The sequence below is a fragment of the Zea mays genome, chromosome 7 (assembly GCF_902167145.1).
Source record: "Zea mays cultivar B73 chromosome 7, Zm-B73-REFERENCE-NAM-5.0, whole genome shotgun sequence".
In the NCBI taxonomy this organism is placed as follows: Eukaryota; Viridiplantae; Streptophyta; class Magnoliopsida; order Poales; family Poaceae; genus Zea; species Zea mays.
The window spans coordinates 184,307,059-184,370,253 of record NC_050102.1 but is presented as its reverse complement, the minus strand read 5'-3'; the positions used below and the strand labels follow the sequence as shown (position 1 = coordinate 184,370,253).

The 63,195-nt window shown below is 47.7% G+C and overlaps 3 protein-coding genes across 4 annotated transcripts; 1 reads left to right on the top strand and 2 right to left on the bottom strand.

Moving 5' to 3' along the window:
• The first annotated feature begins 22,871 nt into the window (after window positions 1-22,871).
• On the top strand, window positions 22,872-23,599 carry LOC103633616 (uncharacterized). Its single transcript, XM_008655337.3, has one exon. It carries the CDS (start codon window positions 22,967-22,969, stop codon window positions 23,366-23,368), a length of 402 nt encoding a protein of 133 aa, XP_008653559.1. The 5' UTR covers window positions 22,872-22,966; the 3' UTR covers window positions 23,369-23,599.
• Window positions 23,600-33,914: 10,315 nt separating this feature from the next.
• On the bottom strand, window positions 33,915-36,394 carry LOC100273959 (trafficking protein particle complex subunit 2-like protein). 2 transcript variants are annotated; one of them, XM_008655334.4, is made up of 5 exons: window positions 36,183-36,394; window positions 35,991-36,087; window positions 35,270-35,348; window positions 34,705-34,786; window positions 33,915-34,216 (listed from the first exon to the last, which is right to left on the bottom strand). In XM_008655334.4, the coding sequence occupies exons 1-5, from the start codon at window positions 36,213-36,215 to the stop codon at window positions 34,079-34,081; spliced, it is 429 nt and encodes a 142-aa protein (XP_008653556.1). In that variant the 5' UTR covers window positions 36,216-36,394; the 3' UTR covers window positions 33,915-34,078. The 2 variants fall into 2 exon arrangements, with proteins under 2 accessions (XP_008653556.1, XP_008653558.1); XM_008655336.4 differs by having other exon boundaries at window positions 35,991-36,066.
• A 199-nt stretch (window positions 36,395-36,593) lies between these two features.
• LOC100276799 (uncharacterized) lies at window positions 36,594-39,683 on the bottom strand. Its single transcript, NM_001150509.1, is given in 2 exon segments — window positions 36,594-36,866; window positions 39,209-39,683. A coding segment is annotated over 1 exon segment (447 nt). The 5' UTR covers window positions 39,659-39,683; the 3' UTR covers window positions 36,594-36,866; window positions 39,209-39,211.
• Window positions 39,684-63,195: the final 23,512 nt, after the last annotated feature.

Sequence of the window (63,195 nt, the reverse complement as noted above, 5' to 3'; positions counted from 1 at the left end):
ACCTTTGAGTGTCACCCATACCCCCTTATGTCTGAATTCCAGCACCTTTTGGTCCCAATCACAGTGCATAGGACTGAACTGTCTCAGCCATTCATACCCCAAAATTACATCAAAAGCACTATGAGTTAGAATTCTCATATCAGTACAAAAAGAAACTCCATGAGACCACCATTCCACTTCCTTTACCATTTTATCACACACCATGATTTCCCCATTAGCCACCTTCACCTTGACTGGAGAACAGTCCATCTCTGCTAACCCCAGTAATTGCACCATATGAGAACTGATGAAATTTGATGAACTTCCTGAATCAATCAGCATCACCAGATTCTGTTTATTCACCATTGCACTCACCATCATACTGTTCTCATCATCTCTACCAGCCATAGCTTGCAGAGACACTTTACAACATACTTCCTCCTTATCATCCTCCTGTTCCAGTTGTTTCAACACATCATCAGTGAGCACAATGGGTTCCTCCTTGGTAATAACAACATTTAGATGTGCTTGAACCCTTTTGGTGCATTTAGCAAGGTGACCCGGCTCAAACTTCTCCCCACACGCATAGCACAATCCATTCAACTTCCTGAACTCCCTTACTTGCCTCTCCTTAGACAAATCACCCCCCATAATTTGAGGTTTGCCTTCTCCTCTAACCCCTGCATTCAACTGCTTGCCAACCCCATAGGGTCTTGTTACTTTCAACTTCCCTCTCTCTAAAACTTCTTGTTGGGTTTGGGCTAGAAGAATAGCTCGATCCACAGTGGTAGGCAACTGCACCTCAACCACCCCCTGGATTTCAAATTTGAGACCTCTCACAAATTGAGTCACAAAATAGGTTTCATCAAACAATGGATTATGCAATGTAACACCATATCTGGCCTGCTCAAATTCTGAAATATATGCTTCAAGAGTATCTGTTTGTTTGAGCGCCATTAATCTCCTCAAAGCCTTTGGGTAAGCAGCAGCACCAAACTTAGCTGTCACCGCAGCCACAAACTCCTGCCATCCGCCAATCCCATGTCTCAGTTTATGAGTCTTCCACCACTGTGATGCAATATTCTCCAAGTTCAACGAGGCCACAGAAACCCAAATAGATTCAGGTATCCGGTAAACAGTGAAATATTCCTTGCACTGATCTAACCACACAACAGGATCTCCCTCTGAGAATTTTGGAAATGGCAGTTTAGGAATAGCTTGATTACCTAAATCCACAGGTTGACGAGGATCATTTCTCAATCCCCGTTGATGACCACCCCGGGGCATCTGTTGATCATGTCGTGGACCACGATCATTAGCACCATGATCCTGATTAGAAGTCGAAGATTCTCCCAATTCTCTTCCCATCTGTTCCAGCCTTAATTGGGACACCTCTCGACCAGTCTCTTCCAATTTGCGGTGCAAATCATTCCTCTCAGTTGCAGCTTGTTCAGCAACCACAGCCGCCAACTCAGACTGCATCAATAATTGTTGTTGCACCCGCTCAACTTCCTTCAGTCTTCCAGTCATCGCCTCCATTGACTCGAACATGCGATCCCAATTTTCCTGCACCAACCGATCTCTCTCATCCATCGCCTCAAGCAGGAAACGAGTTTGTACCGACGGTTTCGCTGGTGGAGCCGTGGCGCCTCCTCTTCCCAACGCCGACTCCAAAGGCTTTGATACCAGTTGTGATGACCCGTGGCCGAGGGTAGCAGATCTACTCCGACGTGAGCTCTCCTTGCTACGGACGAGGCCACCACGGTGACAACCGAGGAAGAACTCTCCAGGTAAGCAAGACACAAGAATGATTCCAATATCTGGATTTCTGTTATTCAGTTCGTAACTGCCTTCTCAACCACCAGATCTAGTATTTATAGAAGTCTATCTTCCTATTACAAGCCTATTAACAGGCCATTAAGCAGACTAACAGGCCGCACACAGGCCCATCTCACAGATCTAAGAATACCAATACTACTACTAGGCGATAATGCAACTTCACATACCTAGGCATCTGACACGTGTCCATCGGTGTCGAGCAGGACGGCGCACGTACGGGTGGAGGGGAGCTTCTAGAGGAGGCCGAGCCTGCCGCGACGGTGGCGCGTCAGGGGGCGAGGGGGAGGATGGAGGGGACGACATTGGGGCGGCGCAGAGGCCGCACGCAGCGAGGCATAGGCAGTGGAGGGGCCCGTGCTTGTCGCCATCCTCGTTGTGGTAGCGGTGGCGAACAGAAGGAGGCAGAGGCGGCGATATTCCAAGGGTTTGGGTTGGGGGACCGCGAGGCCGAATCTGGTTAGGGTTCAGGTGATGACTGCAATTTAGATGTTGAGTTTCCTTTTTTGAGTCCAAATATCTGAGATTATCTCCAACCGATCTCATATCTCATCATCTATTTCAAATTCACTTTAGAAACAGTGTCAAACAAAATTATCAACAGTCTCATATCCTCTATTTTACACTACCTGTGGGAGACAGTTTGAAGTTACCGAGTTTTTAAAGTCTGACAATGTAAATGTAAAAGTACTGATATATTCAACATAGGATAGTTATAGCTTACTAAACCCCTTGATGCGTGAATGATATGAATTAAAGCAAAATATATGTTGTGTGACATTAATGATCGAATCGCATGTGGGTCTATTTTACCATTTGTATCAAGTTACAGAGATAAGTTTTACATTTTATATATATCATGAAACTAAGTTGAATTTACTATTTAGTACATTTTTCACAATACGTCTTTCTGAAATATGATACGAGGATGGTTTCATATTTAGAAGTGTCTAGTATACTCACTAACATTTAAAATAATCCATATAGTCTAGACGACTAATAATATCTTTATTTGAGATGGTTTCATATACATAAGTGTCTAATATACTAACCAAAATCTAAGACAATTCTTGCAATCTTAATGACTCAAAAGGTATATTCATTTGAGGCGGTTTTCAATAACAATCCATCTTAAATCAATAAGAGACATTTCTTACGATGTAACTGTCTCAAGACACTTCTTTATTAAAGACGGATCTCCAATAAACCGTCTTATCTTACTCATCACCATATGATAAAAGGCGCTTCTACAAAATACATTGATATCTGTCTTAAAATGTGTGTCTTAAATAAGCATATCTCTAGTAGTGATAAGGGGTCCGAGGCCGGCGGACGACGAGTTCGTGGTTGGTGGACGGAAGTGGCGTCGTCACAGGCAACACATCTGAGATGGGATCGACGGCGGCGAACTTCCCTAGGGGCGAGCTGCGACGACGACCTCCCCTAGACGCGAGCAACGTCGGATCCCATAGGCGCATGCGGCGGGCGACAGCTCCCTTAGGGCGTTTGCGACGACGTGTTTTTATCCTTCTTGTCGGGGACCATAATTAGGGGTACCCTCAAGACGCCTAATTCTCAGCTGGTAACCCCCATCAGCATAAAGCTGCAAAGGCCTGATGGGTACGATTAAGTCAGGGATCAGTCCACACGAGTGACTCGATCACTGAAAGGGAATTAGGCTTACACCTAGTTCCTATATAATTTTGGTGGTTGAATTGCCCAACACAAATCTTTGGACTAACTAGTTTGCCCAAGTGTATAGATTATACAGGTGTAAAAGGCTCACACTCAGCCAATAAAAAGACTAAGTTTTGGATTCAATAAAGGAGCAAAGGGGCAACCGAGGGCACCCCTGGTCTGGCGCACCGGACTGTCCGGTGTGCCACCGGACAGTGAACAGTACCTGTCCGGTGCACCAGGGGACTCAGGCTCCAACTCTTCACTCTCGGGAATTCTCGGAAGCCAGCGCGCTATAATTCACCGGACTGTCCGGTGTGCACCGGACATGTCCGGTGCTCCAAGGAAGCTCGGCCTCCTGAACTCGCCAGCCTCGGGTTCGCGCGGCAGCCGCTCCGCTATAACTCACCGGACTGTCCGGTGTGCACCGGACTGTCCGGTGTGCCAGCGGAGCAACGGCTCCCTGCGGCGCCAACGGCTCCCTGCGGTGCATTAAATGCGCGCGCAGCGCGCGCAGAAGTCAGAATCGCCCATACCGGTGCACCGGACATCAAACAGTACATGTCCGGTGTGCACCGGACACCCAGGCGGGCCCACAAGTCAGAAGCTCCAACGGTCGGAATCCAACAGCAATGGTGACGTGGCAGAGGCACCGGACTGTCCGGTGTGCACCGGACTGTCCGGTGCGCCATCGAACAGAGGCTGCCAGCAACGGTCACTTTTGGTGGTTGGGGCTATAAATACCCCAACCACCCCACCATTCATTGCATCCAAGTTTTCCAACTTCTAACCACTTACAAGAGCTAGGCATTCAATTCTAGACACATACAAAGAGATCAAATCCTCTCCAATTCCACTCAAGCCTTTAGTGACTAGCGAGAGAGATTTGCCGTGTTCTTTTGAGCTCTTGCGCTTGGATCGCATTCTTTCTTTCTCACTTGTTCTTGTGATCAAAACTCCATTGTAATCAAGGCAAGAGGCACCAATTGTGTGGTGGCCCTTGCGGGGAAGTTTTGTTCCCGGCTTTGATTTGAGAAGAGAAGCTCACTCGGTCCGAGGGACCGTTTGAGAGAGGGAAGGGTTGAAAGAGACCCGGCCTTTGTGGCCTCCTCAACGGGGAGTAGGTTTGAGAGAACCGAACCTCGGTAAAACAAATCCGTGTGTCACACTTCATTATTTGCTTGCGATTTGTTTTGCGCCCTCTCTCGCGGACTCGCTTATATTTCTAAACGCTAACCCGGCTTGTAGTTGTGTTTATATTTGTAAATTTCAGTTTCGCCCTATTCACCCCCCCTCTAGGCGACTATCAATTGGTATCAGAACCCGGTGCTTCATTAGAGCCAAACCGCTCGAAGTAATGTCGGGAGATCACGCCAAGAAGGAGATGGAGACCGGCGAAAAGCCTACTACAAGCTACGGGAGCACTTCATCGGAAGAGTCCCGCACCAAAAGGAGGGAGAAGAAGAAGAGCTCCTCCAACAAAGGGAAGGAGAAGAAATCTTCTTCTCACCACAAAGAGAAGAAGGAAAAATCTTCTTCCCACAAGCCGCATCGGAAAGGCGACAAGCACAAGAGGATGAGGAAGGTGGTCTACTACGAGACCGACACTTCATCAACATCGACCTCCGACTCCGATGCGCCCTCCGTCACTTCTAAGCGCCAAGAGCGCAAGAAGTATAGTAAGATCCCCCTGCGCTACCCTCGCATTCCTAAACATACACCTTTACTTTCCGTCCCATTAGGCAAACCACCAACTTTTAATGGTGAAGATTATGCTATGTGGAGTAATTTGATGCGATTTCATCTAACCTCTCTCCACAAAAGAATATGGGATGTTGTTGAGTATGGTGTACAGGTACCATCAATAGGGGATGAGGACTATGACACGGACGAAGTGGCCCAAATCGAGCACTTCAACTCCCAAGCCGCAACCATCCTCCTTGCCTCCCTAAGCAAGGAGGAATACAACAAAGTACAAGGATTGAAGAACGCCAAGGAGATTTGGGACCTACTCAAGACGGCGCACGAGGGTGATGAACTCACCAAGATCACCAAGCGGGAAACAATCGAGGGGGAGCTCGGTCGCTTCCGTCTTCGCCAAGGGGAGGAGCCACAAGACATGTACAACCGGCTCAAGACCTTGGTGAACCAAGTGCGCAACCTCGGGAGTACAAAGTGGGATGACCACGAAGTGGTTAAGGTTATTCTAAGAGCTCTTATTTTCCTTAACCCCACACAAGTTCAATTAATCCGTGGTAATCCAAGATATCCACTAATGACCCCCGAGGAAGTCATCGGGAATTTTGTTAGTTTTGAATGCATGATTAAGGGCTCCAAGAAGATCAACGAGCTTGACGAGCCCTCCACATCCGAGGCGCAACCGGTGGCCTTTAAGGCAACGGAGGAGAAGAAGGAGGAGTCTACACCAAGTCGACAACCAATCGACGCCTCCAAGCTCGACAATGAGGAAATGGCGCTCGTCATCAAGAGCTTCCGCCAAATCCTCAAACAAAGGAGGGGGAAAGACTACAAGTCCCGCTCCAAGAAAGTTTGCTACAAGTGTGGTAAGCCCGGTCATTTTATTGCTAAATGTCCTATATCTAGTGACAGTGACCGAGGTGACGACAAGAAGGGGAGACGAAAGGAAAAGAAGAGGTATTACAAGAAGAAGGGCGGCGATGCCCATGTTTGTCGCGAGTGGGACTCCGACGAGAGCTCAAGCGACTCCTCCGACGACGAGGACGCCGCCAACATCGCCGTCACCAAGGGACTCCTCTTCCCCAACGTCGGCCACAAGTGCCTCATGGCAAAGGACGGCAAAAAGAAGGTTAAATCTAAATCCTCCACTAAATATGAATCTTCTAGTGATGACAATGCTAGTGATGAGGAAGATAATTTGCGTTCCCTTTTTGCCAACCTTAACATAGCCCAAAAAGAAAAATTGAATGAATTGGTTAGTGCTATTCATGAAAAGGACGACCTTTTGGATTCCCAAGAGGATTGTCTAATTAAAGAAAACAAAAAACATGTTAAGGTTAAAAAGGCTTATGCTCTAGAAGTAAAAAAAAGTGAAAAATTATCTAGTGAGCTAAGCACTTGCCGTGAAATAATTGACAACCTTAGGAAAGAAAATGCTATTTTAAATGCTAAGGTTGATTCTCATGTTTGTGATGTTTCAATTTCCACTCCTAGAGATAATAATGATGAGTTGCTTGCTAGGATTGAAGAATTGAACATTTCTCTTGCTAGCCTTAGAGTAGAAAATGAAAAGTTGATTACTAAGGCTAAAGAACTAGATGTTTGCAATGTTACAATTTCTGACCTTAGAACTAAAAATGATATGCTGCATGCTAAGGTTGTAGAATTAAAATCTTGCAAACCCTCTACATCTATTGTTGAGCATGTATCTATTTGTACTAGATGTAGAAATGTTGATATTGATGCTATTCATGATCACATGATTTTAATTAAGCAACAAAATGATCATATAGCAAAATTAGATGCTAAAATTGCCGAGCACAATCTAGAAAATGAGAAATTTAAATTTGCTCGTAGCATGCTTTATAATGGGAGACGCCCTGGCATCAAGGATGGCATTGGCTTCCAAAGGGGAGACAATGTCAAACTTAATGCCCCTCCTAAGAACTTGTCTAACTTTGTTAAGGGCAAAGCTCCCATGCCTCAGGATAACGAGGGTTACATTTTATACCCTGCCGGCTATCCTGAGAGCAAAATTAGGAAGATTCATTCTAGGAAGTCTCACTCTGGCCCTAATCATGCTTTTATGTATAAGGGTGAGACATCTAGTTCTAGGCAACCAACCCATGCTAAGTTGCCTAAGAAGAAAATCCCTAATGCATCAAATGATCATGCCATTTCATTTAAAACTTTTGATGCATCTTATGTGCTTACTAGCAAATCCGGCAAGGTAGTTGCCAAATTTGTTGGGGGCAAACACAAGGGTTCCAAGAGGAACCCCCACGTCGCCCTGCCTAGGGCACAGACCGCCACGTCAACAGGAAGCGCCATCATCATCCTACCCCGAATCGACTCGGGTCACGGAGAACAAGACCGGCGTCCCATCCGGCCAGCTCCGCCGGAGGGGCAATGATGGCGCTCCACAAGCTCTATGACGACGGCGGCCCCCAGCTCTCTTACGGAAGCAGGACGACGTCAGCAGGGACTCGACCGCTCCAACAGCTGTCCCTCCGCCAGGCTCCGCCGCACCTCCGACAGCCACGACATCACGCCAGCAGGGTGCCCAGATCTCTCCGGCTGCCACATTGGCATGTACCTAGGGCGCTAGCTCTCCCTCCGCTAGACACGTAGCACTCTGCTACACCCCCCATTGTACACCTGGATCCTCTCCTTACGACTATAAAAGGGAGGACCAGGGCCTTCTTAGAGGAGGTTGGCCGCGCGGGACCGAGGACGGGACAGGCGCTCTCTTGGGGCCGCTCGCTTCCCTCACCCGCGTGGACGCTTGTAACCCCCCTACTGCAAGCGCACCCGACCTGGGCGCGGGACGAACACGAAGGCCGCGGGACTTCCACCTCTCTCACACTCGACTCCGGCCACCTCGCCTCTCCCCCCTTCGCGCTCGCCCACGCGCTCGACCCATCTGGGCTGGGGCACGCAGCACACTCACTCGTCGGCTTAGGGACCCCCTGTCTCGAAACGCCGACAGTTGGCGCGCCAGGTAGGGGCACGCTGCATGCTGACGAACAGCTCCCCGTCAAGCTCCAGATGGGCAGTCTCCAGCAACCTCTCCGGCCCGGGACGGTGCTTCGTTTCGGGACTCTTGAGTTCATGTCCTTCGACGGCAGCTACGACATGATACTTCTTCCACCGCCGCGCGACTACGACAATGGCGGCCGACAACCCGCCCGCCGGCGGCGGAATCGACGACGTCTTCCCCGCGTGGTGGAAAGGCAACATTCGGGCTCGCTCCGTTCTCTCCCCCGCCAACGGAGGAGGAGGCGGGGCCGTCAAGGCCAGGTGGGAGGCCGCGCTTCGTCGGCCGTCGAGCGAATCGACGCCCCCGACGCCCCGACGGAAGGCACGCCGGACGTCGACCTCGCGTTCAAAACGGAGGCAAGCGCCGTTCCCCCGCGGCACGCTGACCCCGAGCAAGAAGACGACGCCGGCGCGCTCGCGGAAAGCCTGCAGGACGTTGCCCTCGAACCAGAGAAGACGGTGCAACCAGTCCCCGATGTGACTACGTCGCTCCTCGTCGACCAAAAGGTACCGACTAACTCCCATCTTGCGTCATTTCGACTCGGCCTCAACCCGCCAAACGACCTCGTTTTGGCGGGCGCTCGCATTGAGGCGAGTGCAACCCCACTGAGGTTCCGTATGCGGTCGCCTTGGGACCGACTGATGGACGTCTCGACCTACGGGCCCTCTGGGTCCGAGGAAGATGACGATCCCAGCATCGGATGGGATTTCTCCGGACTTGGCAACCCCAGTGCCGTGCGAGACTTCATGACCGCATGTGACTACTGCCTATCCGACTGTTCCGATGGAAGCCGCAGCCTTGGCGACGAGAGCTGCGGCCCAAGCCGCGAATGTTTCCACATCGAGCTAGGGGATCCCTCCGAAGGCAACCATCTTGGCATGCCGGAGGACGGTGATCTCCCTAGGCCGGTGCCTCGCGCCGACATCCCACGGGAGCTAGCTGTGGTCCCCGCTCCGGCGGGGGGTTACGACCCACAACTCGAGCAAGTCCGCGAGGCGCAGGCCAGGCTCAACGAGGGAACAGGAGCGCTTGAGCCGATCCGTCGGGACGTCGGACAGGCATGGGTGGGCCAACCCCTGGCCGGAGAAATACGTCACCTGCCCCAAGGTCTCCAGCACCGCGTCGCCAACGATGTCAGGATCAGGCCGCCGCCCGCATCCAGCGGGGTTGGTCAGAACCTGGCAACCGCAGCAATGCTCATCCGCGCGATGCCGGAGCCGTCAACCACCGAGGGTCGGCGAATCCAGGGGGAACTCAAGAATCTCCTGGAAGGCGCTGCGGCCCGGCGGGCCGAGAGCACTGCCTCCCGAAGGCAAGGATATCCCTCGGAACCTCATGCCGCGACTTCCCGATTCATGCGGAAAGCCTCGGTCTACACCGGGCGCACGCACAACATCGCGCCTGCGGCCCCGGGCCACCTCGGCAACGAGCACCATCGACGCGACCGTCGGGCTCACCTCGACGAAAGGGTGCGCCGAGGCTACCACCCCAGGCGTGGGGGGCGCTACGACAGCGGGGAGGATCGGAGTCCCTCGCCCGAACCACCCAGTCTGCAGGCCTTCAGTCGGGCCATCCGACGGGCGCCATTCCCGACCCGGTTCCGACCCCCAACTACTATCACGAAGTACTCGGGGGAAACGAGACCGGAACTGTGGCTCGCGGACTACCGCCTTGCCTGCCAACTAGGTGGAACGGACGACGACAACCTCATCATCCGTAACCTCCCCCTGTTCCTCTCCGACACTGCTCGCGCCTGGTTGGAGCACCTGCCTCCGGGGCAGATCTCCAACTGGGACGACTTGGTCCAAGCCTTCGCTGGCAATTTCCAGGGCACATACGTGCGCCCCGGGAATTCCTGGGACCTTCGAAGCTGCCGGCAACAGCCGGGGGAGTCACTCCGGGACTACATCCGGCGATTCTCGAAGCAGCGCACCGAGCTGCCCAACATCACCGACTCGGATGTCATCGGCGCGTTCCTCGCCGGCACCACTTGCCGCGACCTGGTGAGCAAGCTGGGTCGCAAAACCCCCACCAGGGCGAGCGAGCTGATGGACATCGCCACCAAGTTCGCCTCTGGCCAGGAGGCGGTCGAGGCTATCTTCCGAAAGGACAAGCAGCCCCAGGGCTGCCCATCGGAAGGAGCTCCCGAGGCGTCTGCTCCACGCGGCGCCAAGAAGAAAGGCAAGAAGAAGTCGCAATCGAAACGCGACGCCGCTGACGCGGACCTTGTCGCCGCCGCCGAGTATAAGAACCCTCGGAAGCCCCCCGGAGGTGCAAACCTCTTCGACAAGATGCTCAAGGAGCCGTGCCCCTACCATCAGGGGCCCGTCAAGCACACCCTCGAGGAGTGCGTTATGCTTCGGCGTCACTTCCACAAGGCCGGGCCACCCGCCGAGGGTGGCAGGGCCCGCGACGACGACAAGAACGAAGATCACCTAGCAGGAGAGTTCCCCGAGGTCCGCGACTGCTTCATGATCTATGGAGGGCATGCGGCGAATACCTCGGCTCGGCACCGCAAGCAAGAGCGCCGGGAGGTCTGCTCGGTGAAGGTGGCGGCGCCAGTCTACCTAGACTGGTCCGACAAGCCCATCACTTTCGACCAGGCCGACCACCCCGACCATGCGCCGAGCCCGGGGAAATACCCGCTCGTCGTCGACCCCGTTGTCGGCGATGTCAGGCTCACCAAGGTCCTGATGGATGGGGGCAGCTGCCTCAACATCATCTACGCCGAGACCCTCAAGCTCCTGCGCGTCGATCTGTCCTCCGTCCGAGCAGGCGCTGTGCCCTTCCACGGGATCATCCCTGGGAAGCACGTCCAGCCCCTCGGGCGACTCGACCTCCCCGTCTGCTTCGGGACACCCTCCAACTTCCGAAGGGAGACCCTGACGTTCGAAGTGGTCGGGTTCCGAGGAACCTACCACGCCGTGCTAGGGAGGCCATGCTACGCGAAGTTCATGGCCGTCCCCAACTACACCTACCTGAAGCTCAAGATGCCGGGCCCCAACGGGGTCATCACCGTCGGCCCCACGTACAAACACGCGTTCGAATGCGACGTGGAGTGCGTGGAGTACGCCGAGGCCCTCGCCGAGTCCGAGGCCCTCATCGCCGACCTGGAGAACCTCTCCAAGGAGGTGCCAGACGTGAAGCGCCATGCCGGCAACTTCGAGCCAGCGGAGACGGTCAGGGCCGTCCCTCTCGACCCCAGTGGCGACACCACCAAGCAGATCCGGATCGGTTCCGGGCTCGACCCCAAATAGGAAGCAGTGCTCGTCGACTTTCTCCGCGCAAGCGCCGACGTCTTTGCGTGGAGTCCCTCGGACATGCCCGGCATACCGAGGGATGTCGCCGAGCACTCGCTGGATATTCGGGCCGGAGCCCGACCCGTCAGGCAGCCTCTGCGCCGATTCGACGAGGAGAAGCGCAGAGTGATTGGCGAAGAGATCCACAAGCTAATGGCAGCAGGGTTCATCAAAGAGGTATTCCATCCCGAATGGCTTGCCAACCCTGTGCTTGTGAGGAAGAAAGGGGGGAAATGGCGGATGTGTGTAGACTACACTGGTCTCAACAAAGCATGTCCGAAAGTTCCCTACCCTCTGCCTCGCATCGACCAAATCGTGGATTCCACCGCTGGGTGCGAAACCCTGTCCTTCCTTGATGCCTACTCAGGGTATCACCAGATCCGGATGAAAGAGTCCGACCAGCTCGCGACTTCTTTCATCACGCCGTTCGGCATGTACTGCTATGTCACCATGCCGTTCGGTTTGAGGAATGCGGGCGCGACGTACCAGCGGTGCATGAACCATGTGTTCGGCGAACACATCGGTCGCACAGTCGAGGCCTACGTCGATGACATCGTAGTCAAGACAAGGAAGGCTTCCGACCTCCTCTCCGACCTTGAAGTGACATTCCGGTGTCTCAAGGCGAAAGGAGTCAAGCTTAATCCTGAGAAGTGTGTCTTCGGGGTGCCCCGAGGCATGCTCCTAGGGTTCATCGTCTCCGAGCGAGGCATCGAAGCCAACCCGGAGAAGATCGCGGCCATCACCAGCATGGGACCCATCAAGGACTTAAAAGGGGTACAGAGGGTCATGGGATGCCTCGCGGCCCTGAGCCGCTTCATCTCACGCCTCGGCGAAATAGGTCTGCCTCTGTACCGCCTCTTAAGGAAGGCCGAGTGTTTCGCTTGGACCCCTGAGGCCGAGGAAGCCCTCGGCAACCTGAAGGCGCTCCTTACGAAGGCGCCTGTCTTGGTGCCCCCGGCGGACGGAGAAGCCCTCTTGGTCTACGTCGCCGCGACCACTCAGGTGGTTAGCGCCGCGATTGTGGTCGAAAGGCAAGAGGAAGGGCATGCATTGCCCGTTCAGAGGCTGGTCTACTTCATCAGCGAAGTGCTGTCCGAGACTAAGATCCGCTACCCACAAGTTCAAAAGCTGCTGTACGCTGTGATCCTGACAAGGCGGAAGCTGCGACACTACTTCGAGTCTCATCCGGTAACTGTGGTGTCATCCTTCCCCCTGGGGGAGATCATCCAGTGCCGAGAGGCCTCGGGCAGGATCGCAAAGTGGGCGGTGGAAATCATGGGCGAAACGATCTCGTTCGCCCCTCGGAAGGCCATCAAGTCCCAGGTGTTGGCGGATTTCGTGGCCGAATGGGTCGACACCCAGCTGCCAACGACTCCGATCCAACCGGAGCTCTGGACGATGTTTTTCGACGGGTCGCTGATGAAGACGGGGGCCGGCGCGGGCCTGCTCTTCATCTCGCCCCTCGGAAAGCACTTGCGCTACGTGCTGCGCCTCCATTTCCCGGTGTCCAACAATGTGGCCGAGTACGAAGCTCTGGTCAACGGATTGCGGATCGCCATCGAGCTAGGGGTCAGACGCCTCGACGCCCGCGGTGATTCGCAGCTCGTCATCGACCAAGTCATGAAGAACTCCCACTGCCGCGACCCGAAGATGGAGGCCTACTGCGACGAGGTTCGGCGCCTGGAAGACAAGTTCTTCGGGCTCGAGCTCAACCACATCGCTCGGCGCTACAACGAAACCGCAGACGAGTTGGCTAAGATAGCCTCGGGGCGAACGACAGTCCCCCCGGACGTCTTCTCCCGGGATCTGCATCAACCCTCCGTCAAGCTCGACGACGCGCCCGAGCCCGAGGTACCCTCGGCTCAGCCCGAGGTACCCTCGGCACAGCCCGAGGTACCCTCGGCCCCCGAGGGCGAGGCGCTGAACGTCGAGGAAGGGCAGAGCGGGGCCACGCCAGATCAAGATTGGCAGGCCCCGTACCTGCAATATCTCCGTCGAGGAGAGCTACCCCTCGGCCAAGTCGAGGCTCGGCGGGTAGCGCGACGCGCCAAGTCATTTGTCTTGCTGGGCGACGAAGAGGAGCTCTACCATCGCAGCCCCTCGGGCATCCTCCAGCGATGCATCTCCATCGCCGAGGGTCGGGAACTGCTGCAAGAAATACACTTGGGGGCTCGCGGCCACCACGCAGCGCCCCGAGCCCTTGTCGGAAATGCTTTCCGGTAAGGCTTCTACTGGCCAACGGCGGTGGCTGACGCCTCTAGAATTGTCCGCACCTACGAAGGGTGCCAATTCTATGCGAAGCGGACACACCTGCCCGCTCAAGCTCTGCAGACAATACCCATCACCTGGCCCTTCGCTGTATGGGGTCTGGACCTCGTCGGTCCCTTGCAGAAGGCGCCCGGGGGCTACACGCACCTGCTGGTCGCCATCGACAAATTCTCCAAATGGATCGAGGTCCGACCTCTGAACAGCATCAGGTCCGAGCAGGCGGTGGCGTTCTTCACCAACATCATCCATCGCTTCGGGGTCCCGAACTCCATCATCACCGACAACGGCACCCAGTTCACCGGCAAAAAATTCTTGGATTTTTGCGAGGATCACCATATCCGGGTGGACTGGGCCGCCGTGGCTCATCCCATGTCGAATGGGCAGGTAGAGCGTGCCAACGGCTTGATTCTACAAGGGCTCAAGCCTCGGATCTACAACGACCTCAACAAGTTCGGCAAGCGATGGATGAAGGAACTCCCCTCGGTGGTCTGGAGCCTAAGGACGACGCCGAGTCGTGCCACGAGCTTCACGCCGTTTTTCCTGGTCTACGGGGCAGAAGCTATCTTGCCCACCGACCTGGAATACGGCTCCCCGAGGGCGAGGGCCTACACCGAACAAAGCAACCAAGCTAGCCGAGAGGAATCGCTGGACCAGCTGGAGGCAGCTCGGGACAGGGCCTTACTACACTCGGCGCGGTACCAACAGTCCCTGCGACGCTACCACGCCCGAGGGGTCCGGTCCCGAGAACTCCAGGTGGGCGATCTGGTGCTTCGGCTGCGACAAGACGCCCGAGGGAGGCACAAGCTCACGCCCCCCTGGGAAGGGCCATTCGTCATCGCCAAAGTTCTGAAGCCCGGAACATACAAGCTGGCCAACAATCAAGGCGAGATCTACGGCAACGCTTGGAACATCGAACAGCTACGTCGCTTCTACCCTTAAGATGTTTTCAAGTTGTTCATATACCTCGCACCTACGCAAAGTTTAGTCGTCAAGGAAGGGCCGGCCTAGCCTCGGCAAAGCCCGACCCTCCCTCGGGGGCTAAAAGGGGGGAGACCCCCTCTGCGTCGAATTTTTCCTCGAAAAAGGATCTCTTTTTTAGTAGGATTTCTTTCGTGCTTCTTGACTACTTCGGAAAGCGGATCCTGGAAACGACGGAGTACACGTAAGCAGCCAAGGCTGACCGAGCCGAGGGACTCCTACGCCTCCGGGATACGGATACCTCACTCATCACCTTCTGCGACAAGTAACTTGCGCTCGGATAAAGCGACTCCGTGGACCGAACAAGTCTTCACGTTCGGAAGCTCTCCTGCCGAAGCAGTCCTTCAAGCTTTCTCGACTAAGTCGGGGACAGGGCCTCATGGACGGGTGAAAGTACGCGTAAGCGGCAAGGCCGACCGAGCCGAGGGATTCCCACGCCTCTGGGATACGGATACCTCACTCGTCCCTTCCGCGAAAAGCAACTCTCGCTCACACAAACATCCCTGTTACCAACAGAGTCCAGATGCTCGAAACAAGAGGAAAAAAGACGCAGCTTCGCAAGCGCGGCGAGGGTGTGTTTTTCTGGCCTCGGCGGCCGCAGAAAGCACACGCTACGAGATGATCTGATCCTGCAGGCTCGGGTCTTCACGCTGAAGGGAGCCGTAGCACCCTCGGCATCGACGACGTCTTCAGCAAAGTCCGACCCAGCCTCGGGCGGCGACGCGGTCCAGGGACTCCTCCGGGAATCCGGCCCGAGCAGGCGGCTCGACCGGTTACCCCTGGGGCCTCGGTCAACCGGCTTCCAAGGGCGCCAGCCCGACCCGAGGCCTCGACTGATCGACTTTGGCGTCGGCTCCGCTGACGGACAACACGGCTAGGCTCCGGCCAACCAGGTTCCCATTCTCGAGCCAACTCCGCCTCTGTTCATACTGATATCGCTACCCCTGGCCTCGGTCCACCGAAGGGCGGCCGAGGGGTCTCTTTAACTAAGCTAGAGGAGCCCCAGACAACAAGGCCGAACGGGCCGAGGGATTCCTACGCCTCCGGGATACGGATACCTCACCCGTCACCTTGACACGGGGCGACTCATGCTAGGTAAAGCGGTTTAGATAATCAACAGGCGAGACTTAGTGCTCGAAAATGAGGAAAAAACACGGCTCCGTGCCGAAATTACATACATGTTCAGGCCCCGACAGCCACAATGAACAAAAAACACTGGCATTCGAAGTGCCATTACGAACGGAACTCTGGTTCCCCCCTCCGCAGGTACGAACGACCCCACTCCATGGGGAAGGCCTGCGGAGCAACAGAAGACCGAGGGCCGGCTCGCCGCCGCCCATCCTGACTACGGCGACAGTGGGCCGGCGCTGCTGCGATCTTGCCCTCGCCCCCGCCGATGCTCGAGGGGCGAGGACAAGCACGCCGGCGTGGTGGCCCGGGGCGCGGGTGGTGGCAGTGATCCCGTCGGTGACGAGGACTTCTCGAGCCGCCTCCGCCTCGGCGCCGATGGCAGGGGACACCAGCCCCCCGGCAGATCCCCACTCAAATCCTCCCAGACGAGTGGGGCGCCGGCCTCTGCGCAAGGGCGCCGTCCCGGTGCAAAAGCAGGACCACCCCAGAACACGAACGCCGCCCTAACAGCGCGCGGAATCGTGGGTGGTCCTCCCGTGCACACGATGCGGCGGTCACCCTCCGGCGGGAGGGGCCGCCGGAAGCCCGGCCGACGACTCCGACACGCTGGAGGTGACGACGCCCGCCGTCGATCAGCCCCACGTTGTCTAAGTCCGCGCCGTCCGCGGGGCCAGCGAGCGCCTCCACCCCCAAACGCCACGGGAAAGGGCGACCCGCGGACCCGCGCGGAAGGTAGAGCGCCGGCTCAGCGTGGCTCCCGCCCCAGCGGGGATGATGAACATCCTTGAAGCTGAGGGTGGGACCAAGATCGCAGCCCGGCTTGCTCTTCCCCACCCAGAAACCGGCGGTCACCATCCTGGGTGGTCGTCGGCGTGGGGATATGGCCGGGCCGGCTGATGAAAATCCTTGAAGCCGAACGATGGCTGAGAGGTACCAACTCCCATGGAGTTGCGTTCCTCCAACGAGGAGGCGGAAAGGCGGCGGATACCCCCCATCCGGGGGCTTGGAAGATGGGAAGACACAACGCTTAAGGGAGGAAGAAGACATGGTTGCCTTCCGAAAGGAGTCTCCCTCCTTTTAAAGGCAACTCTCCCTACGTGCGCCCCCAGGCGCCGCGGGCTGAGTCTTCTCCAACACGCTCCAAGGCCCTCCCCTGCGACTCGGAGGCTGGGTCCCGCATGTCATACAAACCAGCTCAGGGCAGAAGAAGCCAAACCGCCGCGCGTGGTGCGCACAACCGTCCAGCGGTTACAAGCGACCCCCCATTTTCGCCCAGACCAACGGGCAGAAGGGGCGAGCAGCCATGCAGGCGGCATGCAACCGCGCCAGACGGACGCGCTTCTCCGACTTCTGACACGCCAGCTTGGGAACCCAAGCCCACGTGTCGAGCAACCGACGCGCCAGTTGCTGCATGCAAGCAACCGCACAGCCACTTGTGCCACCATCGCGCCTCTTCGGTTGCGGAGCCTATGCCGCGACTCGAGGCGACCCAACAGCGCCAGCCTGGCGCGTCGGTCAAAGCGACCGAAAGTGGGCCGGCTGTAATAGCGGTGGCAGGCGGGCGGGCGCAGCGGTCACGTCGTCAGCCAGGCTCACGTCCCATCCTGGGACAGCAAGAGAGCCTCCTCTCACGGCATGGAGACGGTGCACCCGTGACCCGTTCCTCGAACGGATCGCACGCGCGCAACGGCCGCCCCGCCAACCACTCGCCCCGTCACATTAACTCCGCGGCGGGACAAGCGGCGTCCCTGACGGGAGGAGCGCGCGACGCTTCACCTTCGCCATAATAACCGCGTCAGAAAAGGTACGCCACGTCGTCCGATTTCGTATCCTTTTCCGTTTTCCTCTTTCTCTATCTCTTGCAACAGGGACCGGGAAAGGAGGATACCCCGAAAGGGATCCTTCTCCGCGAAGGAACCGGGCTCCGAGCCCCCCACTACTGATCAGGGGTTCGAAAGCTAGCCCCCCGAAGGGTTCAATAGCCGCCTCAGATCGTGTGGGCCCGACACCCACTACTGGTCAGGGGTTCGAAGGCCAGCCCTCCGAAGGGTTCCATGGCCGCCTCAGGCTACTCGGGCTCCGCGCCCATTACTGATCAGGGGTTCGAAGGCTGGCCCCCGAAGGGTTCACAGTCGCCTCACACACCGAGCGAGGGATGACCAGGGGTACGTTCGATACATAACCAAGGCTCGGGCTGCGCTCCCGAGGTACCCTAGGACATTTCCGAGACCAGCGGGAACGATCTTGTAACGGAATCCCATCGGAGGGAGGCATCGAGCCCTCGGACCCCGTCGCCAGGGGACCGGGTCCGGCAAATCACCCGCAGGTACTTTTGGGCGTGCCTCTGGGCCCCTAGCCGACCCCCAACGAACGGGGCACGGACGTCCACTCGGATTACCCGCTTGCAGCTCACCGGAGACACCATGTTCGGTGCCCATCGAGGGTAACATGGCGCACTCCCCCCCTCCTCCTTGCGGAAAGGCGACGTAGGGGCGTATGTAAAAAGTCGAGTCTGTCCCTGATCGTCCTCTCGCCCTGTGCAGAGGCTCGGGGGCTGCTCTCGCAAAAACCGGCTCCGGCCAAATCGTTGACAGCGTCAACATACCAGCCCGAGAGCTTGGGCCCCGACCGTGCACCCGGGCTACGGCCAGTTCGCATGAGGGAACGACCAGACCAGCCGAAGCGTTACGCGAGGTATTAAGACCTCGAAGGAGTGTAACCACTCCTCCGAGGCCTCGGGGGCTACACCCGGCGGGTGCGCTCGCGCGCACCCACCGGAACGAAATGCAACCGAGAAAGGCTGGTCCCCTTGCAAAAAAGTGCGACAAAAGCCTCCAAGCGAGTGCTAACACTCCCTTCGAGGCTCGGGGGCTACTGTCGGGGACCATAATTAGGGGTACCCTCAAGACGCCTAATTCTCAGTTGGTAACCCCCATCAGCATAAAGCTGCAAAGGCCTGATGGGTACGATTAAGTCAGGGATCAGTCCACACGAGTGACTCGATCACGCTTCACCCGAGCCTAGCCTCGGCCAAGGGCAGCCGACCTCGAGAGACTTCCGTCTCGCCCGAGGCCCCCTTTTATGGCGGACACATCACCGGCTCGCCCGAGGCCTTGGCTTCGCTCAGAAGCAACCTTGACTAAATCGCCACACCGACTGACCAAATTGCAGGGGCATTTAACGCAAAGGTGGCCTGACACCTTTATCCTGACACGCGCCCCCGGCAGAGCCGAAGTGACCGCCGTCACTCCACCGCTCCACTGGCCAGTCTGACAGAAGGACAGCGCCGCCTGCGCCACTCCGACTGCAGTGCCACTCGACAGAGTGAGTCTGACAGGCAGTCAGGCCTTGCCAAAGGCGCCACGGCGAACTCCGCTCCGCCCGACCCCAGGGCTCGGACTCGGGCTAAGACCCGGAAGACGGCGAACTCCGCTCCGCCCGACCCCAGGGCTCGGACTCGGGCTAAGACCCGGAAGACGGCGAACTCCGCTCCGCCCGACCCCAGGGCTCGGACTCGGGCTAAGACCCGGAAGACGGCGAACTCCGCTCCGCCCGACCCCAGGGCTCGGACTCGGGCTAAGACCCGGAAGACGGCGAACTCCGCTCCGCCCGACCCCAGGGCTCGGACTCGGGCTAAGACCCGGAAGACGGCGAACTCCGCTCCGCCCGACCCCAGGGCTCGGACTCGGGCTAACACCCGGAAGATGACGAAACTCCGCTTCGCCCGACCCCAGGGCTCGGACTCCGCCCTGGCCTCGGCCGAACGACTTCCGCCTCGCCCGACCCCTTGGCTCGGGCTCGGCCACGGCAACGGAAGACAGACTCAACCTCGGCTTCGGAGGAACCCCCACGTCGCCCTGCCTAGGGCACAGACCGCCACGTCAACAGGAAGCGCCATCATCATCCTACCCCGAATCGACTCGGGTCACGGAGAACAAGACCGGCGTCCCATCCGGCCAGCTCCGCCGGAGGGGCAATGATGGCGCTCCACAAGCTCTATGACGACGGCGGCCCCCAGCTCTCTTACGGAAGCAGGACGACGTCAGCAGGGACTCGACCGCTCCAACAACTGTCCCTCCGCCAGGCTCCGCCGCACCTCCGACAGCCACGACATCATGCCAGCAGGGTGCCCAGATCTCTCCGGCTGCCACATTGGCATGTACCTAGGGCGCTAGCTCTCCCTCCGCTAGACACGTAGCACTCTGCTACACCCCCCATTGTACACCTGGATCCTCTCCTTACGACTATAAAAGGGAGGACCAGGGCCTTCTTAGAGGAGGTTGGCCGCGCGGGACCGAGGACGGGACAGGCGCTCTCTTGGGGCCGCTCGCTTCCCTCACCCGCGTGGACGCTTGTAACCCCCCTACTGCAAGCGCACCCGACCTGGGCGCGGGACGAACACGAAGGCCGCGGGACTTCCACCTCTCTCACACTCGACTCCGGCCACCTCGCCTCTCCCCCCTTCGCGCTCGCCCACGCGCTCGACCCATCTGGGCTGGGGCACGCAGCACACTCACTCGTCGGCTTAGGGACCCCCCTGTCTCGAAACGCCGACACTTCTCTATATACATATTTATGCCAACGTCAATAGGTGTTTACGACATATATTTTAGTCAATGGCTACCCTTCCATCTATTGTCTGTTTATGATATTTCTATTCATATTTTATGCAAACGTTTATAGATTTATATGCATTATCTCGTTACCTAACTCAGTGTGTATATGAGGTTTCTAACCTTTACATTAGCTTGGTATTTACGCTCAAAACTGAGAGGTTTTACACTCAAAAGTAAAGGTTTACGATCGAACATGGAGATGCGTCCAAACAGTGACTCGCATGCCAATTTTTAAGTAGTGTACTGTAATGCATAAATACCTTTATCGTGTAGCATAATTAGTATCAGTATACATCATAAATTGTTTGTAATGAGCCTAGATGCAGGGCTGTTGTAGAGATCATATTTTTATTGACGAAATAAATCATTTAAATCAGATTTTTTGTTTCTATGCATGACAATCCATTTCATTTTGACTCACATTCTTACCCTCCTAAATTTGTGCGTATGCAGCAGGAAATAAATTTTTATACGGTGTACCACACTACATAAATATCTACACCGTGTAGCATGATTAGTATCAGTATATGTCATAATCTGGTTCCAACAAGCTTAGCTTCATGGCTGTTGGAGAGATCCTATTTTTATGGATGAAATTAATAATTTAAATTAGATTTTTTTTTGTTTCCATGCATGCCTATTTATTTTCTTTCAACGCACATTATTTGACATCCTAAATTTGTGTGCATGCAGTAGGAAACTGATTTTTTACGTGATGTGCCACACTGCATAAATAGCTACACTGTGTAGCATAATTAACATCAGTATATATCATAAACTGGTTGTAACGAGCCTAGATGTATGGCTGTTTGTATAGATGCTATATTTATGGGAGAAATAAAATATTTAAATCAGATTTTTTGTTTCCATGCATGTCAATCTATTTCCTCTCAACACACATTCTTGTCATCCTAAATTTGTGCACATACAGCAGGAAACTAATTTTTTATGCGGCATACCGTATTGCATAAATATCTACACCGGGTAGCATAATTAATATCAGTATATATTATAAAATGTTTCTAACGAGATTAGCTACATGGACAGAATAAAACAATCAAATCAGATTTTTTGTTTCTATGCATGTCAATCCATCTCTTAGATTTGTGTGCTTGCCTTTCAATTTTGTTGTACATGCAAATGGAAACAAAAAACGCGCATGCAGGGATGGACGTGGTGGGTGGAGATGGGCAGACTGGTCTGGTCGGGTGGTGCATGGGACGGTTGGGACTGGTCTGGTCGGGTGGTGCAGGGGCAGTTGGGGCTTCCATCATATATTTGGAAGCTCAGGGCTCCCAATAGCCTTACTCTATATATATTAGTATAATCTATAATACAAAACAATGTTTTATATGACCGTTTGCACTATTCAAACAATTACGTGACCATCTACGCCCTAGCCGAGGCTGCGCCTCCTCTCTTCGGCTCCTGACTTGAATTCCATCGTCGTGCGTCCAATTCAGGGCCGGCCCTAGGGCCATGCAGCGGAGGCGACCGCCGGGGGCCCACGAAAGAAAGGGACCCAATATATAATAGAATAGTAGGGTTGATGTTAAATTATTGTTTTACTAAATCACATAGAAGCAGAATAAACGACGTACATGTCAGGCTAAAGCGTTGGTTGAAGGCCTTCTACACCGCTGCATAGAACCAGTCTCGTTCTCACTGTCGTCACCGATCGCATATCACACGCTCGTAGCTTAATTAGTTTTATCGAAATTATAATTATTAGAATGGAATTCAATTCCAACAAAACAAACAGGGCTTAAGGATAATTAGTTTATTTTCAAATGAAAAAATAGGAATGACAAACTAACACTAAATATATTATTATTTCGTTCGACTTTATTTCTCGATAATTATTAGACATATTAAATTGAATATTTATCAATGTATTTGTTTATGCTTTTGTAAATAAAATTAACATATATTATTTATATATATAAAATATACAGTATAGAAGGTCTATCACAATAAGTTTACATGGGGCTCAAAATCATAGGACCGGGGCGCGTCCATGTGCCTCCCCTGCGTCAAACTCTTTGGAAAGAAGACTGATATTTTGAAAGGAAGCCAGAATTGTTATAATCACATTTAGCTTTATTGATAGAGCTATTCTATCTATATAAATACGAGTGAATTATGTACCTAGATTTTCTGTATTCTAGTACCTCGTAGTAGAAGGCAAACTGAAGCTGAACCTTTGGCCTGCTCATGCGGTCATGCATGCCATCGCCACCCGTTAGCCAGCCGCTCCACTGACTCCCACCAAACGGTCAGGTCGGTTTCGTTCGGCTATAAAAGGCCCGAGCGGTTCGCCCGAACCAGTTCTTCCAGGTCGGCCCAGCCCACACCCATAATTTCGGATTCCCTCCTCCACTGAGCTCGCCTCCCCCCTCGGTCCCTCTCCTCTTCTCGACGAAACCGTCCTGCCGCAGGCAGCCATGTCCGTGGGTTGTGCGTCGCTTGCGGGCGGGCGGGAGATCGGTCCCGGTCTGGGTCTCGGGGACCTGTTCACGGAGGCAGAGCTGGCGGTGGCGGACCACCTCGTGCAGCTCAGCGGCAGCGGCGAAGGGGACGAGACGGCGTCGGGGCCGGAGTCGCCGCGGTCCGTGAACACGTGCGCGGGCGTCGCGGCGTGGGAGGAAAGAGCGGAGGTGGCCGGTCTCGGCCTGGGAACGATGGAGCTGGACAGGAGGGCGAGGAAGAGGTGCCGCCTCCTGTCGGACGTCTACGCCGCCACGAGGCCGGTGATCGGCGCCGACGCGGGCAACGCCAGGAAGAGGAAGCGGGGACGTCGATCAGCTACGCGGAGATCAGTGCTACTAGGCTCTCTAGCCTTCTAGGCTTCCCGTAGGAGGACGAAGGTCGGAGATTGGAGCGAAGACATTTTCCTTTTAGAAGAAGGCTGCCAAAACAAACAGGAAGTGAAATATAAGACAAGAAAGTGAAGCTAGCTTTGCTACGTATTGAATTCAAAATCTGGATCGAATCTGAGCCAGCAAGATATTCATTTCTAGAAAACGAAAGGAAGTCTTCTCCTGTTGACCCGATCCAAACGTCAATCACTGTAAAGAATACCGGCGGCGGTGCTCTCTGCGGAAGCGCGGATGATCCGCGGCCAGGACCGAAGAGTCCACGACCTGGCGCAAAGGCTATGGTTCCTGCCTTACGAGCCGGACGGTCCACGCCTGGGGCGCACGTATAAGTAGCACCAACATTTTTTTAGACCAAATGTCATGACAACTCACTCAAATAAATCAATGAAGCTTAGACATATAAATGTTGTTTTAGACGCATCTTCGGACATAAAGATCTGATTATATCCGGCATTATCATCAAGAAAGCTAATAATACTATTTTCTGATGCATTATTAATCAACATGTCGGCTATAGGCATAGGATATTTATCCTTAGGAGTTGCTCTATTTAAATTGCGGAAATCAATGCACACTCTAAACTTATTTCTTCTCCAACAACATAATATAGGAGGCTCACTCTGCATATCTACAAGGTCTAATAAAATTAGCTTCTTAAAAGCCAGTGGGCCAATGGATTTCTTCTTTTATCCGTGGGAGTAAATCTGGACGAAATGATCTTGGTCTCTGCTTGAAAGGCCTGAAACCGGATTTAATAGGTAGCCGATGTTCTACTATCTCTCGGCTTAATTCTGGCATCTCAGTGTAATTCCAAGCAAAGCAATCGGAATAATCTTTTGATAGACTGATCATTTCATCCTAGGATCGGCCTCTAGAGTCTTGTTTACAAAAGCCAGCCTCGGAGTTTTATTATCTCTTGTGTTAATCTCCTCTAAATGATCGACCGATGTAAACCCCTGTTCTAACTTGTCGAGATCCCTAAATTTCTCTATTATGCCTCTTTCAGAGGAATTAGGCGCTCCCTCCGCGTCTACGGACCGTCCGGCCTCGAAGACTGGAGCGTCCGCGACATCGGACTCATGCTGCAGCACTCTCTGGAAGCAGTCAGACTGTCTGGCTTAAAGTGCTGGACTTTTCTGAAAAAGATCGTGAAAGGGAAATGTGCCCTTGGACCATTTCTATAATGTTTTGGTGATTAAGTGTCCAACATATAGTAAGTGAGTTGCTATGTGACAAACAAGCAAAAAGTGTAAATCATATAACAAGATACGTTTCTAGACTTAGTACATTGTTTTGAGTACTAATGTGTTTTGTCTAAGTGCTAGAAACAGTGAGAAAAGAATTGGAAAAAGACTTGGCTCTGTGCAGCCAACTCCAGCTCGGCTTGGTACACCGGACTGTCCGGTGCGCCAGGCTGGTCCGCGTGAAAAGGCCGCTCTCGGGACTCGACGGTGGCGTACGGCTATAATTCACCGGACGGTCCGGTGAGTCATCCGCGGCGAACTCGCCGCCCTTGGGAAAAGCAAAGGGGCGACGTGGCTATAATTCACCGGACTGTCCAGTGGTGCACCGGACTGTCCGGTGAGCCAACGGTCGCCTACGCCAACGGTCGGCCGCGCAATCCGCGGGCGACGCGTGGCCCGCAGCAACGGTTGGTTGGGCACACCGGACTGTCCGGTGTGCACCGGACAATGTCCGTTGCGCCAACTGACCCCGAGGACCAACGGTCGGATGCGCCAGAAAAGGAAGGAGATCGCGCACCGGACAGCTACAGTGACTGTCCGGTGGTGCACCGGACTGTCCGGTGCACCACCCGACAGAAGGCAAGTTTGGCCTTCCCAGTTGGCCTCCAACGGCTCCTAGTTGCCTTGGGGCTATAAAAGGGACCCCTAGGCGCATGGAGGAGTCACCCAAGCATTCACTAAGCATCTTAAGACTCCAAGACTCCAACTTCACGCATTCGATTCTTTGTGATAGTGATTTGAGCTCCATTTGAGTTGTGAACTCCGTGCGTTGTGTTTCGAGCTCAAGTCATGACTTGTGTGCGTGGTTGTGCTGTGTATTTGAGTCTTGTGTGTGTTGCTCTTCCCAACCTTACTCTTGTGTGTTCTTTGTGATCAATATTGTAAGGTCGAGAGGCTCCAACTTGTGGAGATTCCTCACAAACGGAAAAAAGACTATAGGGAAGAAAGTCGTGGTATTCAAGTTGATCATTGGATCACTTGAAAGGGGTTGAGTGCAACCCTCGTCCATTGGGACGCCACAACGTGAAAGTAGGCAAGTGTTACTTGGCCGAACCACGGGATAAAAATCGCGTGTCTCTTGTGTTGCTTTCTCTGTGATTGTTTTGTTCACAAGAACTCGCCTCAAAGCTACTTAGTCGCACTAACTCTTTCATAACTAAGTTTTGTGGCTATTTAGTGTTTGATTTCACAGGATCACCTATTCACCCCCCCCTCTAGGTGATCTCAATTGGTATCGAAGTCGTACTCTTCATCTAAGGGACTAACCGCCCGAAGAGATGGATCCTAAGGGAAAGGGGATGGTGGTCAACGACAAGGAAAAGGAGTCTGTCTTCAACGAGCCAAGAGATGACAAGCCCACTGACTCAGGCTCGAGTCAAAAGAAGAGAGACGGGAAGAAGAAGAAGAGGCGCATCAAGAAGATCATCTACTACGATAGCGATGTCTCGTCTTCTTCACCACACGACGAAGACGATGACTCTTCAAAAAGGAAAACGGTTAATCAAAATTATTCATTTGATTATTCCCGTATGCCATTTAATTCAAATGCTCATTTGCTATCAATTCCTCTTGGGAACTCTCCCCCCCCCACTTTGATGGAGAAGACTATTCTTTCTGGAGACATAAAATGCATAGTCATTTATTTTCTCTCCATCCTAGCATCTGGAAAATTGTTGAAAACGGAATGCACTTTGATAGTACTGACAATACCATTTTTATAAATGAGCAAATTCATAAGAATTCCCAAGCTACTACTGTATTGCTAGCATCTCTTTGCAGGGATGAGTACAATAAGGTGAGTGGCTTGGACAATGCCAAACAAATCTGGGACACCCTCAAGATATCTCATGAGGGAAACGACGCCACCATGATCACCAAAATGGAGTTGGTGGAAGGCGAGCTGGGAAGATTTGCGATGATCAGGGGAGAGGAGCCAACACAAACCTACAACAGGCTCAAGACCCTGGTCAACAAGATTCGAAGCTATGGAAGCACAAGATGGACGAACCATGACATCATCCGACTCATGCTAAGGTCATTTACAGTAATTGACCCCCATCATGTAAATCTTATTCGTGAAAATCCCAGGTACACCAAAATGACGCCCGAAGAGATCCTCGGAAAATTCGTGAGCGGGCGCATAATGGTAAAGGAGGCTCGATACGTGGACGATGCACTCAACGGTCCACTACTCGTCTACGAGCCTCAACCCGTTGCTCTTAAGGCAACCAGTAGCAAGAGGCGCTACCAAGTAAGGTGGCACAAGTGGAGGCTGCTGGCCTCAACGAAGATGAGATGGCGCTTATCATCAAGCGCTTCAAGACCGCACTTAAAGGACGCAAGGAGTACCCCAACAAGAACAAAACAAGGGGAAAGCGCTCCTGCTTCAAATGCGGTAAGACTGGTCATTTTATTGCTCAATGTCCCGATAATGAAAATGACCAGGAAAAAGAAAGACATGGGAAGAAAGAGAAGAAGAAAATCTATAGGAAAGCGAAAGGCGAGGCTCATCTTGGAAAAGAATGGGATTTCGACTGCTCCTCATCCGACTCCGACGATGAGGGACTGGCGGCATCGGCCTTCGACGAGTCTTCGCTCTTCCCCAACGAACGCCACACTTGCCTCATGGCTAAGGAGAAGAAGGTACATATTCATGATTCCCCTAAGTACTCTTCTTCTAGTGATGAGGAATCCTCTGATGATGAAGTAGATTACACTAGTTTATTTAAGGGTTTAGATAGAGCTAAAGTAGATAAAATCAATGAATTAATTGATGCTCTAAACAAAAAGGATAGATTGTTAGAAAAACAAGAGGACATTTTATATGAGGAACATGAAAAATTTATTAGTGTGCAAAAATCCCTTGCCTTAGAAATTAAGAGAAATGAAATGTTATCCTCTGAATTGTCTATTTGCCATGAATCGGTCTCTAGTTTAAAAAGTTTAAATGATGAATCAAATGCTAAGCTAGAGGAAGTCAAAACTAGTTCATGTGTTGAGCATGTCATTATTTGTAATAGATGTAAGGACTTTGATGTTGATGCTTGTGATGAACACCTTATTTCTATTACCAAATTGAATGATGAAATGGCAAGTCTTAATGCTCAACTTAAGACTTGCAAAAATGATTTTGATAAATTAAAGTTTGCTAGGGATGCCTACACTGTTGGTAGACACCCCTCAATTAAGGATGGACTTGGTTTTCAAAGGGAAACCAAGAACTTAACAAGCCAAAAGGCTCCCATTCTCACCAAGGAGAAAGGGAAGGCCCCTATGACTAGTAGTACTCAAAGGAATCATGCTTTCATTTATAATAGGAAAATTGCTAGTCATTCCAATTATAATAGGAGTTATGATCATGATGCTTTTGATTCACATGCTATGTTTGCCTCTAGTTCTACTTTTGTTCACGGTAGAAGTAGGCCTAGGAGAAATCATGTTGTGCAACATGTGCCTAGGAAAGTGTGTAATAAATCTACTACTGTTTTCCATGCTTGCAACACTTCTTTTGTTCTTTCATGTAAGAATGCAAAAGTAGTGGCTAGGAAATTGGGATCCAAATGCAAGGGAGACAAAATCTGTATATGGGTTCCAAAAACTATTGTGACTAACCAGGACCCAATAAGAGTTGGGTACCTAAAACCCAAGCTTAAATTCCTTGCAAGTTTATGCATCCGGGGGCTCAAGCTAGATTATCGACAGCGGATGCACAAACCACATGACGGGGGAGAAGAAGATGTTCACCTCCTACGTCAAGAACAAGGATTCCCAAGATATGATTATCTTTGGAGATGGGAATCAAGGCAAGGACAAGGGTTTGGGCAAGATAGCCATCACCAACGAGCACTCCATATCGAATGTATTTCTAGTAGAGTCGCTTGGTTACAACCTTCTGTCAGTAAGTCAATTGTGTCACATGGGTTACAATTGTCTTTTTACAAACATTGATGTATCTGTCTTTAGAAGGAGTGATGGTTCATTAGCTTTTAAGGGTGTATTAGACGACAAACTCTACTTAGTTGATTTTTCGGGAGAAGTGCTACAACTTGACCCTTTGAGACTAACCATTGTGTTTGAGTATACTTGATGTAGTCTCAAAGGTGCATTGAAAGGGAAAGGTGAACTTAGACCATGCAAAGACTTCCACTGCACTCCAGTATTAGTGTACTCACCTCCAAGTTCATACTTATGCTCTCATTGCCTTTTTGCTCTTAATTGAAATTTTTGGTGAGGCAATGGGGTTAAAGGGCCAAAAATGATCCCGTTTTGGTGCTTAATGCCAAAGGGAGAGAAATTAAGGCCAAAGCAAATGGATCAGCTACCACTTGTGAATTCTGAAAACAATAGAGTTAGAACCTTTGATTTGTCCAAAATACTCTAATTGCAAAATTTGGTCTCTTATGGGGGAGAATTTTGATTATGGGGAAAAGGGGGAGTTTTTGGCACTTGATCAATTTCACTCTTGGATTATCTCTCTTTATGCCCAAACAAGTGAGTTTCACTTAGAGATAGGAAAATGAATTTGATTTGCAAAAACAAACCAAGTGGTGGCAAAGAATTTGGTCCACATTTTGCATTGATGTTGCACTTATTTTGGTTGTTTTTTGATGTGTTGGCATAAATCACCAAAAATGGGGAGATTAAAAGGGAAATGTGCTCTTGGGCCATTTCTATAATGTTTTAGTGATTAAGTGTCCAACACATAGTAAGTGAGTTGCTATGTGCCAAACAAGCAAAAAGTGCAAATCATATAACAAGGTATGTTTCTAGACTTAGTACATTGTTTTGAGTACTAATGTGTTTTGTCTAAGTGCTAGAAACAGTGAGAAAAGAATTGGAAAAAGACTTGGCTCTGTGCAGCCAACTCCAGCTCGGCTTGGCACACCGGACTGTCCGGTGGTGCACCAGACACTGTCCGGTGCGCCAGGCTAGTCCGCGTGAAAAGGCTGCTCTCGGGACTCGACGACGGCGTACGGCTATAATTCACCGGACGGTCCGGTGGTGCACCGGACTGTCCGGTGAGTCATCCACGGCGAACTCGCCGCCCTCGGGAAAAGCAAAGGGACGACGTGGCTATAATTCACCAGACTGTCTGGTGGTGCACCGGACTGTCCGGTGAGTCAACGGTCGTATGTGCCAACGGTCGACCGCGCAATCCGCAGGCGACGCGTGGCCCACAACAACGGTCGGTTGGGCGCACCGGACTGTCCGGTGCGCCAACTGACCCCAAGGACCATCAGTCGGATGCACCAGAAAAGGAAGGAGATCGCGCACCGGACAGCTACAGTGACTGTCCGGTGGTGCACCGGACTGTCCGGTGCACCACCCGACAGAAGGCAAGTTTGGCCTTCCCAGTAGGCCTCCAACGGCTCCTAGCTGCCTTGGGGCTATAAAAGGGATCCTTGGGCGCATGGAGGAGTCACCCAAGTATTCACTAAGCATCCTAAGACTCCAAGACTCCAACTTCACGCATTCGATTCTTTGTGATAGTGATTTGAGCTCCATTTGAGTTGTGAACTCCGTGCGTTGTGTTTCGAGCTCAAGTCGTGACTTGTGTGCGTGGTTGTGCTACGTATTTGAGTCTTGTGTGTGTTGTTCTTCCCAACCTTACTCTTGTGTGTTCTTTGTGATCAATATTGTAAGGGCGAGAGGCTCCAACTTGTGGAGATTCCTCGCAAACAGGAAAAAGACTATAAGGAAGAAAGTCGTGGTATTCAAGTTGATCATTGGATCACTTGAAAGGGGTTGAGTGCAACCCTCGTCCATTGGGACGCCACAACGTGGAAGTAGGCAAGTGTTACTTGGCCGAACCACGGGATAAAAATCGCGTGTCTCTTGTGTTGCTTTCTCTGTGATTGTTTTGTTCACAAGAACTCGCCTCAAAGATACTTAGTCGCACTAACTCATTCATAACTAAGTTTTGTGGCTATTTAGTGTTTGATTTCACAGGATCACCTATTCACCCACCCTCTAGGTGCTCTCAGATCGGACCGTCCGGCCTCAGGTGGGCGGATTGTCCGCGACCTGGGCTGAGCCCTGAGAATCTCCTTGCCTTTCCTCTCGTGCATCGCCGATGATGACCTCCTTGCCTTTGCCCTCATCGGCCACGTTGGACCGAATCAAGACTTTTTAGGGAACGACTCTGTGTGCACATGCATTTTCTGAAATTTCAATCGTCCCTCGTTAATGGTCGATTAGATCTGTCGCTGAAACACATTACAATCAACATGAGCAAATGAGTTGTGTCATCTACAGTATGCCCAACGCTTGAGTTCGTCGGCATATGGGACAATATGATTTATTTTAATGTTGTCGTTTTTGAGTAACCCATCGAATATTTTATCACACTTGCCAACATTATGTGTAAACTTAACCTCCTCTTGCTGTTTCTTTTGAACTGGCTGCAAGGAGAAACAAGCCGAAGACTTGGTCTGCTTTTGCCAAATCATTTCAGCAGCGTATACTTCTTTTGGTTCGTTGTGCGAGCTACTTTGATCAGAAGATAAAGATAATGTTTTGTGATACTACGACAGTGCTAGGTCTACATAACGTTTAGAGAAAGCAACTATTTGTGGTTGTAATATACTCCTACCTTGATCAGGTGAGTATCTTGGTTTTAAATGTGTGCCTAAATAGATGTAAATAGGGACCAAGAGATAACAAATAGGAACTAAACTCATGAGAGGCTAAACAAGCTCGTCCATGTAGTTTTGGAATTGGTCAGCAAATTGAAACATAAATCGTAACAAATAGGAGTTATAATGTTTTGTGCGTACACTTAGTGAAGAAAGTAAGATGATCGCTATAGCACCGATAAAAGGTTGTAACCTATCGTCTTCTCATCAAGTGATTGAGCATATTAATTTAACTAATCTGATCTATGTATTCTGTTTTTTATTTAAAGACTCTAAATGAGTTAGATAAATTAAGTTATGTATATAGGAGCCATTACATATGGTTATTTTCAATGTAACTATCACGGCTAGGCGAGTAGTATTATTGTGAGCATTATATAACCAAGGAAGCCCAGAAAAAAATTATGGTTTTGTGATGTTGGACTATGATGTTCACATGAAAGGTGACTATGGTTGTGAAATGTTGGCCATCTTAGTTTAGGCACACGTATACTAAGATATAGTAACTTGGAATAAAGCTCCACTTAAGCTTATAAGAACATCTCCAACAACGTGATCTATAAAAATGCCCTATATTTTAAAAATGAGTATATTTTATAGAATTTAAGACACCAACAAAATACCTCGCTCCAACAGTAAAGCCCCAAATCTAGATTATAGGGCAGTCCACTACGGTGTAGTATATTTGAGGCACTTGAGAAGGTGACCTATAGTTTTTTGACCAAATTTTATGAAATGAGACACTGTTAAAGTAGTTTTTTCTGTGTAGAGTCTTATATTTCAATTTGAGGCACTAGTTTGAGGCATTGTTGGAGATGCTCTAAGTCCATATATTATTGTGGTTAGCAGGAGTCAAGTGGCATGCTTTACTATTAACAACTAATAGTTAACAAAGTTTATTAGTAATGTGAAACATCTATGATTATTTTGTCAATCTCTAGAACTAAAATGTGGGTACTAACATTCATATAAGGGATGAGTGTGCATAACTGTACATAGATCTTCACGTCTGTACTAATGTAAGGCTATAGCCAGCAAATCATGTGTATATATAGTCATGCAAAACATTGTTTTACACTGTAAACTACATTGTTTACAGAGTGAGGTTTAAAATGATAGATTTGGATGAGTAAGCTATTGAGATAGCCTAATATCTATTTATTAGTAAATGATTAGTAACAATAAAGATAGTTATGGCCATGTTTGTTTAAGTTAAAATACTTGTCTAACTATGGCCGGTATAGTTAGACAATGTATGGCTATGGCCATAGGAACTAATCTAGTTATAATTTAGCTATCTGCTAACGGTACAGCCCACTATAGCCAGCTATTTGCTGTTTAAGGAGGTGCACAGCATGACTTAGCAGATGATTTGAAACACTGGTTATGACAACACCGTGTTTTGCTAGCTTTACAAAAGATTTGTTACTAATCATTTACTAGTAAATAGACATTACATTAGTATAGACGCAAACACCTATGCTAGCTTTATAAAATACGTGTTACTAATCATTTATTAGTAAATAGATATTATGCTATCTTTATAAAACAATGGCCATGTTTGTTTAAGTTGAGAGGTAAACAAACAATAGAGATTATTAGATGAATTATGTAATTTATATAACTAGATTATGATAATCCATAAACAAGTCAATAGGTGCTTATATAATCCATAAGCTGCATTATATAATCTTAGAAGGAAATAAATAGGGACTAATGTTTTGTTTGGGTATTTTAGTATTGACATCAATCCACATGTATTGAGGTAGATTGGAGTGTAATTTAATTTAAGTTACACCATAATCCACATCAATACATGTGGATTGTAATCAATACTAGGGTACTCAAACTAAGTCTAAGGGTGTGTTTGTTTTTCTCTTAAATTATATAAGTTAGATTATGGTGAAAAAGTGTGAGAGTAAAATTTCAGTATCATAAATAAGCTGAAATAAGTTAGTATTGAATAGCTTATTTGTAATCTCCAAATGATATTTTATCTTTCTACTCTTTCACTATAATCTAACTTATATAATCTAGGAGTAAACAAACAGAATCTAAGAATGCATTATATTGACAAAAAAGGAGAGCTGAATTATTTGCTTGGATAGAGCATTATGTGGTAAAACTGAATTGCTATACATGGATGGCTCCCAACCCATCGTAGGTTCCAACCCTTTGACTTTGCAGCATTGTTCCTTCCGTCTCTAAACCATATTAGGTCTTGTTCGGTTATAAGAGATGAAATCTCACCATAGATTTAATCCGGCTCTAAATTAGGTGAATCCATACCACACATCCAATCACATGGTGAGATTAAATCCATCATTTAATCCATATATTATCAAAGTTAGTTATTCTTTTGATTCATGGATTATAATATAAACTTGTATAATCCATGGAGTCTTAATGTATTTGTTTCATATCTATTGAGCTATGGATATAATCGCTCTACAGTTTAAAAATAAAATTTTGAAATATAATTCATGATTGGTTTAAACGAATAAAAAAAATGAGTAAGTTTAGATTATTTTGGGATATGGATTGTAATATGGATTTAATTCCAATTCATCCATCTAATCCAGAGCTGGATTGGTCTAAACGAACAAGGCCTTAATTGAGAGAGATTGGATGGAATTGAGGAGGATTTTGAATGAATAAACCACTATTTTTCTTTGTTCAGCAATCAGTACCAATAGCATCTCGTTCACCAGACAAGTACACGGTAGGGAGTAATTTTGTCAAACAGGGAGAGAACACATATGTTTGATTACAGAAAGTCTGACAAAAGTAGCATTCGATCAACTGGTCCCTGAACCGAAGGATTTAACGATGGTGCTTACTCTTGCACCAAAGCTTCTTGAAGCAATCTTCTTCCCTGGGACATGGAACGGGTTCGAGACGGCATCTACATATGCAGCATGGAACTTCCTGAAAAACTGAGGAAAGGAGATGAACATGAGCCGGTATTCTTTTGCACACATAGCAGGTCAAGCATGAGCATCAAATCACGTGTGAACTTAAAATGGTTACACAATCTTATTTCAGTGCATCCTAAAAAAGAAGAAACAGGCCATGTAGAACTTCTCAGGGAACACTTGATTCACAATGCTAGATTGAGAAACTGAACAGCTGTACTCTGATGCAAATATCTTTGTGCTACCCGGTGAAATGAAATAAAATATACTCCCTCCGTCCCAAGATAAAACTTGTTTCAGCATTTTAGTAGGTTCATACAATGCTTGGTGTATGTGTTCTATATATGTGTCTACATTCATCATCTCATTCATCTAGTTGAATAGACATAAAAATCAAGAGCTAAAACGAATATTATTTTGAAACAGAGGGAGTATGTTATATATATGTTGGATACATATGCTAACATGTTTTATTAAAAATGGCACAGTTAAACCACTGAGGAGCTTACATTTCTGGCATCTGCATCTTTGACATCAAGATCAGTCGTGACCATGATAAATTTGACCTTTGTGTTTGTCAAATAGCCATACCTGCACATGATAGATCATAATAACTAAACGATTTCCTAGCGATTGGGAGCCAAAAAGAATTGCAGTGCTATTAACAGGAACATTTAGGGGGTGTTTGAATGCACTAGAGCTATTAGTTAGTTGGCTAAATAGAATTAGCTAGTGCATTCAAACAATATATTTTTGAAACTTGCTAGTAGAATTAGCTAGCTAACTATTAGCTAATTTGCTAAAAGTAGCTAGAGTGTTTGGATGTATTCAGCTAATTTTAACATATAATTATTAGTTCTATCAGCTATAGTGCATTCAAACACCCCTTTAGTTGGCGACAAGGGAACACATAAATATTTAGTTGGTAGTCATTGTTTTAACGCATTTGTGAATCATTCAAGTAGATTTTTTTTTGAAAATATAAACAATATATTTTTGAAACTTCTGTAACTAATGGAGGCATATGCCATCAGGCAAATTAAGCAAATAACTAAAAAACTGGAAGAGACTTACACTTTGTAGTTCTCAGTTGGGTATAGAAGACCCAAAAATGTCTCATTCAATGTAGGTGCACTCCTCTTAGGATTGCTCACTGTCAACAGAACGAATGTTGAGGCAGATAAGAAAACGACAGAATGTCTCTCAGATGAAAAAAAAAAGCAATAGCCTAACAGCACTGAGAAAAAGGAGATTGATATTTCTGTATGCCAATAAATCACTGGGTTAAAACTACACTAATAAGATTGAATCAACCATTGCATTTGTCCATAATAATCATCTAGAACCACTAAGCTTCTATGCATATCCAAGCCCTCACAAGGCAGGTCTGCTCTTGTCCGCATATGCCACATGATTTGAATTTGCCCCCTTTTGTACAAGTTGGATCGATTCTCAAGTTTTAATGCTCATTCCAGTAACTAAGGGCCTGTTTTGGTTGGAGGCCTGGCAGGCAAATGCCAGGCCCCATATAATTGGAAGAGTAGATTTTGATTCTTCTGACCTGAAACTGGTGATGCAGCTTCTAAATTTCAGTTTTAATTTAACTCCAGAGCAACAAGCACACAATTTAACGAACATGATCTCCTCCGTTTCTCAAATGACTGCAAACTAGAGATTTGAACAGATATAAACTAACTAGAGCTCCCAGCTATTCACAGCCGGGCTAAAAAGAAGGACGTCTAGATCTGGATCACGATGGTCCTCAGCGGCGGCGGCGGGTGAGACGCTTAGCTACCTCGCTCGTCGATGACGTCGAGAGAGCAGTGGACGATGTGGTGGAGCTTGAGGGCGTCGTCCGCCTCCGTGAAGCTCTGCAGGTACAGCGGATTGTTCTGCAGCACCGACGGAAAAGCTCACGACGAGATCGCATCAGGCCAGATCTGCACGATCGGACGCGAGGGCCGAGTGGGGCGGTGAGGGTCCTGACCTGGTGGCCGACAACGGCGACGCAGACGATCATGATTCCTCCGGGAAGAGGACTTGGGGAGGAACGGAAGAAGAAGCCGCCAGCCGGTAGCAAGACCTCCGGTGCCGGGGACTCCTCAGGCAGCGAAGTAACCTCCCGGGCTCTGGGCTCTTTGGGTAGGCTCGTGTGGGCGAATGGGCGATGACGACAAGAGGCACGCCATCATATGCCAAGGACCGATCGGACGGTCAGGAGAACCCTTTCTCAACGCACGAATCTTGATTCATACCGTATCGAAAGCGTGTGCATAATCGAATGTCTCAAGAAGAAAGATTATATTCAGCTCTTTGATCATTTATAAATTCACTCAGAAGTGAGAACAGTACATAGATTTCACACACTCGATCAGAGAAACAGGCAAAGTCACATAAAGCGAGTGTAGACGTAGCTTCTTGTATCAATCATTCGATCGCAGTTCTTATTTTGTCCCCAAGCCATTGTGTTCATGTTACAAAATCAGCAGGGCGTTCTGCCAGGGATTCACACCTCACTGATGAACAAAGGGGAGTTCAACATGAGACTTCGCTCCAGGGATTTCAGCTTTCATCCATGACCACAAAAAACAAACCGCGGCGAATTTTCTCTCTGGATTTCCTGGATGTGGATGCACCCTATATCCCAGAGCAGTTGTGACGAAAAAAACACCTGAAGATCATGTACACAAGTGAGGTTAGTATTGTAAGGAGCTTTTTATATCCTGTGCGCATTTGTGTTCAAGCTGAATTTTCATATCAAACAAATTTAAGATGTGATTTAATGATTAACATGACATGGGTAAATGAAATCAGTTCTGGCTCTGCTACTGCACTTGATACGATATGCTAAGCAGCATATTTATTGACCAAAATATAGAGATCCTACATGTAAGCATAGAATAGAATTATCCTTTAAGTGTACCCAAACAATTAATAGGGCAATAAAATTCAATTTTCTGCATACATAGCTTTCCAAACAAGTTTCACTCTTAAAAAGTAGGAACCCTATGTCAAACTAGAAAACTAACCTGTTGCATAGCAACAAGGTTACAAGAAAGCTCGAACAATGATATGGATAAACATTACCCAGTTACAGTTACCACCCTATAGGCCTGTTTGAGGCAGCTTTTTCCTGAAGAGCTTTTTTGAGAATCTAGGTTCATGTGTAATCCAATTGTCATCAGAATCTGAATATCGCGGAACTTGCGAGCGAAGGAATATGGGAGCGGGGTCTACACGGTTTAGGAAACAGCAGATTCCTACCATCGCGATGACTCGATGGATTCTGTATTCCATGGTTATTAAAGCGATAAAACGTTGAAGCAATCATGATTGCTTTTTTACTTTAAAACATTTAAGTAAGCTTTAAAACGTCTTTTTAAACATGACCAAAATGTCAACATAACATAAGCTCACATAATAATATCAAGGGAAATACCAATCTCCCATAAAACAAGTTCTAAGATGACATATCCATAATCACAAGCACACAATCAACTAAAACGGCAACTTCTAAAATGACATCTAACAACCACATGCACACAATCAACTAAAACGACATGCCCACAACCACAATGACACAAGCATCACTCTCAATCTCCCTTCCATCATGATCTCTCAGGAACCATCATCCAAATCATGAATATTAGTAACCAACATTTCAATCTCCCTTCCTTGCCGCGGTAGATCACAGGCGCAGGGGCGGCGAGCGGATGGTGGATGACCCCTGGCAGGCTCATTTTAGGGTGCACGATGATTCTCTCGTGGGCTGGGGGTGGAGCTGGACCTCCCTAAAGTGTTAAAGTGTCACTTTTCACGGCCCATAGCGTTTAAACGTCTAAAACTAGCGCTTAAAATTAGTGTTGTAGCGCCTAAAACGAGTGTTTTACGCTGTTCGTGAAACGTTCTAGCGCTTTAGGCACTTAGAGTGTTTTGGCGCTTAAAAGGCGTTTAAAAGGTGCTTAAGCAACTTTTTGATAACCATGATGTATTCACGTTAATTTGAGCAATTTTCACAGAAGCGGACTGAGAAACGAAGCGTTTAACAGCCAAAATTTGGCCATAAACCGAAACAAACAGGCCCTATGGCCAATACAGGTGTTCAAAACTTGTAAGCCCACAACTTTAGCACAAACAAATTCATTGGGCACTGACCACGGTTTGTGAACAAGGATTTGACTATGTTTGGTTCAACTAACTAAAAGTTTAGTCCGTGTCATATTGGGTGTTTAAATGTCAATTACGAGTATTAAATATAGTCTAATCACAAAACTAATTACATAGATGAAAACTACATTTATTAAGCCTAATTAATCCATGATTAGCAAATGTTTATTGTAGCATCACATGTGCAAATCATGGACTAGTTAGATCTAATAGACTCGTCTTACTGTTTAGTCCTTATCTGTGTAATTAGTTTTGTAATTAGACTATATTTAATACTTATAACTAGTATTCAAATAATCAAACATCTGATGTGACAGGACTAAAATTTAGTCCCTTGGATCCAAACGGATCTAATAGAGTGTTTTTATGAGCCTAAAGTTTAGTTCATGACACATTGGATGTTTAAATATCAATTATGAGTATTAAATATAGTTTAATTACAAAACTAATTATATAGATGAAGACTGAACAGCAAGACGAACATATTAAGACTGATTAGTCCATGCGGTGCTATAATAAATATTTGCTAATCATAGATTAATTATGTTTAATGAATTTGTCTCGTTGTTTAGTCTTCATCTATGTAATTAGCTTTGTAATTAGACTATATTTAATACTATTGATGTTTCTTCTCCAATTTCACGTTTCTCAGGGTAAATCCGACCTCACAATGACATACATGATACACAGCAAATTACAATGTCACACCATTTAATCAACGAAACCTCACACAAATTATGAATAAGCCCACATCATCCAACAGCATATTGAAGTTGAAGGTTGCATCAAAGTTTGACTCTGAAACTAAAATAGCAGAGGGCAATCCGAAGCGGCAAACGGACTCACAGATCAGCTCTTGACGAGCCTCCAGCGGCTTAGGGCCCTGGCGACGGGCGGCGTGAGCGCGATGGTGATGGGGACCCTCACGGGGAATAGTGCCTTGTTGCAGACGACAGCGAGCGCGAACGCGCCGCCACTTGACGCCACGAGCTCCATCGTCCTGTTGCGGGGCTGCCGCTCTCGCTCCGTCTCTTCTTGCAGTACCTCGTTGGCCATGGGCGGCAGGGGGACGTCGCGCAGGTGTTCATCGCGGGAAACGGGGGCGGGTGAGGCCTCGCCGCCTACGGTAACGCCGGGGGAGATACCGAACCTCCGGAAAACGGCTTCGACGTCGACGTTGTTGTTGATGGCGACGTAAAGGCCGGCGATGGAGGCGCAGGAGACGGATAGGTGGACGCAAATGGCCACCTTGCCATACTTCCTCACGAGCTCCTGGATCCTGCCGGAGAACGCCATGGCCGCCGGCGAGGTGGAGGTTTATGGTTCGGGGGCGGCGCTGTGACGGCTAGGGTTTTGGTCTTTTGCGGCGGGTCGGTTGCGGGCTCACGGCTGAAGCGAAGGCGCACGATGGGTCCGCGTCGCGGCTAGCGGCCCGCGGGCCTTTTTTCTTGCCCTTTTTGTTTCGAAATAGAGGGGTGCAACTTGCAAGCCTCCACGCCAGTCGGCAGAGAATTTTTGCACCCCGAAAATTCAGTTTTCAATTTAGTGCATGCTAGTATTTTTGCAATCACATTTTTGTGTTATCAAGCCATGTTAGAACTTAAAGAAGCTAATGAGTTTTTCAAATCATTAAAAATATTAAGATATAGAGGGTGTTTGGTTTCGAGAAACTGATTTTATTCCCTCCATTTTAAATGGAATAAAATAGAGCGACTAAAAATTAGTTCATAGAAACTAAACATCCCATTAGATGTGCAATTATTTTCGAGATATCATGCCTATATACTCATCGAGATCACAACCCCCCAACACTTAATGGACGCAGAGCTCGGCATGAATTGGAATCAAGTTAATGAAACTAATGAGACGAATGAGGATATTAATAGCAAGGCAAGAAATTTGATCATCTAAGGTTTTAGAAGGAGTGACTTTGACTGCTTGCTGCACTTCAAGTCTATATATGAGATATAAAAAGCACTTTATGATTGTCACGAAGGTTCTAACACAATAAAATTGTTCGTCAATATATGTTTAAAAAGGATTATATGTGCTTTGAGATAAAATCTGGTGAATCATTAGATGAGTTATTTGTATGTTTTAATAAAATTATTAGCAATTTGCGATATGTTAATGTTACTTTCGCATACGCTAAAAATACTAGACAATTACTTAGTGTATTAGACATATCTATCGGAATATGAATGTAGCTTCAATTAGAGAATCTACTCTCATGAGCACTCTAACTTCATATGTGCTTTATTATAAATTGAAAACCCATGAATTAGATATTTTTGCTACGAAGAATGCTTATGAGCGGACGATGACTTCATCACGTGCTTCATCGAGTACGCTGACGTAGAGTTGCACATCCATCGTTGCTTGCTCGTCGTTCTAGGCCTCAGTCCTTGGTGATCCATACTCTAGCTCCTTAGGGAGCACTGCCTTCGCGTCGAATGCCAAGAAGAAAGGTGTGAAGCCCGTTGCCCTAGATGGTGTTGTCTGCATGCTTCAGAGTACCGCGGGTAATTCAGTCGCCCATCGCCCCGCGGATTTTCTTCAACCTGTCAAATATGTGCGGCTTGAGGCCTTGCAAGATATATATATATATATATATATATATATATATATATATATATATATATATATATATATATATATATATATATATATATATATATATAGTTTATATATTAAGAGCTCTGAGCTTCCAATAACTAGAGTAAGCTCAGGTCGGACGGTGCAACCCGGTCGAGTCGGACCAGGTCCGGACCTCTATAAAATAAGATCTGGAGTGCTAGGGTTCAGTTTTTTACGCTCCACACCGATTCATTAGTGACGGCGGTTGCCCGAGAGCGTGCGCGGCGGTGGACCCCAATCGGTGGTCGCGGCTCCCTGACCTCGACGCGCGGTGGCGGCGGTTCCTCGATCTGGAGTAGTGGCGGCGGCTTCCCGGTCCATAGGGCGGCGGGGACCTTGTGCGGGCAAGCGGTGGTTGCACTTCTAAGGTCGGCGAGCAAGCGGCGACCCTCGACGTGCGAGTAGCGACGACGACGCATGAGGCGCGAGGTTCGAGCGAGCGGCGTCACGAAAGGGATGATCGCGCGTGACATCCTCCGATCCGGCGCAGTTTGGGCGGCCCGAGTGATGACCTACATTTGTGCTTGTGTCATCGACGATGTCCTCCGGCGACTACCTCATCCGATTCGTGTTTTCTTTTCGATTATTGTGTTTTATTCCTACCACACGTATTATTTACGCTAAAAACTGTATGATTTTATGCTTGAACACGGAGTTCGTATATCAGTTTACTGCATGCATATTTTTTGCATGCATATTGGAAAGTCAATTCCTTGATTTATGATGTTCGTAATTATCATAAAAAATCAAATCATTTATGTTCGTAAATACTAGATTTGTACATCTGTCGTAAAACTATCCCTAATTCCTGCATGTTCGTAATTATCATAAAAATCAAATCAAATCACTTATCTTCGTAAATGCCAGATTTTTACGCCTGCCATAAAACTGTCTCTAATTTCCGCTGGCGTTTTTAGCTGAATTGATATATTATACTACGTGGTGTAAGTATTTATGCAACGTTGTATAAGAATTTATGCTATATGTGACTCATGCCATTTAATTTTTTGCGCGCATGAACTAGAAAGGAAAATATAATCCAAAATTTGCACGCATGCAATGGAAACTCCCACGATTTGTCCTAATTTTTGGATCTGTATAAAAATAGAAACTGCATGCATGCGACTGACATATTTTCGGATCTGCCAAAAAATAGGATCGTAATTGAGAGCACCTAGAGGGGAGTGAATAGGTGATCTTGTAAAAGCAAATTCTAAATAGCCACAAAACTTAAATATTATATCGTTAGCGTGACTAAGTAGTTTTGGAGCGAGTTCTTGTGGGCACAACAATCACTGAGAATCCAACACAAGAGACACGCGATTTTTATCCCGTGGTTCGGCCAAGTAACACTTGCCTACTTCCACCTTGTGACGTCCCAATGGACGAGGGTTGCACTCAACCCCTTTCAAGTGATCCAACGATCAACTTGAATACCACGGTCTTTTTGTTTAGAGTGTCTTCCCGTTTGCGAGGAATCTCCACAATTTGGAGTCTTGAAAGGGAAATGTGCCTTGGGCCATTTCTATAATGTTTTGGTGATTAAGTCTCCAACACATATTAAGTGAGTTGATTATGTGTCAAACAAGCAAGAAGTGCAAATCATGTAACAAGGTACGTTTCTAGACTTAGTACATTGTTTTGGGTACTAACATATATTGTCTAAGTGCTAGAAACAGAGAAAAGAAGAAAATAAAAGAATTGCAAAAGACTTGGCTGGGTACAACCGAAGTCCAGCTCGGCTTGGCACACCGGACTGTCCGGTGGTGCACCGGACAGTGTCTGGTGTGCCAGGCCAGCCTCCGGTGAACAGGCCACTCTCGAGAAAAATCGGCGGCGTACGGCTATAATTCACTGGACTGTCCGGTGGTGCACCGGACTGTCCGGTGAGCAAACGGTCGCCAGCGCAACGGTCGGCCGCGTAATCTGCGGGCGACGCGTGGCCTGCGTCAACGGTCGGCAGGGGGCACCGGACTATCCGCCAACTGGCCCCGTGCTGCAACGGTCGCCTATGCCAGAAAAGGAAGGAGATCGGCGCCGGACCGTCTACAGTGACTGTCCGGTGGTGCACGGGACTGTCCGGTGCGCCACTCGACAGAAGGGAAGGATGGCCTTCCTTGTTTGCCTTCAACGGCTCCTAGCTGCCTTGGGGCTATAAAAGGGACCCCTAGGCGCATGGAGGAGCTACCAAAGCTTACAAGAAACATTCTAAGGCTCCAACTTCACGCATTCGATTCTTTGAGATAGTAACTTGAGCTCCATTTGAGTTGTGAACTCCGTGCGTTGTGTTTTGAGCTCGAGTTGTGACTCGTGTGCGTGATTGTGCTGTGGATTTGAGTCTTGTGTGTGTTGGTCTCCCCTCCCTTACTTCTGTGCTTCTTTTGTGATCATCATTGTAAGGGCGAGAGGCTCCAAGTTGTGGAGATTCCTCGCAAACGGGAGAAAGACTAAGAAAGGAAAAATCGTGGTATTCAAGTTGATCATCGGATCACTTGAAAAGGGTTGAGTGTAACCCTCGTCCATTGGGACGCCACAACGTGGAAGTAGGCAAGTGTTACTTGGCCGAACCACGGGATAAAATCGCGTGTCTCTTGTGTGCTTTCTCTTTGATTGTCTGTGTTCACAAGAGCTCGTTTCAGGCTACTTAGCCGTTCTAACTTCCATAACTAAAGTTTTGTGGCTATTAGTGTTGAATTTTACAAGATCACCTATTCACCCCCCTCTAGGTGCTCTCAATTGGTATCAGAGTCGTTCTCTTCACTTAAGGGACTAACCGCCCGAAGAGATGGATCCTAAAGGAAAGGGGATGGTGGTCAACGATAAGGAGAAGGAGTCCCTCTTCAACGAGCCAAGAGACGACAAGCCCACTGACTCTGGCTCGAGTCACAAGAAGAAGAACAGGAAGAAGAAGAGGCGTATCAAGAAGATCATCTACTACGACAGTGATGCCTCGTCTTCTTCACCACACGACGACGACGATGATTCCTCGTCAAAGAAGAAACCGGTGAATCAAAACTATTCATTTGATTATTCTCGTATTCCATTTAATTCTAATGCTCATTTGCTATCAATTCCACTTGGGAAACCTCCACACTTTGATGCAGAAGACTATTCTTTTTGGAGTCACAAAATGTGTAGTCACTTATTTTCTCTCCATCCTAGTATTTGGGAGATTGTTGAAAACAGAATGCATTTTGATAGTACTGACAATCCCGTTTTCATAAATGAGCAAATTCATAAGAATGCACAAGCTACTACTGTTTTGCTAGCATCCTTGTGCGGTGATGAATACAACAAGGTGAGCGGCTTGGACAACGTCAAGCAAATATGGGACACCCTCAAGATATCACATGAGGGAAACGACGCCACCATGATCACCAAAATGGAGTTGGTGGAAGGCGAGCTAGGAAGGTTCGCGATGATCAGGGGAGAGGAGCCAACACAAACATACAACAGGCTCAAGACCCTGGTCAACAAGATTAGAAGCTATGGAAGCACAAGATGGACAGACCACGACGTCGTCCGACTAATGCTAAGGTCATTTACGGCAATTGACCCCCATCTTGTCAACCTTATTCGTGAGAATCCCAGGTACACCAAGATGACGCCCGAGGAGATTCTTGGGAAATTTGTGAGCGGGCGCATGATGGTAAAGGAGGCTCGATATGTGGATGATGCCTTGAACGGTCCACTACCATCTACGAGCCGCAGCCGGTTGCTCTCAAAGCAACAAGCAACAAGGAGACGCTACCAAGCAAGGTGGCACAAGTGGAGGCCGTAGGCCTCAACAAAGATGAGATGGCGCTTATCATCAAGCACTTCAAGACCGCATTGAAAGGACGCAAGGAGTACCCCAACAAGAACAAAGCAAGGGGAAAGCGCTCTTGTTTCAAATGCGGTAAGACTGGTCATTTCATAGCACAATGCCCCGATAATGATGATGACCAGGAACAAGAAAAACATGGGAAGAGGGAGAAGAAGAAGGTTTACAAGAAGGCAAAGGGCGAGGCGCACCTTGGCAAAGAATGGGATTCGGACCGCTCTTCATCCGACTCCGACGATGAAGGACTGGCAGCCTCGGCCTTCAACAAGTCTTCGCTCTTCCCCAACGAACGTCACACTTGCCTCATGGCCAAGGAGAAGAAGGTAAGCGTTCGAGATACCTCTAAGTATACTACTTCTAGTGATGATGATTCTAGTGATGATGAAGTAGACTACTCTAGCTTATTCAAAGGTTTAGATAGAGCTAAGGTAGAAACGATTAATGAACTAATTGATGCTTTAAATTAAAAGGATAGACTTTTAGAAAAGCAAGAGGATATTTTGTATGAAGAGCATGATAAGTTTATTAGTGTTCAAAAATCTCTTGCTCTAGAAATTAAGAGAAATGAAATGCTATCTTCTGAGTTATTTGCTTGCCATGAATCTATATCTAGTTTAAAGATTGTGAATGATGATTTAAATGCCAAGCTAGAGGTAGCTAATAAATCTAGTTCATGTGTAGAGCATATTGCAATTTGCAATAGATGCAAGGATTTTGATATTGATGCTTGTGATGAACATCTTGCATCTATTGATAAATTAAATGATGAGGTGACAAGTCTTAATGCTCAACTTAAGACTTGCAAAATTGATTTTGATAAGTTAAAATTTGCTAGGGATGCCTACACAATTGGTAGACACCCCTCTATTAAGGATGGACTTGGTTTTCGAAAGGAAACCAAGAACTTAACAAGCCAAAAGGCTCCCGTTCTCAACAAGGAGAAAGGGAAGGCTCCTATGGCTAGTAGTTCTCAAAAATGTCATGCTTACATTTATGATAGAAAATTTTCTAGGAATGCTCATTATAATAGGAGTTATGATGCGTTTAATTCACATGCTATGTTTGCTTCTAGCTCTACTTTTGTGCATGGTAGAAGTAGGCCTAGAAAAAGTAATGATGTGCCTCATGTGCCTAGGAGAACATGTAATGAACCTTCCACCATTTACCATGCTTGCAACACTTCATTTGTGCTTTTATGTAAAAATGAAAAAGTAGTTGCTAGAAAGTTGGGATCCAAATGCAAGGGAGACAAGACTTGTATTTGGGTTCCAAAGGCTATTGTAACAAACATTGTAGGACCCAACAAGAGTTGGGTACCTAAAACCCAAGCGTAACTTGTCTTGCAGGTTTATGCATCCGGGGGCTCAAGCTGGATTATTGACAGCGGATGCACAAACCACATGACGGGGGAGAAGAAGATGTTCACCTCCTAAGTCAAGAACAAGGATTCCCAGGATTCGATCATCTTTGGAGATGGGAACCAAGGCAAAGTTAAAGGATTGGGAAAGATAGTCATTACATCCGAGCATTCTATCTCAAATGTGTTCTTAGTTGAATCGCTCGGGTACAACTTATTGTCTGTAAGTCAATTATGTAACATGGGTTATAATTGTCTATTTACAAATATAGATGTTTCTGTCTTTAGAAGGAGTGATGGTTCATTAGCGTTTAAGGGTGTATTAGACGGCAAACTCTACTTAGTTGATTTTTCGAAAAAAGGAGGCCGATCTAGATGCATGCTTAATAGCTAAGACTAGCATGGGCTGGTTGTGGCATCGCTGTCTAGCACATGTTGGGATGAAGAACCTTCATAAACTTCTAAAGGGAGGACATGTGTTAGAACTAACCAATGTCTGCTTCGAGAAAAATAGACCTTGTGCAGCTTGTCAGGCAGGAAAACAAGTGGGAAGCACTCATCACAGCAAGAATGTGATGACAACATCAAGACCACTGGAGCTTCTTCACATGGACCTCTTCGGACCTGTTGCCTACCTTAGCATCAAGGGAAGTAAGTATGGTCTTGTAATTGTTGATGATTTTTCCCGCTTCACTTGGGTGTTCTTTTTGCAGGACAAATCAGAAACCCAAGGGACCCTAAAGCGCTTTCTAAAGAGGGCTCAAAACGAATTTGAGCTCAAGGTGAAAAAGATAAGAAGCGACAATGGGTCCGAGTTCAAAAATATGCAAGTGGAGGAGTATCTTTATGAAGAAGGCATCAAGCACGAGTTCTCCGCTCCCTACACACCACAGCAAAACGGTGTGGTAGAGAGGAAAACATGACGCTTATCGACATGGCAAGGACGATGCTTGGAGAGTTCAAGACACCCGAGCGATTTTGGTCGGAAGCTGTGAACACAGCTTGCCACGCCATAAACCGGCTATATCTGCATCGCCTCCTCAAGAAGACCTCCTACGAACTCCTTACCTGTAACAAACCCAATGTTTCTTACTTTCGTGTATTTGGGAGCAAATGCTACATTTTGGTGAAGAAAGGTAGACATTCTAAATTTGCTCCCAAAGTTGTAGAAGGGGTTTTACTAGGATATGACTCAAATACAAAGGCGTATAGGGTCTTCAACAAATCATCGGGTTTGGTTGAAGTCTCTAGCGACGTTGTATTTGATGAGACTAATGGCTCTCCAAGAGAGCAAGTTGATCTTGATGACATAGATGAAGATGATGTTCCAACGGCCGCAATGCGCACGATGGCGATAGGTGATGTGCGACCACAGGAACAACAAGAGCAAGATCAACCTTCTTCCTCAACGATGGTGCATCCCCCAACTCAAGATGATGGACAGGCTCCTCAAGAAGAGGCGCGTGATCAAGGGCGAGCACAAGAAGAACAAGCTATGGAGGAAGAAGCACCATTGACCCCTCCAACTCAAGTCCGAGCGACGATTCAAAGAAATCACCCCGTCGATCAGATTCTGGGTGACATAAGCAAGGGAGTAACAACTCGCTCACGTTTAGCTAATTTTTGTGAGCATTACTCGTTTGTCTCTTCTATTGAGCCTTTCAGGGTAGAAGAGGTCTTGCAGGATCCAAATTGGGTGTTGGCCATGCAGGAAGAGCTCAACAACTTCAAGAGGAACGAAGTTTGGAGCCTGGTGCCACGTCCCAAGCAAAGTGTTGTGGGAACCAAGTGGGTGTTCCGCAACAAGCAAGACGAGCACGGGGTGGTGACAAGAAACAAGGCTCGACTTTTAGCAAAAGGTTATGCCCAAGTCACAGGTTTGGATTTCGAGGAGACTTTTGCTCCTGTGGCTAGGCTAGAGTCTATTCAAAAATTATTAGCCTATGCCGCTCACTACTCCTTCAGGTTAATTCAAATGGATGTGAAGAGCGCTTTCCTCAACGGGCCAATCAAGGAGGAGGTCTACATGGAACAACCCCCTGGCTTTGAGGATGACAGGTACCCCGACCATGTGTGTAAGCTCTCTAAGGCGCTCTATGGACCTAAGCAAGCCCCAAGAGCATGGTATGAATGCCTTAGAGATTTCTTAATTGCTAATTCTTTCAAGGTTGGGAAAGCCGATCCGACTCTTTTCACTAAGACTTGTGACGATGATCTTTTTGTGTGCCAAATTTATGTCGATGACATAATATTTGGTTCTACTAATCAAAAGTCTTGTGAGGAGTTTAGCAGGGTGATGACACAAAAGTTTGAGATGTCGATGATGAGCGAGTTGACCTACTTCCTTGGGTTCCAAGTGAAGCAACTCAAGGATGGCACTTTCCTCTCCCAAACGAAGTACACACAAGATCTTCTCAAGAGGTTTGGGATGAAGGACGCCAAGCCCGCTAAGACACCTATGGAACCGACGGACATGTTGATCTCAACAAAGGAGGTAAGTTCGTTGATCAAAAGGCATACCAGTCTATGATAGGTTCCTTGCTTTATTTATGTGCTAGTAAACCAGACATTATGCTTAGTGTATGCATGTGTGCTAGATTTCAATCCGACCCTAAGGAATGTCACCTTGTGGCCGTTAAGCGAATTCTTAGGTATTTAGTTGCTACGCCTTGCTTCGGGGTCTGGTATCCAAAGGGGTCTACCTTTGACTTGATTGTATATTCAGACTCCGATTATGCTGGATGCAAGGTTGATAGGAAGAGTACATCAGGGACGTGCCAATTCCTAGGAAGGTCCCTGGTGTCTTGGAGTTCAAAGAAACAAACCTCTGTTGCCCTATCCATCGCTGAGGCCGAGTATGTTGCCGCAGGACAGTGTTGCGCACAACTACTTTGGATGTGGCAAACCCTCCGGGACTTTGGCTACAATCTGAGCAAAGTCCCACTCCTATGTGACAATGAGAGTGCAATCTGCATGGCAGATAATCCTGTTGAACACAACCACACTAAGCACATAGACATCCGACATCACTTTCTGAGGGACCACCAGCAAAAGGGAGATATTGAGGTGTAACATATTAACACCGAGAACCAGCTAGCCGATATCTTTACCAAGCCATTAGATGAGAAAACCTTTTGCGGGCTGCGTAGTGAGCTAAATGTCTTAGATTCGTGTAACTTGGATTGATCTATAACATACATGTGTTCTATACCTTTGATCATGTTACTTTATGTATTTATGTAATTTGTTGCTTATTTATGGTGCTCAAGTTGTGCAAGGGATCCTCGGACCTCACAAGTCCATGTGTGTATGATGCATATATTTAGGAGGAGATGTGCTACAACTTGACCCTTTGAGACTAACCTTTGTGTTTAAGTATACTTGATGTAGTCTCAAAGGTGCATTGAAAGGGAAAGGTGAACTTGGACCATGCAAAGACTTCCACTGCACTCCGGTACTAGTGTACTTAATTCCAAGTTCATTCTTATGCTTTTATTGCCTGTTTGCTCTTAATTGACATTTTTGGTGAGGCAATGGGGTTAAAGGGCCAATAATGATCCCGTTTTGGTTCTTAATGCCAAAGGGGGAGAAATTAAGGCCAAAGCAAATGGATCAACTACCACTTGTGAATTATGAAAACAATAGAGTTAGCACTTTTGATTTGTCCAAAATGCTCTTATTACAAAATTTAGTCTCTTGTGGGGGAGAATTTTTTATTATGGGAAAAAGGGGGAGTTTTTGGATCTTGATCAATTTTACTTTTCGAATATCTCTCTTCATGCCCAAACAAGTGAGTTTGACTTGGAGATAGGAAAATGAATTTGATTTGCAAAAACAAACCAAGTGGTGGCAAAGAATGATCCAAATATGCCAAATTAGAGTCAAAACAATTTGGTCCTTATTTGCATCGATGTTGCACTTATTTTTGTTGCTTTTTGATGTGTTGGCGTAAATCACCAAAAAGGGGGAGATTGAAAGGGAAATGTGCCCTTGGGCCATTTCTATAATGTTTTGGTGATTAAGTGTCCAACACATATTAAGTGAGTTGATTATGTGCCAAACAAGCAAGAAGTGCAAATCATGTAACAAGGTACGTTTCTAGACTTAGTACATTGTTTTGAGTACTAACATATATTGTCTAAGTGCTAGAAACAGATAAAAGAAGAAAAGAAAAGAATTGCAAAAGACTTGGCTAGGTACAACCAAAGTCCAGCTCGGCTTGGCACACCGGACTGTCTAGTGGTGCACCGGACAGTGTCCGGTGCGCCAGGCCAGCCTTCCGGTGAATAGGCCACTATCGGGAAAAATCGGCGGCGTACGGCTATAATGCACCGGACTGTTCGGTGGTGCACCAGACTGTCTGGTGAGCCAACGGTCGCCAGCGTAACGGTCGGCCGCACAATCTACGGGCGACGCGTGGCCTGCGCCAACGGTCGGCAGGGGCACCGGACTGTCCGGTGTGCCAACTGGCCCCGTGCTGCAACGGTCGCCTGTGCCAGAAAAGGAAGGAGATCGGCACTAGACCGTCTACAGTGACTGCCCGGTGGCGCACCGGACTGTCCGGTGCGCCACTCGACAGAAGGCAAGGATGGTGTTCCTTGTTTGCCTTCAACGGCTCCTAGCTGCCTTGGGGCTATAAAAGGGACCCCTAGGTGCATGGAGGAGCTACCAAAGCTTACAAGAAACATTCTAAGACTCCAAGACTCCAACTTCACGCATTCGATTCTTTGAGATAGTGACTTGAGCTCCATTTGAGTTGTGAACTCCGTGCGTTGTGTTTTGAGCTCGAGTTGTGACTTGTGTGCGTGATTGTGCTGTGGATTTGAGTCTTGTGTGTGTTGCTCTCCCCTCCCTTACTTCTGTGCTTCTTTTGTGATCATCATTGTAAGGGCGAGAGGCTCCAAGTTGTGGAGATTCCTCGCAAACGGGAGAAATACTAAGAAAGGAAAAACTGTGGTATTCAAGTTGATCATCGGATCACTTGAAAAGGGTTGAGTGTAACCCTCGTCCATTGGGACACCACAACATGGAAGTAGGCAAGTGTTACTTGGCCGAACCACGGGATAAAATCACGTGTCTCTTGTGTGCTTTCTCTTTGATTGTCTGCGTTCACAAGAGCTCGTTTCAAGCTACTTAGCCGTTCTAACTTCCATAACTAAAGTTTTGTGGCTATTAGTGTTGAATTTTACAGGATCACCTATTCACCCCCTCTAGGTGCTCTCAAGTCTCTCGCCCTTACAATAAGAATCACAAAGAAAGCACAGAGTAAGGTTTGGAGAAGCAACGCACACACAACACAAATCCGCAGCACACACATGCACACAAGCCAAGACTTGAGCTCGAAATGTAGCACAGAGAGTTCACAACTCGAACGGAGCTCAAATCACTAACACAATCTATAAAATTGAAAGGGAAATGTTCCCTTGGGCCATTTCTATAATGTTTTGGTGATTAAGTATCCAACACATATCAAGTGAGTTGATTATGTGCCAAACAAGCAAGAAGTGCAAATCATGTAGCAAGGTACGTTTCTAGACTTAGTATATTGTTTTAAGTACTAACTTATATTGTCTAAGTGCTAGAAATAGAGAAAAGAAGAGAAGAAAAGAAATGCAAAAGACTTGGCTTGGTATAGCCAAAGTCCAGCTCGGCTTGGCACACCGGACTGTCCGGTGGTGCACCAGACAGTGTCCCATGCGCCAGGCCAGTCTCCAGTGAACAGGCCGCTCTCGGGAGAATTTGGCAGCATACGGCTATAATTCATCGGACTGTCCGGGGGTGCACCGGACTGTCGGGTGAGCCAACGCCCGCCAGCGCAACGGTTGGCCGCGCAATCCGCGGGCGACGCGTGGACCACGCCAACGGTCGGCAGGGGGCACCGGACTATCCGGTGCGCCAACTGGCTCGGCGCTGCAACGGTCATCTGCGCCAGAAAAGGAAGGAAATCCGCACCGGACCGTCTACAGTGACTGTCCGGTGGTGCACCGGACTGTCCAGTGCACCACCCGACAGAAGGCAACTTTGGCCTTCCTTGTTGGCCTCCAACGGCTCCTAGCTACCTTGGGGCTATGTCACACCCGGATTTTAGGGGTCCAAAACCCGGGCGCGAACATAAACACCAGGTGTGCTGGGACCAAGTCTCACACATATGATGCATAGTGGCACAGGATCGAATGTCACATCTTTACTATATAACAGGAGTTCTGTACAAAAATAATTAAATAATTACATCATATGAGGAAACGATCCAGCAACCCAAAGTTGACTGGGAGACGACGGCCTAGACCTCTCACGGACACATCACAACATCCTCCATGCGCCTCATCCTGCGGTACCTGATCTTGACCTATGGGGGGGTGTGAGACAACAAGAGTGAGCTCACATATGTTCATCGCTCAACAAGTTGTGGGGAATAATGTGAATGAACTCGCCAAAGGTGGGAGTTCATGTGAAGTGTAAGGCTTACCAAAGAGGATGGTTAGAGCTGAGCATTGCTTTTAAAGTTGGTCAAAATTTTATTAGCAATTACTAAGTATAAGTAAATACCAACCCAATTAAGTAGTAGAACAAAAGTAACAACATCACCTGCGATGCAATGCATATGATATATTGAATTTAGTTCCATAAATTAATCATGTGAGGGTCCGAGCTGCTCATGACCGTGAGCACGGCTAGTATACCAGTTTTACACTCTGCAGAGGTTCGCATCTTTACCCACAAGTCATGTTACCCATCTGCCAAGGGATCGCGACTTCCCATACACCTCTACCGAGGAGGCGAGGCAGGGTAACACTACGAGGCCTTTACAAAGTTCCACTAGCTTCAGAAAACCCGCTACAGTTTATAGGAAGCTCCAATGCAGGAATCCCTTGCATGACCGCCATCGCAGCAAAATCATCCCGAGGGCCTCCCTACACTGACCACTCCCCTACTGCCCTTGCCCCTTTCGGGTAAGGTAGTCCTCCACTAGCTTTCCTAATTAATCAGCCAAGGGCGTCCCATTATACCCTTGTGGTAGCACTGTTTTCCCGGGTGGTCGCTCCATGTTCCAATTAACATAATGATCTTATCATGAACGATAAATAACAACGGATAACAAAAGTATAATCATGAGTAATGTATCTTCATACCCAAAACCACATAAAGCACTAGCAAGTACTACCCAAAAAGTTCAGTGGTAACAAGGTATAAAGATAATCAAACTAGGGTAACCTATTGGGTCCCATCAGAATTAACCTATGCAGATCATTATGATTAATTAGAACATGAGTGGGTAAAAAGAAGTGATCAAGGGCACAACTTGCCTGGGACTTGAGATTCCAGGTACCAGGATGATCTTCAGATGACTCGTGACCTCACTGCTAGTCGTAGCAATACAAATAAACATTGTATAGGCAAAATTAACATCACACCAAACATGAGAAAACTGCGTAATAATAATCTACGCGTCGCTATGAGATCGTGGGATCGAGAACCACCAAGATCGGAGTCATGGTTGCGAAGTTATGACTTATGGGGGATCTATGTGATTTAACCATTAAACGATATTATAAATTAGTTAGTGTGAATCATATGAGAATTTGTTCTATAAATAATTATCTCAACTTTTAATCTAAGTTATAAATTAACCATAGATCATATTCTATTAGATTACAATGATAAGCAGTTTAACAAGACTAACCAACATAAGTTAAATAAAGATCTACTTATAAAAGAATGAGACATGATATAATCAATATTGTTACTGCGTAGTAAATATTTATACGATACTAACGCAACTTGAACGGATCAAATCGGAGTTAAAACGGAGGAGTTATGAATTTCTGGAGTTATTTAGTGCTTGGTGTAGAATAGATCAAGTGAATAATTTTAGTTTAAGTTTCATGGCTAAACAAAGGTACTAGGTGATAAATAATATTAAAACAAAATTATTGCAACTGGAATGGGTCAAAAAGGAGCTAAAATGAATTAGTTATGAATTAAATAAGTGTCTGGATTTATTTTAACACTAAAAATCATTTTCTATGATTTTCCTATCCACTGGACTGCGCCTCAATTAAACAGAAGCGCATGGGTTAACTTAGAACTTTTCCTAAGACCCAGCGCACAGTTAGACTGGACTGCGGGTTGATTTGACTCTCTTCGGGGGTCTCTTTAGAAAATGTTACACCACGAAGGGGTATCTGTTGATATGGGCCGTCAGATTGAGAACGTGCGACTCAGATTAGATTGACTTAATAATTGAAGCGGTAAGTGAAAGGGAATTAGGCTTACACCTAGTTCCTATATAATTTTGGTGGTTGAATTGCCCAACACAAATCTTTGGACTAACTTGTTTGCCCAAGTGTATAGTATATACAGGTGTAAAAGGTTCACACTTAGCCAATAAAAAGACCAAGTTTTGGATTCAACAAAGGAGCAAAGGGGCAACCGAAGGCACCCCTGGTCTGGCACACCGGACTGTCCGGTGTGCCACCGGACAGTAAACAGTACCTGTCCGGTGCACCAGGGGACTCAGACTCCAACTCGCCACCTTCGGGAAATTCCAAGGCGACTCGGCTATAATTCACCGGACTGTCCGGTGTACACCGGACAGTGTCCGGTGCGCCAAGGGAAGTCGGCCTCAGGAACTCGCCAGCCTCGGGTTCGCGCGGCAGCCGCTCCGCTAAAATTCACCGGACTGTCCGGTGTGCACCGGACTGTCCGGTGTGCCAGCGGAGCAACGTCTTCCTGCGGCGCCAACGGCTCCCTACGGTGCATTTATTGCGCGCGCAGCGCGCGCAGACGTCAGGCACGCCCATGCCGGTGCACCGGACATCAAACAGTACATGTCCGGTGTGCACCGGACACTCAGGAGGGCCCACAAGTCAGAAGCTCCAACGGCTAGAATCCAACGGCAGTGATGACGTGGCAGGGGCACCGGACTGTCCGGTGTGCACCGGACTGTCCGGTGCGCCATCGAGCAGACGCCCCCAGCCAACGGTCAAGTTTGGTGGTTGGGGCTATAAATACCCCAACCACCCCACCATTCTTTGCATCCAAGTTTTTCCACTTCCCAACTACTACAAGAGCTCTAGCATTCAATTCTAGACACACCAAAGAGATCAAATCCTCTCCAAATTCCACATACGCCATAGTGACTAGAGAGAGTGATTTGCTTGTGTTCTTTCGAGCTCTTGCACTTGGATTGCTTCTTTTCTTTCTCACTTGTTCTTGAGATCACACTCCATTGTAATCAAGGCAAGAGGCACCAATTGTGTGGTGGCCCTTGCGGGGAAGTTTTGTTCCCGGCTTTGATTTGAGAAGAGAAGCTCACTCGGTCCGAGGGACCGTTTGAGAGAGGGAAGGGTTGAAAGAGACCCGGCCTTTGTGGCCTCCTCAACGGGGAGTAGGTTTGCAAGAACCGAACCTCGGTAAAACAAATCTCCGTGTCTCACTTGCTTATTCGCTTGGGATTTGTTTTGCGCCCTCTCTCGCGGACTCGTTTATATTTCTAACGCTAACCCGGCTTGTAGTTGTGTTTATATTTGTAAATTTCAGTTTCGCCCTATTCACCCCCCCTCTAGGCGACTATCAATTGGTATCAGAGCCCGGTTCTTCATTAGAGCCTAACCGCTCGAAGTGATGTCGGGAGATCACGCCAAGAAGGAGATGGAGACCAGCGAAAAGCCCACTACAAGCCAAGGGAGCACTTCATCGGAAGAGTCCCGCACCAAAAGGAGGGAGAAGAAGAAGAGCTCCTCCAACAAAGGGAAGGAGAAGAAATCTTCTTCTCATCACAAAGAGAAGAAGGAAAAATCTTCTTCCCACAAGCCGCATCGGAAAGGCGACAAGCACAAGAGGATGAGGAAGGTGGTCTACTACGAGACCGACACTTCATCAACATCGACCTCCGACTCCGATGCGCCCTCCGTCACTTCTAAGCGCCAAGAGCGCAAGAAGTATAGTAAGATTCCCCTACGCTACCCTCGCATCTCCAAACATACTCCTTTACTTTCCGTCCCATTAGGCAAACCACCAACTTTTGATGGTGAAGATTACGCTAGGTGGAGCGATTTAATGCGATTTCATCTAATCTCGCTCCACAAAAGTATATGGGATGTTGTTGAGTTTGGTGCACAGGTACCGTCGGTAGGGGATGAAAACTATGATGAGGATGAGGTGGCCCAAATCGAGCACTTCAACTCACAAGCAACGACAATACTCCTCGCCTCTCTAAGTAGAGAGGAGTATAACAAAGTACAAGGGTTGAAGAGCGCTAAGGAGATTTGGGATGTGCTCAAAACCGCGCACGAAGGAGATGAGCTCACCAAGATCACCAAGCGGGAAACGATCGAGGGGGAGCTCGGTCGGTTCCGGCTTCGCAAAGGGGAGGAGCCACAACACATGTACAACCGGCTCAAGACCTTGGTGAACCAAGTGCGCAACCTCGGGAGCAAGAAGTGGGATGACCACGAAGTGGTAAATGTTATTTTAAGATCTCTCATTTTTCTTAATCCCACTCAAGTTCAATTGATTCGTGGTAATCCTAGATATACTAAAATGACCCCCGAGGAAGTTATCGGGCATTTTGTAAGTTTTGAGTGCATGATAGAAGGCTCGAGGAAAATCAACGAGCTTGGCGACCCATCCGAAGCCCAACCCGTTGCATTCAAGGCAACGGAGGAGAAGAAGGAGGAGTCTACACCAAGTAGACAACCAATAGACGCCTCCAAGCTCGACAATGAGGAAATGGCGCTCGTCATCAAGAGCTTCCGCCAAATCCTCAAGCAAAGGAGGGGGAAGGACTACAAGTCCCGCTCCAAGAAGGTTTGCTACAAGTGTGGTAAGCCCGGTCATTTTATTGCTAAATGTCCTATATCTAGTGACAGTGACCGAGGCGACGACAAGAAGGGGAGAAGAAAGGAGAAGAAAAGGTACTACAAGAAGAAGGGCGGCGATGCCCATGTTTGTCGGGAATGGGATTCCGACGAAAGCTCAAGCGACTCCTCCGACGACGAGGACGCCGCCAACATCGCTGTCACCAAGGGACTCCTCTTCCCCAACGTCGGCCACAAGTGCCTCATGGCAAAGGACGGCAAAAAGAAGAAGGTTAAATCCAACTCCTCCACTAAATATGAATCTTCTAGTGATGATAATGCTAGTGATGAGGAGGATAATTTGCGTTCCCTTTTTGCCAACCTTAACATAGCTCAAAAAGAAAAGTTAAATGAATTAGTTAGTGCTATTCATGAAAAGGATGACCTTTTGGACTCCCAAGAGGATTGTCTAATTAAAGAAAACAAGAAACATGTTAAGGTTAAAAAGGCTTATGCTCTAGAAGTAGAAAAATGTGAAAAATTGTCTAGTGAGCTAAGCACTTGCCGTGAAATGATTAACAACCTTAGAAATGAAAATGCTATTTTAAATGCTAAGGTTGATTCACATGTTTGTAATGTTTCAATTCCCAATCTTAGAGATGATAACATTGACTTGCTTGCTAAGATTGATGAATTGAATGCATCTCTTGCTAGCCTTAGATTAGAGAATGAAAATTTAATTGCTAAGGCTAAAGATTTTAATGTTTGCAATGCTACTATTTCCGACCTTAGAACTAAGAATGAAATGTTGCATGCTAAGGTTGTAGAACTTAAATCTTGCAAACCCTCTACATCTAATCTTGAGCATGTTTCTATTTGCACTAGATGTAGAGATATTGATGTTAATGCTATTCTTGATCATATGGCTTTAATTAAACAACAAAATGATCATATAGCAAAATTAGATGCTAAAATTGCCGAGCACAATCTAGAAAATGAGAAATTTAAATTTGCTCGTAGCATGCTTTATAATGGGAGACGCCCTGGCATTAAGGATGGCATTGGCTTCCAAAGGGGAGACAATGTCAAACTTAATGCTCCTCCAAAGAACTTATCTAACTTTGTTAAGGGCAAGGCTCCCATGCCTCAGGATAACGAGGGTTACATTTTGTACCCTGTCGGCTATCCTGAGAGCAAAATTAGAAAGATTCATTCTAGGAAGTCTCACTCTGGCCCTAATCATGCTTATATGTATAAGGGTGAGACATCTAGCTCTAGGCAACCAACCCATGCTAAGTTGCCTAAGAAGAAAATTCCTAATGCATCAAATGAACATAATCTTTCATTTAAAACTTTTGATGCATCTTATGTGTTAACTAACAAATCCGGCAAGATAGTTGCCAAATATGTTGGGGGCAAGCACAAGGGTTCAAAGACTTGTGTTTGGGTACCCAGAGTTCTTGTGTCTAATGCCAAAGGACCCAAAACCATTTGGGTACCTAAAGTCAAGAACTAAACTTGTTTTGTAGGTTTATGCATCCGGGGGCTCAAGTTGGATACTCGACAGCGGGTGCACAAACCACATGACAGGGGAGAAAAGGATGTTCTCCTCATATGAGAAAAACCAAGATCCCCAAAGAGCAATCACATTCGGGGATGGAAATCAAGGTTTGGTCAAAGGTTTGGGTAAAATTGCTATATCTCCTGACCATTCTATTTCCAATGTTTTTCTTGTAGATTCTTTAGATTACAATTTGCTTTCTGTATCTCAATTATGTCAAATGGGCTACAACTGTCTTTTTACTGATATAGGTGTCACTGTCTTTAGAAGAAGTGATGATTCAATAGCATTTAAGGGTGTGTTAGAGGGTCAGCTATACTTAGTAGATTTTGATAGAGCTGAGCTCGACACATGTTTAATTGCTAAGACTAACATGGGTTGGCTCTGGCACCGCCGACTAGCCCATGTTGGGATGAAGAATCTTCATAAGCTTCTAAAGGGAGAGCACATTTTAGGATTAACAAATGTTCATTTTGAGAAAGACAGGATTTGTAGCGCATGCCAGGCAGGGAAGCAAGTTGGAGTCCATCACCCACACAAGAACATCATGACGACCGACAGGCCGCTTGAGCTACTCCACATGGATCTATTCGGCCCGATTGCTTACATAAGCATCGGCGGGAGTAAGTATTGTCTTGTTATTGTGGATGATTATTCTCGCTTCACTTGGGTATTCTTTTTACAGGAAAAATCTCAAACCCAAGAGACCTTAAAGGGATTCTTGAGACGAGCTCAAAATGAGTTCGGCTTAAGGATCAAGAAAATAAGAAGCGACAACGGGACGGAGTTCAAGAACTCTCAAATTGAAGGCTTCCTTGAGGAGGAGGGCATCAAGCATGAGTTCTCCTCTCCCTACACGCCACAACAAAATGGTGTAGTGGAGAGGAAGAATCGAACTCTATTGGACATGGCAAGAACCATGCTTGATGAGTACAAGACACCGGACCGGTTTTGGGCCGAAGCGGTCAACACCGCCTGCTACGCCATCAACCGGTTATATCTTCACCGAATCCTCAAGAAGACATCATATGAACTCCTAACCGGTAAAAAGCCCAACATTTCATATTTTAGAGTTTTTGGTAGCAAATGCTTCATTCTTATTAAAAGAGGTAGAAAATCTAAATTTGCTCCTAAAACTGTAGAAGGCTTTTTACTTGGTTATGACTCAAACACAAGGGCATATAGGGTCTTTAACAAGTCCACTGGACTAGTTGAAGTCTCTTGTGACGTTGTGTTTGATGAAACTAACGGCTCTCAAGTAGAGCAAGTTGATCTTGATGAGATAGGTGAAGAACAGGCTCCATGCATCGCGCTAAGGAACATGTCCATCAGGGATGTGTGTCCTAAGGAATCCGAAGAGCCTCCAAGTACACAAGATCAACCATCCTCCTCCATGCAAGCATCTCCACCAACTCAAAATGAGGATGAGGCTCAAAATGATGAAGAGCAAAATCAAGAAGACGAGCCACCTCAAGATGATAGCAATGATCAAGGGGGAGATACAAATGATCAAGAAAAGGAGGATGAGGAAGAACCAAGACCGCCACACCCAAGAGTCCACCAAGCAATCCAACGAGATCACCCCGTCGACACCATCCTCGGCGACATTCATAAGGGGGTAACTACTCGATCTCGGGTTGCTCATTTTTGTGAACATTACTCTTTTGTTTCCTCTATTGAGCCACACAGGGTAGAGGAAGCTCTCCAAGATTCGGATTGGGTGGTGGCGATGCAAGAGGAGCTCAACAATTTCACGAGGAATGAGGTCTGGCATTTAGTTCAACGTCCTAACCAAAATGTTGTAGGAACCAAATGGGTCTTCCGCAACAAGCAAGATGAACATGGTGTGGTGACAAGGAACAAAGCTCGACTCGTAGCCAAAGGGTATTCACAAGTCGAAGGTTTGGATTTCGGTGAAACCTATGCACCCGTAGCTAGGCTTGAGTCAATTCGCATATTATTGGCCTATGCTACTTACCATGGCTTTAAGCTCTATCAAATGGACGTGAAAAGTGCCTTCCTCAATGGACCGATCAAGGAAGAGGTCTATGTTGAGCAACCTCCCGGCTTTGAAGACAGTGAGTATCCTAATCATGTCTATAGGCTCTCTAAGGCGCTTTATGGGCTCAAGCAAGCCCCAAGAGCATGGTATGAATGCCTTAGAGATTTCCTTATTGCTAATGGCTTCAAAGTCGGCAAGGCCGATCCTACACTCTTTACTAAAACTCTTGAAAATGACTTGTTTGTATGCCAAATTTATGTTGATGATATTATATTTGGGTCTACTAACGAGTCTACATGTGAAGAGTTTAGTAGGATCATGACACAGAAATTCGAGATGTCGATGATGGGGGAGTTGAAGTATTTTCTAGGATTCCAAGTCAAGCAACTCCAAGAGGGCACCTTCATTAGCCAAACGAAGTACACTCAAGACATTCTTGCTAAGTTTGGGATGAAGGATGCCAAACCCATCAAGACACCCATGGGAACTAATGGGCATCTCGACCTCGACACGGGAGGTAAGTCCGTGGATCAAAAGGTATACCGGTCGATGATTGGTTCATTGCTTTATTTATGTGCATCTCGACCGGACATTATGCTTTCCGTTTGCATGTGTGCAAGATTCCAATCCGACCCTAAGGAATCCCACCTTACGGCCGTAAAACGAATCTTGAGATATTTGGCTTATACCCCTAAGTTTGGGCTTTGGTACCCTCGGGGATCCACATTTGATTTACTTGGTTATTCGGATGCCGATTGGGCGGGGTGCAAAATCAATAGGAAGAGCACATCGGGGACTTGCCAGTTCTTGGGAAGATCCTTGGTGTCTTGGGCTTCAAAGAAGCAAAATTCGGTCGCTCTTTCCACCGCCGAAGCCGAGTACATTGCCGCAGGACATTGTTGCGCGCAATTGCTTTGGATGAGGCAAACCCTGCGGGACTACGGTTACAAATTAACCAAAGTCCCTTTGCTATGTGATAATGAGAGTGCAATTAAAATGGCCGACAATCCCGTCGAGCATAGCCGCACTAAGCACATAGCCATTCGGTATCATTTTCTTAGGGATCACCAACAAAAGGGGGATATCGAGATTTCTTACATTAATACTAAAGATCAATTAGCCGATATCTTTACCAAGCCACTTGATGAACAATCTTTTACCAGACTTAGGCATGAGCTCAATATTCTTGATTCTAGAAATTTCTTTTGCTAAGCTTGCACACATAGCTCATTTGAATACCTTTGATCATATCTCTTTTATATGCTATGACTAATGTGTTTTCAAGTCTATTTCAAACCAAGTCATAGGTATATTGAAAGGGAATTGGAGTCTTCGGCGAAGAAAAAGGCTTCCACTCCGTAACTCATACTTCGCCATCACTCCGAGCAACTCTCTCTTCTTTGGGGGAGAAATGAGCATCAAGGAAAAGGACTTCATCCTTGGGGGAGAGAGTAAAAGCTCAAACGCAAAAGGACCGGATTTCGTCTTTGGTATAATCTTAACTCATTCATTTATGACCAAAGAGGAGGAACTTACTTAAAGGGCTCTAATGATTCCGTTTTTGGCGATTCATGCCAAAAAGGGGGAGAAATGAGCCCAAAGCAAAAGGACCGCACCACCACCAATTTCAAAAACTTAGTGCTTTCCAAAAGTATTTATCAATGGGTATCCTATTGTGTTCAAAAGGGGGAGAAAGTAGTATTTCAAAAATGGTATATCAAAACCCTCTTGAACACTAAGAGGTGGATCTCTTTTAGGGGAGTTTTGTTTAGTCAAAGGAAAAGCATTTGAAACAGGGGGAGGAAATTTCAAATCTTGAAAATGCTTTTGCAAACTCTTATTTATTTACCTTTGACTATTTGCAAAAGATCTTTGAAATGGATTTACAAAAGGTTTTGCAAAAACAAAACAAGTGGTGCAAACGTGGTCCAAAATGTTAAATAAGAAAGAAACATTCCATGCATATCTTGTAAGTAGTTTTATTGGCTCAATTCCAAGCAACCTTTACACTTACATTATGCAAACTAGTTCAATTATGCACTTCTATATTTGCTTTGGTTTGTGTTGGCATCAATCACCAAAAAGGGGGAGATTGAAAGGGAATTAGGCTTACACCTAGTTCCTATATAATTTTGGTGGTTGAATTGCCCAACACAAATCTTTGGACTAACTTGTTTGCCCAAGTGTATAGTATATACAGGTGTAAAAGGTTCACACTTAGCCAATAAAAAGACCAAGTTTTGGATTCAACAAAGGAGCAAAGGGGCAACCGAAGGCACCCCTGGTCTGGCACACCGGACTGTCCGGTGTGCCACCGGACAGTAAACAGTACCTGTCCGGTGCACCAGGGGACTCAGACTCCAACTCGCCACCTTCGGGAAATTCCAAGGCGACTCGGCTATAATTCACCGGACTGTCCGGTGTACACCGGACAGTGTCCGGTGCGCCAAGGGAAGTCGGCCTCAGGAACTCGCCAGCCTCGGGTTCGCGCGGCAGCCGCTCCGCTAAAATTCACCGGACTGTCCGGTGTGCACCGGACTGTCCGGTGTGCCAGCGGAGCAACGTCTTCCTGCGGCGCCAACGGCTCCCTGCGGTGCATTTATTGCGCGCGCAGCGCGCGCAGACGTCAGGCACGCCCATGCCGGTGCACCGGA

What these genes read in the sequence shown, in the direction of transcription:
- LOC103633616 (XM_008655337.3), top strand. Translation starts at nt 22,967, where the DNA reads ATGTCCGTGGGTTGTGCGTCGCTTGCGGGCGGGCGGGAGATCGGTCCC.
- LOC100273959 (XM_008655334.4), bottom strand. Translation starts at nt 36,215, where the DNA reads ATGATCGTCTGCGTCGCCGTTGTCGGCCACCAG. An exon ending in CGACGTCATCGACGAGCGAG is followed by an intron (nt 35,349 to 35,990) that starts GTAGCTAAGCGT and finishes TTCTGTTGACAG; the next exon opens with TGAGCAATCCTAAGAGGAGT. An exon ending in AAGATGCAGATGCCAGAAAT is followed by an intron (nt 34,217 to 34,704) that starts GTAAGCTCCTCA and finishes TCCTTTCCTCAG; the next exon opens with TTTTTCAGGAAGTTCCATGC.